Here is a 70,911-nt window from a genome sequence, read left to right as displayed (position 1 = left end):
GGCTGATCCTCACAAGGTGAAGTTCAGATCTGAGCAGTTGTCCTGACAGATGAGCTTCGTTTTCATTATTCTACCAGAGAAGTGTTTCATGTCCTCCATTTCACCTGCTAACTCTTCTCTAATATTCAGTTGACCCATGACACTCTATAATTCAGTGCTGCTTCCGTGGCAATATCACTGAAATTCAACCACACAAGATAAACAATTTAAATAAACAGTTCTGACTGCTCTCAAAGAACTACAATCCAAAAGGCTTTCACCGCCACTCACCACTGAACCTCACCACTTATGCTCACCTAATTATGCAATACTTTTCTTCCCAAGCCGTTGCACCTGAAACATTGATTATTCTGTATTTAGATTACTGTGGCTCCCTGAAGAGCTGTTTGGGTTCTCAGTGAGGTTGCCACTTGGTTCCTGATAACAGTGATACAATTACTACTTCCTACTTCCTATTGGAGGCACTAAATGGAATGCTAATGTTCAGTATTGCATCCACAACACCACAGGAAATAAAAACCCAACAATTTGGTTTTGGAGACGAGAACACTGGAGCAAAACAGTTAGCCCAAAATCTCATTCTCATTTCTGTGCAGCAGAGGGGCTCACCATTTCACAGATGCTATGATGGTATAATTGCTAGGAAAATGTTGCCTATGCAGTCCATCTTTCATCAGCCCAAACAGATGGAAGTCAGAAGGCACCAAATCCAGACTATACGGTGGGTGTGGTAGGACAGTCCAGCCAAGACTGGCAATGTGCTCCATGGTCTTCAAACTAGTGAAGAATCTGGTGTTTTCATGTTGCAAGAGAAAGGTTGTATTCTTCTTCAGCCTAACTTTAGAAGTTAGGCAGCATCAGAATGCAGTTTGTCCAGGTTACAGTAAATCCAGAAAGATTACTCCTTTTCTATCCCAAAAGACAGTATGCATCACTTTACCAGCTACATCTTGAACTATTTTTCAATGGAGAATTCATGTGTTGCCACTCCACGGACTGCCATTTTGACTCCAGCTCATAGTGGTGACACCACATCTTGTCACTAGTAACAATGTGACCCAGGAAACTGTCACCTTCAGCCTTGTATTGGTTCAATAGGTCCTAACAAACTTGCATATGGTGTTCTTTCTGTTCCCATATAAGCACTCGCAGGATCCCCCTGGTGCAAACTTTGCCACATTCCAGCATTGCCACCATCATTTCCAATGCACTGAAGACAGTATTCATTTTTTTACACAGTTCCCTTGTTGCAATCTGCCCATTTGTATGTGAGCTGATCAAAACGCTCTTCATTTTGTGGTGTGACAGCTATGCATGGACATCCAGAATGTGACTTGTCTTTCACATTGCTGTTGCCACTGCTGAAACACACTACCCATCACTTCACTGTGCTCACATCCACTGTTTGGTCTGCGTAAATATTCAGCAAGCATCAGTCAATGTCAACAGGTGCAATTTTTTCCATCTGAAGGAATTTCCTTATACACCTTTGCTTTATATGTACCTCCATGTCAGACACCATTTAGTCAGACTGCCCCTCAGCTGCCATCTGTCACACAGCAACAAAATGAAACAGAATATTGGTGGGAAGGCTCAGCCTCTGCTGTCATACCTGCCTCTGACATCGTGGGCCCACATGGTAAAATAGACATTACTTTCGGAGTAGCCTTCATGTTATATATATGTATATATTATGTATATAGATATCCTTTGTCCTTAAGTGAGGTATTCTTTTTGCTTTTTCTGCTTTGTTCCTTTATTTCTAGGTGTTTTTATTTAAAACAATAGTAAACATTCCACAGAGTTCTGGGACCTTTTGTTGGGCCTTTTGATGTTGATTCAGAGTGCACTGTTATTTTCTTAAAGAGTATTGACAGCCTTTGCATATATGCAGAGAAGATAAACCAGTGGACCAACGTAGTCTTATTTTGAGGGCTGAAATGCTAAGGACTTAAGGCTTCTTAGTGGTCATCAGCAAGACACATATTTCATCCACAAGCCTTTGAAATGTACAAAGTGGTACCACAGCAAACTGGAGACACAAGTGCATATACCTCTTCACACTTGACCTTAAACGCCTTACCCATTTGAACTCACATTTCCTAAATGATTACAATTAGGAAGAAGCAGATTAGATAGAATTGAGAGGCTCTGCTGATCCCAACATGTATTCTGATAGGTTTTGTGTTTCTGGAAATGGCTATTCAAAAGACCTAGGGCTCCTTCCTTTAATGGAGACTCTAGGTCTGTGGTATCAGGTCTTAGAGCACCTCACCCACCTTGTGGGCAGGGAGCCAGTCTCCAGCACCTAAGCACAGAGGGAAATGCAGGAGCCCCAGCCCAAAGAAGTAAATGAAATAAATTGCACAGCTTTACATGTCTATGCAAGGGACCTCAAGGAGGGACAGACAGATTTCTGAGTCCCGGATTCTGGCCTCCTGCCTTCACACTGATTCCTGCCACATCATAAGGGCCTGAGCACTCTGTTTATCAAGGCCAAGCATTTGCTCCCAGCAGGGCAGTTTCCCTTGCCCATTCTCCCCTGCACTTACCCTGCAGTTCCTCCGAGAAGCCATAGATCTTCACAGTGAATGCTGGGACAGTTGATTTTTGCCGTGTCGACAGTAGGTAATAGTCATTAGTAAACAAAGACTGAATTCCCCTCTCACTGCTGCATCTTTCACATTCAACTTAAAGACTCTATTCATCTCTTTGTTTCCTGCCAAGATTTTTCTAAGATAAGAATTCAGTACAAAAATCACAATTATTCTAACACTCTTCTGTTCTTAATCTTAGTAAGCAGAAATGCCTGAGGTGTGCAAATTGTTTCTGAAGAGTTTCTGGTGGAGCTGTTGATCGGAGATGCTGCAGAAATTCATTAGCTTCCAGATAGTCACTGCTCCCAGGAAATGTCCACCCTGCTGCTGCCACTGCTCTTGGGATGAAAAGTGTTGTAAGAGAGCAGAGTATTATTGTGAAGTAAGAAGAAGGGGAAAAGAAAGATGTTTTAATGAGGGTAAGTACCATTGGAATTGCATTTGGTTTTGATTTCCTTTTCTTAACACTACTGGACTTCAGCAGAATGAACGCTGGGTTTCTTTAAACCATTGCTTCCTTCTCATGGAACTCACTTTGTATAGGCATGTATTTTTTATTTTTTTGTTTTTATGAATACTGTTTATTTAAGTAATTGTTGGCTCTTTTCCTGTCCTTTGTTGACCCCAGGAAACAACTTTTTTTTTATGTGTTTCCATTCTGGGATTTCTATTATCTACTGACTTGAGCTGGGTGTACTTCCGTGAAAAGACCCAAAAGAGGAGAGAGATCTGAAGTTGCTCTTGAACTAAAGTCAACTTCTCTTCCAATCTGAGACCCAGAAAGACCATCACTTGAATCACTTAGAAGGCAGTTAAAAAGCCTACTTCCTAAGAACAAATGGGGATGTGGTCTTATCACCTTTATGAAGTTAAAAGAGGCGACTTTACAATTTGGTGGAGAGAAGTCCTGCTGTTAATTAGTCACATTTGTTTGAGAAAGAGAGAAAGAGAGAAAGAGGGAAAGAGAGAAAGAAAGAGAGAAAGAGAGAAAGAGAGGAGAGAAGGAGGGAAGGAGAGGAGGGAAGGAAAGAAGGAAAGAAGGAAAGAAGGAAAGAGGGAAAGAGGGAAAGAAAGAAGGAAAGAGGGAAAGAGGGAAAGAGGGAAAGAGGGAAAGAGGGAAAGAGGGAAAGAGGGAAAGAGGGAAAGAGGGAAAGAGGGAAAGAGGGAAAGAGGGAAAGAAAGAAAGAAAGAAAGAAAGAAAGAAAGAAAGAAAGAAAGAAAGAAAGAAAGAAAGAAAGAAAGAAAGAAAGAAAGAAAGAAGAAAGAAAGAAAAGGAAAATAGAAAGAAAGGAAAATAGAGAAAAGAAAGAAAGAAAGAAAGAAGAAAGAAAGAAAGGAAAGAAAGAAAGAAAGAAAAAGAAAGAAAAGAAAGAAAGAAAGAAAAAAGAAAGAAAGAAACGAAAGAAAGAAGAAAGAAAGAAAGAGAAATAGAAAGGAAAATAGAAGAAAGAAGGAAAAGAAGAAAAGAGGAAAGAGGGAAAGAAGGGAAAGAAAAGAAGGAAGAGGAAACGAGGGAAAGGAAGAAGGAAGAGGGAAAGAGGTAAAGAAAGAAAGAAAGAAAGAAAGAAAGAAAGAAAGAAAGAAAGAAAGAAAGAAAGAAAGAAAGAAAGAAAGAAAGAAAGAAAGAAAGAAAATAAAGGGAGAAAAAAGTGGGGGAGGGTGAAAAGGGGAAAGGAAGTTAGGAAAGCAAAACAGAGCAGAAGGGAAAAAATCTTTATGATGAGGTGCTGGGCAGGATGAAGGAACAAAAGGAAGGCTTTCTGCCTGTCTCCTGATATTTTCCAACTCAGCAAAAAAATCCATTGTGTAGCTTAAGGGGGGGAAAAAAAGTTAAAGTTGAAAGCTTAGTGTGTGAAAGCAACTGCTCAACCATTGTGTAATATGGGCTAATGTAATGTCACTGTTTCCCCATGATGTAAGTCGCAATTTTTGTTCCAGTTGCTGTGGTCAATGTTATCACTTTCACTTTTCAAAGGGGGGCAAAGGGGTGCACGAAGATGGCATTTTTCTTTATCCCACCACCCTTTCCCCATGCCGAAACAAATACTTCTGTTAGGAAATATCAGTGTTGACCAGATGTCACTGACTTTTTTTTTTCCTGCATGTGTCCCTTAACAGCTGGCAAGAATATCAGCTCAAATTATTCACCACAAGCACACACTTTCTGTTTGTCTCCAGATAAAGGGATTTGAAATCCTGGTTGTCAGAGAGGGATGCTGAAAACTGTGGAATGGATTTCTTTGGGCAGAGGGAATACCTCCTAAACATCTTTAAATTGGTCAAGAGTGGTCACTGCTTGCATATAAAACCAGACAGATCCATTAGCTTGGCACTTCGCTTTATCACAAACTGTTTTAGGCAAGGGTGTTTTCTTGGAGACAGAAGTGTCTTGATCATAACAATTAGCAAATCAAAATATAGCACCATGTTTAATTTCCGTCTTGTCAGCTGCAAAAAAAAAAAAAATCTTAGGTGTGGTTGCAGAGGAGAAGTACAGTGGATGGATGATGAAAAGAGTGTGTGGATGCTCTAGAATTGCTTTAGACTAGAGTTATGTGTCTACATTATCTTGAAATGCAGTCTCTACATCTCACAAGCAGTTTGAGGGCACAAGGCAATGCTAGGATTGCAGTGGGACTGCTCCATGTATAGCCCTGGAGCCACATGGCTCACGAGGTGGCAGTCGGGACGCAGTAAGTGACCCTATTCCACCTGGAACTGCACATGGTGGGTATGGCTGTGCACAGCACAGAACAGGGGTTCATTTCTCCTCCTAGGCCGTGAGCTAATGGCCTTTATTACCCATATCAATGAGGACCATTGCCTTTAGCCTGACTATAGCATTCTCTTATGTATAGTTGTATCTGCTTTTCTCTTTCAAACTGTCATAGGTAACAGATTGCTGCTGTACCCTTCCACAGTTATGACTCCATCGCAACTGTGTGTTTTCAGTTTACGAGCGATAAAAGATTAAGGAGCATGCAGCCTGAATGAAAGCATGATACTGTTATCGGTAGCATTATCTTCAGATGAAGGAAAAACTGAGATCAGATAACTGAGTTTCTGAAAACAGTGAGGAAGCAAATCTCAACTCTTTCAGCCTTGTCACTCAACCACTGTTTTAGTTAATACTGCATCTTACCTTTGGAGGTGATCTCAAACAGATATTTTAGAAGAAAGAGGCAAAGCCACTAGCCTTGGGAGGGTAAGTAACATGTAAAGTGTCCTGAGTATTTAATGGTTGTATTATGCTTCAGCATGTTAGGATTTGCATGCTATTATTTATTTTCTCTAATGAAGCTGTAAAGCTCTTTGCTACTGATAAAATCAACAACCCTTTTCTAAAGCCTGCTAAGCTCTTGAAATGGCATCAAAATTCAGAGGGACAAAACTCCACTGATGAACTCTGTTGTAGCTTCTCCAGTTCTGCCCTTTTCCAGCAAGCAAGTAGAAGAAGCCTATTCACTGTTCCATGCATTACTATGTTCCCCTTGTTAAGTAAACTCTAGCATTTTTTTTCACAGTATATAAATCTTCCTACACACATAATCACCTCCACTGTCAGTCTCTGAAATACATTCATTTTTGACCCTATTTGTTTAGAAATGTAGAGATGGGAACTGACTCTGGCTTTCTGTCCATTTTATGACTGCTGAAAAGGACTCTTGGATGATCTACAGTAAGTACTCATTTCTGTAAGAAATCCCAGTCCCATCTGAGTTAATACCAGCATCCCCAGTGACTTCAAGAGACCAAGATGCTTCTGTGCCTAAGTCTCTGTGCTGAAGAACAGGAGATCATAGTACTTGCCATGTTTTCTGAAGTAGATTTAGGTGCATTAGAAAATTAGATTGTTATATAAAAATTAACGATTTAATTATTAGTGTGTTTTCCATCACACTATTTTTTGTTTGCTTCTCTTGATTGCCTCAAGGCACAGAGCAGATGTTTTCACTGAGCTGTTCTCAATGACTTCTCAATTACTTAATCATTGCAAAATGGCAGCAGTGGCAGCCTTTCTTGCAATATTTAATCTCATAATTCTTCACACACTTAAAAAAGACCACTTCAAGGCTAAATATGCATGTCGAAGACCACCTCCAGGTACCTCATATAAACAGCAAGAGGGAGATGGAGAGGTAAAGAGAGAAAGAGAAAGAAAAAAAAAGAAAAACAGAAAGAGTGAAAAAGCCAAAAGGAGAGGGGGAAAGGCAAGAGAGAAAGAAAGCTTATTTGTGCACTTGAAAACCATTAAAACTCGGATTTTCCTCAACTATTGATGGCTTGAAACTCAAAATATTAATTTAGCTTGAATATTCTTGAATCTGTTTTGCCTTAGAAATAATTGGGGAGTCCTTCAATGAAGAAAGGAAAAAAAGCATTCCTCAAATGTCTGAGAATGAAATGTTACTGAAAACTTCTGATTCCTCCAAGCAGAAAACCTATTAAAAAAAAGGAGGGGGGGGGAAAGACAAGTCATTAATCAGTAACAGCTGTTCACAGCACCTGTTATTTATTCCTGTCATTAACACTTCCTTTAGCATTTCTGACAAAAATGGGTATTTTCCTATCTGAACGCACTGCGCTCTGTGGAACATCCTCGGTACTTGATGACTACCTTTGATCTGAAAGGTGCATTTGTGAATTACCCCGCTATGGTAATGCAGCTTTTCTTTGTCATTTACAGGCTCTTTTTTTATTCTGGTGATGCTAGAGTTCCACCCTCATCTCCTAGTTCTGCCTCTGACTCTCTGATGGAGCCTGTCTGTGACAAATAGGGCCACTTCCTTGCAAGCATACAGGTGCCAAAGGATTCTCAAGCACCCCAACCTCCCTATGCCTAATTCTTACTGAGGCAAATGGAAATTCAAAAGGCTTACAAGCTGGAATTTGCATGCTACAGATGTTGAGTGTTTTGGTGTTGGTTTTGTCTTTGAGCCTCCAGCTCACAACAAGCCCTGCTGGGGTCCCCTGTGGAGCAGGCAAGGAGGTTCCTCACAAACACCCCTCTGGCTCCCTCCTGCCTCTTCCCTTCCCAGCACAGGAGGCTCCCAGACCTCTTCTGGTGTAAGAAAGGAAAGCAAGGGAGCTCAGCGAACAACAAGAGTTCTTCAGAGGCACCATTCCCTTTTGTCCGTTACCTGCAGGGTTCTGGTGCCAAAGCTTGGGGCAGAGGAGCCCCATTTTCAATGACCATAGAGAACTCTCTTGTGCATAAGAGAGCTCTGAAAGTCCAGCCAGCTATAGCAATCACAACTTGAAAATCTTTCAGTAAATACTGACATATTTCTGCACCACAGTTAAGCACATCAGCAGCAGGAAAGAAATGCAAGCATACCTGTAATATCTGTGCTGTTTGTTACCTTTTTCTTTTTCCACCTCTCTCTTTTTGCTTAATTAACATCAGTCAGATCTGTTCCATGCTTGTTTGTAGTTTAAACATTGAGATTTGCAGTGGTTTCCTACCACAATTAGATAATATTTTTCATCTGAAAGCCACTGCTTTCATTTATGACTGTTGAAGTTGTGGCAACATTTCTGTTAGTCTTGGGTTTTACAGCGTTGTTCTAGTTAAATGCATGCATGGGGTTGGAATTAGGAGAACACTGTTTCTTTAATATAGATAGATAAAGAAAGCAGTGTATTGTATTTATCAAAAGGAAATGTCAGCAGAACTTTATAGTCTGGTAATTAGATAACGCAGATAAGTCTGCTGAGTTTGTGTGCTCACAACTGCCATTCCAGATAACACTTCCTGAAGAAAATTATAAGAACTTAAACAACATTACACGGTTTTCATGGTTCCTTTCTTGAAGCTGATATGGAAAGTAAGAAAGAAAATTAAGATGCAAGCTCCAGTGAGCATGATAGATTGTCCTTCCACTTGCTTTGGGTTTTGTTCTGAGCAGTTCAGCTTTGAGCAGGAGCGCTGAGAGTCTGTCTTTCCAATGACACCCACAACTGCATCAGTGACAGCTGTGCCAGACCATCTCCACTGTGGGCAATGGAGAATTCCACAGCCCCTTTGATTCAGGACAAGGTAAAACCAGACTGAAGCAAAGGGTTTACATTTTTCAGACAGGTGGCCTTAGTAAACACCCGTGTTTGCTTATATGGAAAAACTCGTAAAGGAAAAACTCTTGGTATCTTGAAAAGGAAAATACACTAGCAACAGGCAAATTATTATGGATATGTTGCTCGGATCCAAGTACTGAATGCCCCATTCTCCTGCGTGTAGCTTTTTATTTCAAGTGCAGATATATTAAAATACTTAAGTATTTTGACTCTACGCCTCTTGAAAACTTTCTGGAGAGGTAATAGATGGTAAAGCGTTGGACTCGTACTCTAGGAGCTTATTTCTCATAATGCTTTGTGTCTTACGCAAGCAGTTGTTCCTCAGAATGCCACTTTTTCTTTGTGCACGTTACATTAAAGGTCCTTTCTGACATATGGCCAAATCCTGCCATTTGCTTGTTTTTGACACAGCCTTTCTTGTGCCACTAACGTGCTGCCTATGAGGGCCAGAAAATGGGGCAAGGGGCAGAACGTAGCTTTTAAAAGCCTTGCGTGCTCAAGCAAAATCAAAAGTAACATTTGCTACTTGTTAATGAGGTACAATTCCCAGATTGATTCTATTTTTGAAAAGAAAAGAAAGAAAGGAAGTTTTCGACGAACTTTCTGTCTTCTGAGAAGTGCTTGCTTGTCATTTTGCTTTCTTGCTTCATGAAGAAAGTGAAACCCACAGGAGCTTTTCAAGCAGATATTCCAGTTTGCCATCACTGGAAAGCAACTTTACCACTGAAAATGTTCTTCGTAGAAAATAATAATTTGAAAACCTTTTCTAGCAGGTGAAAATTCTGGTTCAAAATGCCCACAGACCCTCTCTGATGCTGACACCCCTGTGGCGCTGGGAGCTGGGTGGAGAAGTGGCTCCACATTGTCTCCTGGCACCAAGAGCAGGCCAGAAGTTTCTCTTGTTCAATCCTTTCCCATATGAAATCCTTTCCCTTCTCAAAGTTCATATGTCATGTTGTGAAAGAGAATAGGGGACGCCCCCTCCCAACCCTTTATCCTGCTTAGCTCTCAGTGTGCTGGGAAATCACCCCAAAGAGATGCACACAGTAACTGACACATTGCATCAGACTGTGCAAACTCAACCTTGTCCAAGCAGATTTAGACCTGCTGCTCAATGGCAGCACAGTTGTGTTTTGGAGAATATGATGGTGTAACGCCGCTTTTACCAGTGCAGTTTACATAAATAAACAAGAGAAGGGAATTTCTTTGCCCTGATATACATGACCTTTATTTCGACATAGCTGCATCCATAGTGGCCATTCTGTTGATGTAGTTTTATACCAGAAGAAAGATCATCACAGTCGTATATAGCCCATGCACAGAGCAGGCTTTTACACAAACACTGCTACCCTGAGCAGCTGGCATGAGTCTGCACTGTCCCTACCACTACCCCACAGCTGAGGCACCGCATTCCCCCTCCACGCCATGGAGCAAGGATCCTTCAGCACAGCACTCAGTGATGCTCTGGTTACATCTCTGCTGGGAAATTAAACAGTTCCTGGTCCCTCGAGCACAGTTATCTGTGCTGTTTCATAGCTGCAGTCATTCCTGCCATGTTTGTTTTCCTCTGACCCACATGGCAGGTAATAGAGACCAACAAGCCTTAGCAGCCAAGTGGAAAAAGAGCTCCATAGGAGGTAAGGGAGCAGAGAGGATCCCCATGAGCAGAGGGTGATGGCCCTTTGAGCTCTGCTCTGCTTCCCACCTGAATGCTGCCTCATAGGGCATCTGTCCTAGCACAGTGGCAGAGCCCGTGCACTCAGAACGCTGCAGCTGCATCCCTGGGAGGGCATCTCTGTGCTGCCAGTGTGGGCCTCGCATCTCCTCCCTCAGATGATGAATGTTTCAACTGTAATGGGGATCTTTATTCCATGCAAGCATCTCAAAGCACTATACAAAAATAGCTCTCCATTTCACAGACAAGCAATCTGACTTATGGAGGTAGGAAATAGCTTTGCTCACCTCAGAGGGTATTTTGACATTCCCCCCCACCACAGTATCCTCTGAACTTCTCCTTGCCCGCACAGCCAGGAGGCCCCTACTTTCCTAAGGCCCTGCAAAGATTAAGTGACCCAGGTCCAAGGTTGCACAGGAAGTCTGGAGGGAGCACTGGAAATAGAAGGGGGCCCTCCTGGGTCCCTGGGCAGCGCCCTGACCACCAGACCATCCTTCCTCTCCCAAGGTCATGCATCGTGTCTGCAGCAGAGCCAGGAATAGTACCCAAGTTTCCTGACGCCTAGGTCCTAATTCACAAAGTACAAATATCAGTTTAAAGAGATCCATAAACACGCTTTGCAATTAAACCTAAGGCACTCTGAGCCCACAACTTCTATATTTTGAAAGCTGTGTGTGCCTCACTTCAAAAATCCCCTTCTACTAATCTGAGTGTCTGACAAATACTGTCAGCCTTGCAAAAAAGTTTACAGGATGCTACCGCTCACCGCTGCAAGGTAGGACAACCTGAAGGTGCCTTCTCCAGCCCCCATCCCAGGGATGAGTCTTGGGGTGGCACAGACGTGGCTGGAGTGACTGTGAGCTTTACACTGTGTGAGTGCATGCTGCAGCCCCAGGATGTGCTGCGTCAGAAGGGGCACACTGCCACGTGTCCCAGAGCTTGTTGGAGCCTTTCCAATAATTTTAATGGGTGTTGGATCAGGCCCTGAATTCTCAGCTGTCCCAGCTAAACGGCCTCCCCACGCCAGCTCTCCTCTCTTTTCAGACCGAGGAGGCAGGAGACTCTGCCAACAGGGGGTTCCTGCTGTTTTTGGGCAGCCAGCTGGCCTTCTCCTGACACACAGGGCTGGGCAGAGCAGAGCCCACAGCCACCTGTATGACTTCTGCGTGCTGCCCAGGTCGTCTTTTTTTGTCCTTCAGAAGAACTGGGTGCTACGATGCAGAGGATCTAACGCTTGCCACTGCATGCCTCAGTCTGTTCACCAAGAGCCCCATGGAGGACATGGTGCAAGAAATAAATGCTGTGTGAGGCAAGAGCCCCAGCCATGCTCAAGACAGGAGCTGAAGAAGCCACTGAGATGATCTGTGAAGCTGTGGTTGCAGATAGAGCTTCAGAAGGACAAAGCCCAGCTCTCCCCTTTTCTTGCAGTGCCTTTTCTTCACCAAATCCAGCATATCCAGTAACTAGCACACGAAAACAATCTCAGCTTTCTGAAGTACTCTTATCTTTACATGAAGCTGATTACATGCTGATGCTGTGCCTCCTCACCAGAGCAAGGAGCTGCATGCTTCTCCAGGCCTTTGCCTGGCAATACACTATGTAATACTTGAGTTTGTGCTGGAGGCCTAACATTGTCACAGAGGCCCTCAGCCATCAGTGACTTCTACTCGTTGCTGTTTTTTATACAGAAGTAGCATTAAGAGGTCCCAGCTGAGACACTGGCACTGGCTGTGTGAAATGCTGCACATCACAAGAGACAAGCCTGCCCCAAAAAAGCTTAGGAGCAAAAAGCAATTTGGCAAACTAAATCGGGAAATGGCCTGAGCATTTGGCACCAAACCAGAGGATGGGGTCACACAATGACCCAGTATAACGGCAGCAGACACCATGGGCCAAGTTGTGGCCAAAGGTACAACATACTTGAGATAGATGTCATAGTCAAGAGAACTGTGGCCATTAGTCAACTCTGTGTCCTCCTATCCTGGGAAGGGAAGGTCCATCCCCAGACTGGAGATGGGGGAAGCTCTTGTCCCATGGGTAGGCACTAAGGATCAGAGCTAGTGGGCCTCAAACACCCATGGACTGCAGGCAAGTGTTTGAAGTTGCAGGAAACAGTGCTGAGCCAGGACAAGCCCTGTGCCTGCATTGCGATAGAGTGCATTTGCATCACTCCTCCTTGGGAAGTGATGCTGTACATGTTTATACATATACAGTCCAAGATGACTGAGCAAACATTACTCAAGGATTTCACAGATGTTTGCCTTTGGCTAAGAGAGAGCGCAGCCATGGGATTAATAGTCAGAACATTAGGAGGAGAAGGGGGGGGGGTCAACACACAGCAAGTTGTTCCCCACTCTTTGTGATGGACCTTGGTCTATCCCAGCTACCCTCGAGTCCCCAGAAACGTGTCACACCTCTTGTTGCAAGGTTTAGTCTGGCTCATCATCTGCTATGGAATAAACGTAGCACTCTGATTATCATCAATAATATTTATTTTGGAAAAATATTTTAAAAATGAATTTCTTCATTAACAAAACAGTAAAAAAAGAAAAAAAAAAAAAAAAGGAAAAAAAAACCCCTCAAATAACATTTGCACAATATTCCATAAATACATTTATATACAAAAAAATATAGTCACATAGACCCGAAGTGCCTTTGTACATATTTACCAAAAACTTTAAATTATAAAAAAAATGAACATCACAAAATACTCGAGCTTTACAATTATCAGGAAAATATTTTTACAGATTCAAAAAAATAACACACTTTTTCTCACCTAGTAAAAACACATTTTAGTATCAAAAAAGACAATAAAGGCAGTGTTTCTGTCTCTAATTCAAGAAAAGACTGGCTCATAAGAATCCAAAATATACACTTCAGGCAGTGCATGCTTCTTATGTAGTAATTAAGTCCATTCATTTAAATATATATAGAAAAGCAACTGACCATAGTGCAATGATAAAATTCATAAAAGGCAGTGCAACAGTAATCCTTGAACACAGACCCTTGCCTGGTGTCCATCTTGTTTCTTTATTTTGCAGTCACTTTGCTAACTTCAGTAGAGAACCAGCTCAAGCCTGAATTTAGTTTCTCAGCAGCAGTCAGTGAAGGAATCTAGCTCTCATTCCTCTTTCAGCAGCATTCATTGGGGCACGTCTCCTTTGAAATTGTTCTGAACAAAAGCTTTACCATATATATCATGTCTGTTTTACACCTGTTGAGAGAAAACACAAGCAGAGACCAGAAGAGGTTAATAAAAAGAAAGAAGAGGACTACGAGGATGTAGAGGGTCAGGACTTCACCTCAATGCCAAGCAAAAGCGGGCTCTGCAGGAAGCATATGAAAGAATGAGTCAGTAGGGTTAGTAGGCTACAACTGCACTACAGTTAGACCCTTGCCTGAAAAAATTGCTGTCCCTGTAACCCCCCACTGGCGCTTATCTTAATCCACAACAAGTTTTTTCAACATCTGCAGTGCCAGAGACCAAAGGTGGCCACGTTTCAGCGGGTACAGATGAGTGTGGCGGCAGGTAGAATGGTTTGGCTGCCCTGACTTGCTCTGGATGGGAATCACACACCAAGATTTGTCTGACTGCCAGGTGGGATACTAACCTCAGTTGCTATGATGCACTCATCTTTCTCTTCTGATATGACGTACACTGACTGGTACTTTGTGTCCTTTGAAGTGGAATATACTGAATCTGGCCGTTTTCTTTCAGAAGTGTCACTACTGAAGACAAAAACAAACAACACAGATCAGATGGCTGTTGCTTAACGCTACCTTTAAGTGACACACGCACCCTTCAAAGTAAAGCCACCCTCTGCACTTGAGTAAGCACGATACCTTTTTAGCTGTACTGCGCTTTTCTCTTCTGCCTCTGAATCATACGTTTCACACTTGGCTTCACATTTGCCATGCTCCTCTTTCACAGAGTCCTCATTCTTGAGTTCATGCACCAAATTGTAATCCACTGATGGGTATCTAACTTTGTAGCCATTTTTATCAGAGTTATCGCTGTGAAAGTCTACTTTCTTATTTGTGTTTTTAATCTGAGTGGCTCCGATGATGCTTATGGAGATGTCCTTCTCGCGCTGGCAGTTCGCCAGGTTGTTCATGGTCTCCGTTTCGCTCCTGCAGGCCTCGGGCTGGTGGTGCCTTTTCTGCACCTTCAGCCTGACGCAGACAACGATGGCGGCGCAGCCCAGCAGCAGCATGAGGACCAGAATAATCCCGGCACACACTGCGATCCAGGGAAACTGGCTGTTCTGGCCCTCTGTGTACTTCTCAGTGAAGTCAACGATGACTGGTCCCTGAGGTGGCTCGGGGAGCAAGAATTGGCAGTTGAGGCCGCCGTAGCCCCGAGCGCACTCGCACACGTAGCGGTTGCTTCTCTCGTGGCAGGTGGCCCCGTTGTGGCAGGGGTTGTGCTCGCATCTGCTCACCGGCGTGCTGCAGTTCTTCCCGTTGTATCCCGGGGGGCAGGTGCAGGAGTAGTCGTTGACCCCATCCTGACAGGTCCCTCCATTGACGCAGGGGAAGGAGGCGCAATCGTCCACGTTGTCGTCACAGTGCCGGCCGGTGAAGCCAGCCTGGCACTGGCATATGTAGGAGTTCCCCAGATCAACGCACTGGGCTCCTGCAAGATGCAAAGGGGACAAAGGTTGAGCGGTGTGTGCTCAGACCCTCCCCGCAATACACCCCAACTGCTGCTCTCAGAGCTGTTCTTACAGCCCATACTTGTGAAAAGAATCCATTCTGGGAGGCTAGATTCATCTTTTCCAGGTCTTAGCCACCACAAAAAGTACCTTTTTTTAAAGAAAGGTATTTCTTAATCAAATCTATTTTTCACTCAGCATCCCATTCCTTTTTTGACATTTCATCTAGCTGGGACTATGAAGCTAGTTCAGATCAGGTTCACACCACGATCTCACGTTATAGAGTTACAGTGACAGTGAATGAGCAGGACTGCATTAAAGAAAGTTTTAAGTACTTTAATCAAAACAGGAAGATTGCAATTGTTGGATTATAGTTAATCATACTTAGTGTTTGTATGGCTTCAAAGAGTCTTTATAAATATAATCCTCCACACCTGTATGCATGAAGTTTTGGGGCAAGTTACACAGCCACGATAACCCCCTAAGAAAACACTATCTGAAGTTCTGGCCCATAATACATAATTCCTTTTTAAGTGCAATTTCTCCACTGAGTCAAATACTGACATGGCATGGTCCATGGTTTATCACTGGGCCTCATTACGAGCCCTAGACCAAAAGGCAAAGTGACTGGATGGTCTCCTTTTAGAATGTCACCATAGTATGTTTGGCCTTACCATTAGCACAAGGGCTGGAACTGCAGTAATCGATTTTCTTTTCACAGTTGAACCCAGAATAACCCAATGGGCAGCGGCAGCTGTATCCACCATCAGGGTTGTCAGTGCATCGCCCTCCATTGAAGCACGGTCCATCAGCACAAGTCATTGCACTCAGCTCACAGTTTTTACCATAGAAGCCTGGGGGGCAGGTACAGGAATAGCTGTTCTCGAGATCCTGAGGGAAAGACATGATAAACGTTGAAAACATTTACCTGAAGTTGGCTTAAAATACAAAAGAGAACTTCAAAAATAAGTCGAATTGACATTGATTCATCTCCTGGGGCTTCACCCAGCACAAGCAACTCAAACTTACAGTGCAGCTTCCACCATTCTTGCATGGGTTGGCATCACATTCATTGATTTCAATCTCACAGCTGGAGCCTGTGTACCCAGGTCGGCAAGAACAAGTGTAGCTCCCCTGACCAGTGTTGGTGCATGTGGCACCATTCTTGCACGGCTTGTGGTGAGTGCAGTAGTTCAGGTCTGTGAAAGATTTAAAAATAATAATAATTAATTAAAGAAGAGAGAAATCAGTTAAAATCCTTGCTCATTTGTAAGGCTAGCATAGCACACATGAGCTGGAAGTAGCTGCCTACTTTCTGCTTTTGGAGGGAGATGCTCAGGCAAAGCCCAAGAACTTACCCTGGTTGCAGAAAAGGCCACCCCAGCCTTCCTGGCAGTTGCACTGCCATGGCTGCTGACAGGTACCATGCAGGCAGCCTGGGTATCGGATGCACTCATCACAGTATCGGCCCTGCCAGCCCACTCTGCACCTGGAAAAAAATAAGAAAGCAAAAGTCAACAACAAAGTGTTGTCAGATTTAGACTTCTCACATTTGGAAACCCTATCGCAAACTCTGTAAACACACTGATGTTGGGGATCAAGTTTCCTAAAAGCCTGCAGTGATCCTTCATCTGAGAAAGTCAATGAGTCCAACTGAAGCATCAGCTTTCATCAGCCCCAGCTACCTCTTGCACTTCCTCAGATAGAGCCACGGTTGCAGGTGGTTATTTTGTTTACTCTAATAACAAGCAGCCAAACCTTACACGCAGCGCCGTAAACTCATTAGGTTAATATTAATGGCGCCGATGTTTGACTTGTAGATTAATGCCTCGATCTAGCATCACCTGGATTATTTAAGTTACTGTCTCAGATGAAGAAAGGTGTCGAAGCTGACCCTCGCAGGACTGCTGCTTCCAAGCTAAAGACAAAGAAGGGAGGAAGGGGGGAGCAGAAAACTTACTTGCATTCCCCAGGCTTGTCGCAGAAGCCGTGCTGCTCGTCACACCCGGGCAGGCAAATCGCTGTGAACAGAGGAAGGAGGGAAGGGTTGAGCGCCAGGGCCCACCACCTCCCCTTGCAGAGTCCCCTCCCGAGAGCACCCCGTGGGTGGGGGGCCGGGCAGTTAATAGCAGCTGAGTTAATCTCTGGAGCCTGCAGGAGTATTGATCTCGCCTGGTAGCCGGGCACTTTACTTATCGCCAGGGATGAGCATTCTTCTTAATACAGTTGCACACAGACAAAAGAAGGCTCACAATTGCTGCCTTCCCCGCAGCCCCTCGCCCCCCTTCCCTTCCCAGCGAGGGTCAGAAGTCCTTTTTTCCAATTCTATGCACACAGCTCCACCTCTTAATATCCCCCGAAAGTGTGTGTGCAGATAAGAGTGGACAGCTGGTGTGCAGGGTGCCAGTGCAAGACAGCTGCTCTATTGTCTATTCTCTCCCAGCAGCTGCCCCGCTGCAACAATACCCCCGGCCTCGGAGCCAATGGGGCCGGTGCCGGCGGCCGGGCAGCCTATCCCTGCCCACGGCTAATCTATGGCACGCGCGTGATTTCGCTGCAAAAACTTTTTTTCTTATTCAAATAAATAAGTCTAAAGTTCTTCCTCCCTCCTCCCTCCACCCCCCTCCCCCCCCCTCCCGCTTGGAACAGGAGCGGGCAGCTCCGAGCATGGTGAGGAGGTAAGCGGGCCAGCGGGAGGGAGGAGAGGGGAGGGAGAAAGGGACTTCTGCTCATTACTTTGCCTGGTTATGGAACTCATTAAGCAGGCACTGCAAAGTTTTAATTCAACAAAGCCAGCCGGAGACAATGGCATGCAAGGGGAAGGCGGGGAAGTTGGGGGGGAAGGGGGAGGGGAAAGAAAGAATCGGTGCTGATAATCAGATCGCCTCCAAGTTGGAAAGAATGGAGCCGAGGGCAAGGAGACGGGAAGCAATCTGCCACTGCCAGCTCGGTTCGCTAACGGGAAGACATTCTTTTCGCATGCACACATAAACACGGCTCGGGAGCCGCGTCCTCTGCACAGAGATGGGCAGCGCCGAGCAGAGCGGTGGTGCGCAGGCATCCCCAGTGCTGACAGCACTCGTTATCAAAGGGCTTCCTCTCACCCCACCCCCTGACACAGCCGGGACAAGCACTTTTGATCATGGGAAAGGTTCTAGTTCCTATTTAAAATGCTATCGAAGGAAACGAAAGCTCTCTTTGCCTGCTGCTTATTGTGCAACATCGTTAAGATGAACTGCTAAAAGCATCTCAGCAGCCACGAGCAGTGTGAGCAAATTGGTCTGGGCCGGGTGATAGCAGCTCAGCCGGGACCACGGTGCTTTATGGGCTGTGACTGTTCTCTCTGCCTGCCTGAGGGCTCACCCGGTGTCATCTGCCCGCACGCCTCAGTGTGCACACGCAGAATGCCACCACACACCACAGTGGGAGCTGAGCATCCATCTGCCTGTACACAGCTGCGTATCTACAGAGGGCTCCCCTTGTAAAACCAACAGTACCTGGCAACCACGTCTGCGTGTCCCTCTGGGATCTGCTCCCTGCCCCAGCTTTCCCTGCTGTACCAATACACTGCATTCCTCAACAGCTTCAAGCTCGGGCTCACTCAAGACTCACGTCCCATGGCCTACTCATGCTGGTAGCAGGAGAGTGCTGGGGAAGAAGCTGAGTGTTCTGGTGGCCCTGGGTGCAATCACCCTGGCAGTGGCAGTGTGTGAGTGTCCCAAAGGAGCAGTATATGGCCTGAAGGCCGCAGAGGACATCTTGGGTATCCCACTGCTCTATTCAGTGCAAGGTGGGAAGACATCAGGCCACAGCAATCCTCTAGACTTGCCATGGGGATGCTGCCAAAGCCGAGGTCTTTAGAGTCATTTCAGATGGAAGGGACCTTTAAAGGTCACCTAATCTAACTCCCAGGTCCTGTCCTGGAGCTGCATACCCATGGATGTCATACATCCCCAAGTAATTGTTGAACATATTGCCATCAGCTTGGCAACTGAGCAAGCAAGAGATGTTGGCACTGCCATTTTGTTAGCCTGAGATGTGTCTGCTTAAGTTTCTGTGCTAATGCTGAGGACTGCCTGTGCTCCACATGGACGAAGCCTGCACCTCGCAACATACACACCTGCCTCTCCACAGAGTCTGAGGTTAGAGATCCCCCCCAGAGAGCTTAGGGGACACGAGAGGGACACTCACGCTCAGTGCAGTACTGGCCCTTCCAGCCTGGGTTGCAGACCTTCTCGCCACGCTCTCCACAGGTGAAGTGACCGAAGGCATCGTCACGGGGCCGGCAGAAGACAGAGCAGCCTTCCCCGTAGTAGTGCTCATCACACACAAAGCGATAGGAGTACTTGAGGTCGGTGCGGCCGCTGCTGTGCAGGTCCTGGGACCACTCCTCGCCTACCGCCAGGTGCCTCTGGGTGGCCAGGCGGCTGATGAGGCGCTCGGGGTTTTCTGCACGAGAGCGGAGAGATGAGGGATGAGACAGCCCGAAACGGACTGGGCAAGGGGAGATGCTCAGCGGGAGGGAAGGACGGGGAGAAGAGAGCGCGTGGGGCCGGGTACCTGTGGTGAGGTCGTCGGGTGAGTCGGTGTGCAGAGCCTCGATGATGAGCGAGAAGGTGCCCTGGGGAAAGAAGGAGCACAGACAACCGTGAGGGCGGGCACGGCTGGGGGGCAGCGCCGCTCGTGCAGCCAGGGAAGGCCCCCCCTCAATCCCCTCCCCGCGCCCCAACACTTACGGGCCAGGTGAAGCCGAAGGGGAAGCGGATGGGGTTGCTGAAGGCGGGGTCGGCGCCGCCCGCGCCGTCGGGGACGCTGAAGGAGTTGGCACCGAGGACGGGGGTGATGGCGCTGCCGTAGGTGCAGGGAGGCTCGGGGGAGACGCTGGCCTGGTAGTGCTTCAGACAGACGCGGAAGAAGGTCTTGCAGTCGCACTGCTGCAGCCCGGCGCCTCCGGGGCCACCCCCCCGGCAGCAGTTGCGATTATTGAGCAGCCCCTTCTTGTTGACAAACTCCTGCAGCTTCAGCTCGAACACCCCGGAGCCGTCAACCTGCCGAGGACAGCGGCCGTCAGCCCGCGGAGCGACCCCTGCGAGCGGGGCAGCAGCCGGTGTCCCTCCCCGCTCCCTCCGGCCGGTCCCGTCGGGGGACGGCGGGCGGCACTTACCTGGCAGCGGCACAGCAGCGCCGAGAGGAAGGCGAGCGTCAGCAGGAAGCGGCCTCCCATGGCGGAGGGGCAGCGCTCGCGTTCCTGCCCTTGTGTCTTCGTGGAGGGAAAGGAAGAGTGTCTCTCGGGGAGGGGGAAAGAACGGAGGGGCCACAGCCGCCCCGCAGAGACGGAGGGGGTACTGTCCCGTCTCCTGCTTTCAGGAGGGTCTCTGACTGTTATATCCCCCTACCGACACCTCTAGGTGCAGCCTGGAGGCGGCTGACAGCTCTTTCGGATGGCAAAAGAAAAAGAAAGAAAGAGGGGGGTGGGGGGGAGAAAAAAATAAAGAAGAAAAAAAAAAGTTTTAAGATTAATCTGCTAAACTCTTTTTCTTGCCCAATCCACGGCGCTCCTCCTTTTCTCCAGGAAGAAAATAATAATAATTAAAAAAAAAAATGAAAAATGAAACAAAAGCAACTTAATTCCCAACGGAGGCAGAGAAGAGGCTTCCCAAGGAAGGTCACAAATCGGCGCTCTGGAAATCCCTCCGCAGAGACAACGCGGGACGGGGCTGCAGCGGCGATAATTCCCGGAGCGGTGCGGGGCTGCTGTGCCCGGCTCTGAGCTGCTCCGAACGGCAGCGCTCGCCCTGCGCACGTCGGGGCTGGAAGGTGTCAAGCGGCAGCGACGGCAGCGGGTCACGTTGGAGACTTGATCCTTTTTTTTTTGTGGTTTTTGGTTTTTTGGTTTGTTTTTTTTTTTCCTCTCTTTTCTTTTTATTGTTTTTATTATTATTATTAATTGCAAAAGAAGCTCCCGCTCGTTCGTTGTTGTGGGCTGACTTTTGTTTTGAGAAGAATCCCAGCCAACACAAATAAGCTCGTGTCTCAATAGCGGCGCACGGAGCGTGTCCGGGTGTGCTCCTGCGGGGGGGCAGGGGGTGCCCGCTCTGCGCCGCGGCCCCGCGGCTCTCTCCGAGGGTGAACGCGAAGGATCTGCCTCTCCGTGGGCGCCGGCCTCCCTTATATCCCGCCGGCCGCCCGCATGCATAATGAGATGCAAATGAGCAGCCCCCCAATCTGGCTGGAGCTGTCACAAAGGAGCCACTTTTCCAAACCCTCCTCTCAATGGATCGCCAAATGGTCAGTGAGCTGTAAAATGTGCAACCCTCCTCCCCCTCCCCTCCGCGCTCACAAAACGTGCTCATTTACATTCCTACAAATTCGGGAACCGCGAGAATCCCCCTTCTGCTACGGGGAGAGGGGCGGCACCCCCGCCGCACCGGGCGGCGGACCCGGCACCGCCGCCACCGCTCCGAGAAGCGCCTCGGAGACCGCGGCCGGTGCCGGGGGGCTCCGCGGGGCCGGGGCCGGCAGCGAGCCGCAGCGGGGGGAACCCGATCCCTTTCCGTTCGCAACGCGTTTCCCCCGGCGTCGGCGAGATGGGTGGGAGCGGGGGGCGAACGGCGCGGACCCCGAGTCGGGTTTGCCCGTCCCCGCGCTCCGCTCGCAGCCCCCGTCCCGGCAGCGGAGCGGAGGACCGCGGGATCCCGGCGGTGCCCGCAGCTCCCCCCCTCTCCCCCGGCCCCGGGAGCTCCGCCGGGAGCGGTGAACGGGGGCTGCGGGGCTTACGGCTCCCGTCTCCACGAGCACCGCCGCCGGGAAGAGCTCCCCGCTCCTCCAGGGTCCTGCACCCCTCTATGATTATTATCATCATCGCCAACAACCTCGGCCTCTCCCTCTCTCTCTTTTTTTTTTTCTTCTTTTTTTTTTTTTTTTTTTTTTTTTTTTTTTTCCTGCTTCAGCTTAGTAAAAAGTGAGTTTGGTGTGTGTCGTTCGCGTGGCTGTCATTAAGGCCGTTTGTTATTGTGTGAGGGCTGAATCAGTTAGCTCTTTGTGCTCTCAGCTGTATGGTAATGTAGACAGCACCTGCTCCCCGCACAATGCGAGGGAGAGAAAGAGCTCCCCTCGGCGCACGCTGCTGCCTCTACAACAATGTCCGCACATTTTTTAAAGCAATCCCTTCCAGCACTTCCCCGCTCCGTGGAGAAGAAGAAGAAGAAGAAAAAAAAAAGACTTTACCCCAACCGTCCCCTTATTATTTTTTCCCGTATCTCTCAGACACTGCAACTTTTGTTTCGGTCGTAAAAACATCGCGAGGTAGTTCGGTGGAGAGGAGATGAGAGGGGTAGGGCCGATTCCCCTTCAAGAAGCTCCTTAATGACGGATGCGATCGGGGATAAAAGTTTGCGGGGCGGCTCTGGCACGGGCTGTGCCGCTTTGTCGGGCCCTCTGCGAAACACCTTCGGCCGGGGGTTCATTAGGATGCAAGGTGTAACTGTCTCCCTAAATGTCATTTTAATTGTACCAGAGCGTTTCAGCGCAGATTAAGCTGGTGTGCGAAAGGAGAGGATTTGGCTACAATAACCTCACTGTAGGTATGCCGTGCTCAAAGCCTTATTATGGCGACTTTATTGGGTGGGAACGTGCATTTGCATGGCAAAATGTGACTTTCATTGAAGCAGATGTCTTGATCACAAATTATGTTACAATGCGCTAGGGAAAGAAAGAAAGAAAAATCTTAAAGACTTCTTCAAGTAAAAGCATCGGGTAATACCAATTAAAAGAAAATCGCTAATGAGCCCATTCAGCCTCGTTCACTGCCTGCTCCTGGACCGCCGCTGCCCACGCGGCTGTGCAGCCTCGGGACCCAGGCGGGCACTGCCTTCTCTCCTCTAAATCCAGCTCCGCTCCAGCCAGCCACCTGCACGCAGGTACCCGAGGAGAAGCTCTTCCCCCCAGTCCCGGTGCTCGGAGGCTGCGCTGTGCCGGAATGTTTTACGTTTCCCCGTGCCCGGCCCGAGGATGCGGCCGGGGGCGAGCGGGGCTGTGCCCGGCGGCGGAGCTGGGAGAGCGGCTGCTGCGGCCTCGATCGCACGTTGCTTTTGCCACCTAGCGACAGTGCCGCTCCGCCAACTTAACTGCGGCGTTATCCTCGTGGAAGGGAAGGGGGAAAAAAAAAAACCACCACAACAACACACCCAGACTCCCTCCGTATCGGGTTTACCAAGCGAGTGGGGCGGAGGGGTGGCAATAGCTGAGATCCGAGGGCGGATGGATCTGCCGAGGATCAACAAGGATCTTTTAGCCTAGGAGAGGGATAGAAAGTTGGTCCGTGAGCATCCCCTTGCTTAAGAAAGTGGAAATAAAAAGTTCCACGCGCGATGGCTTTCACACAGCAAAGGGGGGGAAAAAAAAGAAGAAAAGCCCCGTAAAACCGTGCCCCCGAATTGCGACCACCCCCCCACCCCGCAACCCCTCCCCCCCCACGACACCGGGTATTTGTTAAACTGACGTGGCACAGATTTCTCGATTACCGCTGCTGAGCGTGACTGAAAGGCGCCGTGAGAGCCGGCAGGATCCTGCCCACGGCGCTCATTCTTCTCCGGCTTAATTTATGCCACGCGATTCTGTATTGGGGAAATCAAGCAGAAAGCTCCTTTTTCTGCTTTTTTCCCCCCTCTCCCTCTCTCTTTCAGATGCCGGGCTAACGGGGAGACTGTTTAACTTAAGTGTTTCTATAGGAGGCTGTTGTAGTTTAACTCCTGCCCACCAGTAGCTGAGGCGAACAAAGGAGGGACTCGAGGTCTAACTATTCATCCATTCTCTGCACTTTAATTTTCATTGATTTTGAAGACAAGGGGAGTCCTTAGGGATTCTCGCTGAAGGGGGATGACACGCCTTTAGACGCGATCAGCCCCCCAGCCAGCCATCTGCTCCCAACCAAATGGCGCTTTTTCGCTCCCAACCGCGTGTCTCCGCACCCCGCTCCCCCGGGCCGCCCCCGCGGAGGTGCTCGCTCGCGGTGTGCGGAGCGGGGACTGCGCGGTGACCACCCCCGGCCGGGACGGCTGGGTTGCCGCCCTCCCTGGTGGATCGCTCTCCCTTCGGCAAATCTGAAGATGGAAAAAGTCACTTCAAAGCGGGGAGGGGGAGCAGAGGATGAAGGTCTCCCCCCCCCCCCGACCCTGCCCTTCTTCCCGGGGCCGGAGGGGGGTGGGGGGGGCGCGGGCATATGGCGAACGGTGCCTACGTGTGGAGCTATGTGTAGCCGAGTGTGCATAATATTTTAATTAGCCCCCCGGCCCCTACGGAGGCATGCGTGAGGCCTCGGCCCCGCGTCACCTGTCCCGGCCATCCCGGTGCTCCCCGGGGCCGGGCGCTAGCATCGCGTTGCCCCGGGCGGTGCTCGGCCACCGCCGGACCCCGCACACGGTGCCCCGGGGCCGCGCCTGCCGTGTGCGGGAGGGGATTACGGAGTTGTGCATGTAGGTTAGCCCAAAGTTGCAAAGGCATGTGCTGATTAGAATAAGAAAGGGCAGTCGCGTGGCTCAGCTGGCACACAGCGAGGCCAGATGATAGATAAGCAGCTCCGGGCCTTCCCTCCCCCCCCAGCCCCCTTTTTCAAATCGCAAATCATCTGCTCCGGCCCTATCCTCGCCCCTCATTTCCATGACAATGGCCGTGTGTTTACCTGTGATCCCAGGACCGGCGGGGCATTCCTTTGTCTGCCGATGCGATTACCGCAGCCAGCTGCTCTCCAACCCATCCCCGGGCAAATCCCGAAGTGGCCCCTATATGTGTTTTACCGATGGCGCACGAGGAGAAAGTGAGCCCCCCCTCACTATCCCCCCTCCCGTTTCCCTGCGCTCCGTGTTTGTTTGGGTTTTGCTCCCTGCTTCGTCTCCGATGAGATTTCGCTCGTGGGAAACCGCGAGGGCTAAAATTGGCCGCTCGTGTGTGTGTGTGTGTGTGTGTGCTTTTCCAAAACGGGACGGATCGCGATGCACATCCTTTAGGGGCACACTGTGGGAAGCGAGAAGCAGAACCTGCTGTGAGGCTCCAGGCATCCCGTACAGGGCTCCTCGGCTCTTTCCCGTGCCTCAGGCCCTTGGGCTCTCTCCCCAGGGAAGATGCCTTCTCCAGGGTGCCCAGCTTGCATGAAGACCCACTCCCCAGCAACCAACCCATCTGTCAAAATCTCCTTCCTCGCTTCTGCAGAAGGGATGTGGGGACAAATCACTGCACCCGTTAGAGTGCAGCTCAGCCTCTCTACCACAGAAGCAGCCTCTTTCACCTTTTTAACCCCACACTTGTTCCTCAGGAACCGGGAACTGTGTGAGGAGCATGAACGGTGCCTACCAATTTGAGGCACCCTCTGATAGCCAGGACAAACCTGCAGCCCCCATAGGGCTGGACCAGGCCGGCCCTGATGCTGAGGCCATGGAATGGGAGGTGTGAGCAGACTCACATTGTGCACACAGGGAAACTTATAGTACTTCTCAGAAAAGTGCTCTGCACTTTGACACTGAGACTAGGAATACTCCTCCCCGCAGCAATTCTTAATGCATTCACTATTTCACCTAGGGAAACACCTTCTTGTCTTTTCCCTGGCTTTACTTATCATCATGATAAGCCGAAACCCCAAAGAGTGACTGCAAAGTGCTCCCCCAGCCCTGCTCCTTGCCTGCAGGCCGTGCAGCGTGCCGCTGTACTGTACGTTTCATGCATGAGGGGTTTTTCTGTCCCCTGCAGCCCCCCCTCGCTCAGTGCACACATTGTGTGCTGGCTGCAGGGCAGAACCTGCCACTAATAAACCATGGGAGGGGGGAGGGAGGGTGATAGGGGGGCAACAGTTTGTTTGTATGTTTGCAGGGCTCTCTGAAGCCACTTCCAAACTGTGTTGTTTTTACTTCTGCCCGCATCTCTGCGCAGGGGAGAGGGCTCCACAGAAGGTGATTATGAGGCAGAGGATGGGTACGGACGGGGCGGGCCGTGCATTTGGAAATGCTCTCTGCTTTTCTCAGAGCATCTGCCCGGAGATGAACAGATGTGGGCACCTGCGGTGACAGGCCACATATGCTCCGTCCTATTCACAGGCATTCAGACATGGCCACAATAGCCAGGCTTTGTGCGCGCCGAGCCACCAAATATATTAATCTGCGCTCCCCAGAGCACAGCTCTGGTTAATTTTTCCCTGGCAATAACAGCAGATCTCAGCCTGCCGCGCTCCCCTCCTTCGCCTGAGAACATGTGGAGCAATCCAGGCCCCACCTGTTGGCTGTGGGCTGAGGTGGGCAGGCAGTGGGGACACAGGGCTCCTCAAGCATGGCAAACCTACCCCCGCCTCACACTGCCCGCCCCCCCACAGGGTCGCAGGGGTCACTTTGTTGGTCAAACTCGGCTGTTTTTTCCCTGCAAACACAGGCACAAATACAAAATGACATAATCAGACGCAAGGCTGGGACTCTTTAATTTTTTATCCAGATCACTTTGGTGCAAATCCACGGTCCAGGTTTGTTTTGGGGCACAAACGACCCCGAGACTGTCCCCCTGCCCCAGGCCGCCGCTGTGAGGCGAACAGGCTCGCACCCCCCAACCCGCAGCTCCCCAGGCCCGACGCGGCCCTGCGGCTGCACGCATGCGCGGCTCCGCCCTCGTTGAAGCGGAAGGGCCTGTTCGGGTCAGTGCCGGGGTGCAGCGCCGGGTGGTGCTGAGGGGCGCTCGGGGGTGGGTCGGAGCGGGGTGTCGTTCTCCGCCGGCAGCACGGTGTCCCCCGGGGCGGCTCGCACCTCAGCCGGCTTGTTCGCTGTCCTCAGAGAGCGTTGGGGCTGCGGGGGTGGCGGTGCGTGTGAGCGGGAAGTGGTGGGCTGCGCTCTTGGGGCGGAGTGCTGTTGGCTGCCCTTTGCTATGGGGCACGGTGTTGTGTGGGCATAGCACGGCTGTGGTAGCGCAGGTTGTCTGCTTGCAAAGGCCACGGGTGGTATTTTATATCCAGGTGTAGGGATGCTCAGGATCTTCAGGCCTACACAAACAGTTAGAGATAAACTGGCTATTTTGGGTCACAGAGGAGTCAATGTTTTTCCCCCTCAAGCTCATGCACTTGGTAGCTTTGCAGCTAAAATCCTCCGTTAACATGAAATGTCTGTCTCACAAAAGTAACAAGCATTCAGCCTTAATTACACAATATATGTTCTCTCAAGAAATGCAGCATTCCAACATAAAGCATTTTAGTCCTACTTCTTTGTGGGTTGGTCTAGACACCCCTTCCAACCCCAAGATTTCTAAGATCATCTGGTCCAACCGACCACCTACCACCGATATGCCCACAAAACCATGTCCCTAAGTACAGCATCTTCCCTTTCCTTAAACACCACCTGAGAGGGTGACTCCACCGCTCCCCTGGGCAGCTGTTTCAGTGTAGCAGTGCAATGCTCCGGAGACAACCCGTAACTGAAATGTCTGAGCAGTGTGAAAAACAAAACAAAATTGATTAAGCTGATTCATTAAAACATAGTGAACATGGTCACTAACCGAAGAGGCATTCAACTTTTAAGTAAAGTTAACATGAAAGCAAAACAGGTGTTTTGGAGAATAAAGAAGAAAGTGAAGCTCAGTGAGAAAATCAACTTGTTTCTTCCAGATTGTGTTGCAGAGTCCTTTAAAATAGCGTTGCGATAAAAAAGCGCATCTAATATTAAAGCTGTGCCAAGCTAATAATATGTAATGAGGTTTTTAGAAACAAAGTGGAGATGGGAGGCAAAACAAATGGGCTGTGTATTCCATTGGTGATGGGAAGAAAACTGGATGTGACGCTTTAAAGAGAAAAGAGAAAAGAGCCAGCTATTAGCAAAAGCAGAAAACATCGTTCAATTTCCGAGCTGTTTTTCCAACTGTAGCATTTCTCAGTGATGCATTTTGGAATGCTGTTTTTATTTTTTCTCCTTTTAGGCTGCTGCGAGCTTCAAAAATCAACCATGGGCATTAAAGGTTTGCAGGGATTTGTGGCGAGAGTTTGCCCTGATGCGTGCAGGATGGTAGATCTGAAAGAGATGGCAGAAAAACACCGCATCGATCATCCGGATGTCCTGCCTGTTATTGTAGTAGATGCCATGAGTTGTGTTCGACACTGGTACACACCAGAATCCTGGGTGTGTGGGGGCCAATGGCGAGAGTACCTTACGGTTTTAGAGGATTTTATTGACACTTTTAAAGCAGCTGGTATCGAGTTGGTGTTTTTCTTTGATGGAGTGGTAGAAGAGAAAAAAAGAGATGAGTGGATCAAACGGAGGCAGCAGAATAACAAGGAAATAGCCGACCTATTTCAGTTTATCAAGACTCACAGGAAACAGCCGGGGAGAGGAATGTTTGTTCTTCCCTCAGCTTTGCCTACTTTTACACGGTTTGCCCTAAAGTCACTTGGTCAAAAAACTGTGTGCACATTGCAAGAGGCTGACTTTGAGGTGGCTGCGTATGCTTTGGAACATAACTGCATGGGAATCCTTGGGCAAGATAGTGACTACCTCATCTATAATACATCTCCTTATTTTTCCATTGAGAAGCTCTGCTTGGACAGACTGGTCACTGTTATGTACTCCAGAGAAGATGTTTGCCGTGCACTAGGTCTTAGTATGAAGCACCTTCCTCTCTTTGCTTGCTTGCTTGGCAATGATGTTGTTCCAGAAAACTTGCTGGAAGGCTTTTGGCGTAAATGTTTAGTTACCTGTCCCTCCAGGAATAGGAACTACAGCAGAAGAATAAGCATAATCCTAGCTGTAGCAAATTATATCTCCAAAATGCCATGCTCGTACAGCAGCCTGAAACACTTGGAAGACATACTACCTCTGGGATCAGACAAGACATTACTTCACAGAGGAATGGAGTCCTATCTTTTGCCAGGGCAGCAATCTCCATGGATTCCTCCTGATGCAAGAAATTCCAAAATATTCTCAGATCAAGAAGAATCAGCCATGTGTCGAGACATGGAAATCTTTCAGGTACTTTGGCTTCTAAAGCTTACTGGGCATTTCGTTGTAATGACTGCTTAGTGAAAGCTGGTACTGAGTATGCTGAACCTTTTATGTATTTAAATTTGCTGAAGTCGTGATTAGGAGCATTGTATATGTAATGCTCAGGGCAGATGCAGCGCGTTTTAATTAAGTTGTTCCTCTCTTTTTGAAGTATCAGACAGGTCAAATAATGGGAAGCAGCACATGTATGGGCCCACAGCTGGGCAAAGAGACGTACTTTCCATGTACTGTACAGTGGAATAACTTGCTTTTTACTTTGAGAACCTGCAGGTACAGCTGGTTAATGGTCTGCTTGGCTGTGCCTGGCACAGGCAGTCAAAGCACCTAAGGGGAGCTGTGCAAAGAATGTGGAATTTGGAATTGCTGTCATGGAGGAGTTGGAAAAGCTTCCAATAAATCTATATTTCATAATTTTGGGACCATGCTAATTACTGTTCAGATACATTGTCCACATATTAACTAAAAGCAGTGGCCTGTTAATCCTTAAAGGGCAGGTCTGCATGAAGAAGTTTCACATATGGCTTCCCACATGGCAGAGATGCACTGGTGTTGGGTTGTGAAGAGGTACCATGGGCAGATTGGATATATTAACTAGGGTTGCCTGCCCGGATAGTAGAGAAAACTGCTGCCAACACATGCACTCATCTTTACACCAACTGGGCTACATTGCATCTGAGTCTATACAACAGTGGTAAGATTAGTGTATAACTGCTAATTCATGGCAATTAAGAGAATGTATGGAAGTTTAATTAAAAAGTGTAAAGGAGAAGGTAGCTGTTACTGTTAGTCCCTGTTTTGTTAGGTATGTGGAGGCTTCAAAGAGAGAGTTTTTTTTGTCTGTCATACTTAATTTCCTTTAAAACTGTTTTTCTGTTTCCTCACTATTTTACTATCATGTAATCCTATAATGTTTATTTTCCTTTTCAGAAAGACTCCGACACACTTAAAAGTTAAATTAAAACCTATGCAAATGCTCCTTTCAGCTCAAGTGCTGATGCCTGGGTTTGATGTTAACCACACACAAATAGAATAGGTGTAATTTTTCATGTACTAGTTAAATAGAAGATACTATTGGAAAAAAAAAACAAAACATCAGTACATCCTAATGAAATGCTGAAAAACGCTGTGTTTGAAGTGCAAGGAAAAATTAGGTAGAATATAATCATCTATGTTGGATTACAGCCAGGACAATGGTAGTAATATCCTTACTCCTTAAGAGAACATATCACGTGGTCTTTATGGCAAGAGGTCATTATTTCTTGGTTTATTTTTCATTTTAAGGGTTGAAGTTCTCTAGCATTGTGCTGAGCTACTACTGTATGAAAATATTAATGTTTAGAAGCTTCATTAAAAAACGCCTTCCTCTTGCTGCATAAATCCTATGTTAAGCCAGTCACTGAAAGTTCATTTTTCTACATCTACGGTGTCTTCCAGTAGCAAATGCATTTGTTTTTTTCTGTTCTTACTATTTGATTGTTCTCACTTGTGAATATAATGCCTTCTTTCTTTGAACAAACAGTTAGCTAAAGAACATCACATCCAATCTGAAAATCATGTAATCTTCAATATCCTGAGTAATGGAGTGGTGGAGTGCAGCAACTCTTTGGAAGATGACTGTGATACAGAGATTCCTGGACAGTCACTCATCTATCGCCCTGCTCGTCAGCATATTTATTCTGTCTTGTTGGAATCAGAAAAAGGTAACGTTGAGGCTCCTTTCACCACTATTCAAATACACTTTAAATTCTGAAATCCGAAATCTTGAATTCATTATTTCAGTGGCTAATTCTTCATGGCATTTAGGATAAAAGCTGGGCAGCTGAAATGTACTTTGTAAGGAATCAACAAAAAACTTCACATATTGTTTTTCTACGTGTTGCTAAATTTTGATGCTTTTAAAGAGATGTTATTCCTTAAGAAAGTATAGCTCCTAAGGAATTAGTTTGAGCTGGAATACACTTCTGCAAAACAGTAATGCACTGTTACCATTTTACCTTCTGTTGACTTTAGGTTTGCAGTTCTAAGAACATTTGATAGGCAAATGTATTTATTGTAGTAATACAAACACAAGTAGTCATGCTGGTGATTATTAGTGCTTATATCAAGGTGGGAGAAAGTAAGGTTTATTTATCCAGTGGTGTAAGTAGATTCTGCAGTGGGTGTATCTGTGCTTCTATTCTTTAAGACCCAGAATTATTTGTGTGTATCCTTGTAGAAATTTTTAAGACGTCCATTGCTTAAACTTCTAGCTGTGATGGCTTTTATTTTATGCTCTCAGTGGCTTTTAGGCAGCGACTTGAAAATTAAAACTGTATTTTGCTTTTATTCTTTTTAATATGTTGCTTTCTCCTTGCTGATCACTTTACGTCTTTATTAACGAAAGCGCAAAACTATCAACTTAATATTCAAAATTCAAAGAAAGGCCTTATAAATTAAGTACCTGACTTTCTTCACCAGCTGGAGTTTGAAGTCACACCATAATAGGAAAAGGAAAAAAATAAAATTGGAAAAACTGAATCAGAGTTTACATAGTCCTTTAGAGACAATAACAAAAAGCTCAGCAGTAGCCATGCACATCTGTCATCTTTCATTTTTCGGCCTACTGCCTCTAAATTTTGTAGACAATTATAACTTGGTTGGGTTTTGTTTATTCCTCTACGCAGCAGGATGTTCATTGATGTTTTCAGAAACACCCCGAACCAAAACTTCCAATTAACAATTGTTGCTGCAGGATGGCAGGGCAGTGGGCAGATTTGCATCTGTGTTAGTTTTTGTAATACTCTGATGAAGTAGATTAGAATTGAAATGCAGAAACGTTCATTTAGAATTCTCGTGAATATGAAATTTGGACAGGAAGGAGAATTTTCTTTTAAGAAAGTGAATTATTTTGTTTTAAATAAAACCACAGATAACACATATTACTTGCTCTCAGTTCACGCTTCAAATTCCAGAAAAAAATGTCTGTAGTAGATTAAGCTGAACACCCTCGGTCCTTACCTTTCCAAAAGGATACATGGAGCGTATCGGCATGGGTCCCATATTAAGTCTGCATTTATTTACTAGCTGCTATAACTACGTCGCTTTCCATTATTTCATTGGTTGGTATTTTACTCCAGTCTTGTAGTTGCTTCCAGAGCAGAAGTGTAGACCATTCATTAGGATCTATGGAAATCTGTAAGTGAATGTCCATGTTACTTTTTTATGACTTTGCTTCTAAAGCTACAAGTCAATAGTGTGCTCTACAAAGTAGAATCCTTCACCAGTTTCACTCAGATAAAGTCAATTATTTTTTGTAGTTCAGTGGGAGGTAGAAAGGGGAGATGTAAGCTACGCTGTATGCAGATTGTTATATAATGTAGAATTACTATGAATTAGAATTAAAATAAGAGTTTGCTGGAAGGAATCAACCAGTTAATTAACAACAGATTAAATTAGTGCACATGGAGCCTGCTGCCATCATGAAAAAACTGACAGTATAGTTCATGCGACACCAGGTTGGCTGACTACATGACGTTCCAGTTTGCAGTTTGGGTACTGACCTCTCTGCAGTTCACAAATTTGCTTATTTACTGTAAAATAGAAATAACAGCAGCCAGTATAAAAGCAATTATTGCAGTTTTAGTTAAGATTATTTAAACTGCTCTTGTAAGTTTTGAATGTGTAGGTTGAGGTTTTCAAGTAGCCTAAGATACCCAAGAATCAACAGGAGCTGGATATCTTATCCTTTGAAATCAGTTGCATAGAATATGCCACTTTCCCAGCTAACTAAGTAACCTGGTTCTGTTTCCATGTCCATCTCTGTAGTCATGAACTCTTATGGTGAAGGAATGGCAGGGAGTAGGAATGAACAAATCAGCTCTTACCTGAAAAAGTGAGAAAGTGTGCTGGAAGAATTGCTCATAGAGCTATGACTGAATGTAATTTGGTGTATGGTGAGCACTTGCATACTTTTACTCACTGAAATGTTACCAGAATCGGAGCCTTATTTTGACTCATTGAAAATAAGTAGGGGACTGATGGTGATCTTGATAAATACAGCATTTGTTGCCTGTGATTTTTAAAAATGAGCTTTTTCTCATCATTAGGTTGAGTATTGCTTATAGTGATACGTAAGCTGACAACTTCTAGCATTGTTCCTAGAACTGTTATACTATTAGAGAAATTGACAGAGGAGGGAGAAACAACAGTAAGTAGTACAGCCAAGCTCTTTTGTGGACAAAGAATTCAGAACAAAGCCGACAGGCTTTGGCACGAGCTCAGTTCATGGAAATACCTGCACCAGTTGCAAGGTTATGTAATGTGGCCTGAACACGTGGCCAGCTCCTGGAAGTCCTGGCATCACTCCCAGTTCTAAGATTAGCAGCCAAGACTGACCATGCCTTTGATGCTGTCAAAAACAGGCCATTAGGAGAATTTTTACCAGTTACCACCAGGGATAGCTCAGTAGGGCTGTTGTTGTTGCAGGTGTAGAGCAGCACCAAGTTTCCAGCAGTCTCTGATTTTGGTGTTTTGCGCATAGCTGAAATTTTTCTTTACCTGCTAGGCAGACCTTTCATGATTCATTCAGAACCTATTTAAGCAAAGGAGCTGCTGTTTCTGAACACAACTGGTGATGTTCTGTATGTGCACTGTTGGGGGGAAATTTTTGATAAGTTAAGCCTTTTCTTTTTTCTTTTCCCTTGTGATAATTCCATGCCAGGAGATTTGGCATTAAGTAATCAAATTCCCAAGTCAAAACTCAGCATTAATTGTGCATAGTTTGAACTCTCTTCACTTGTCCTGATGGTTTGTCATAAAGATAGTAAAACTAATTTTTCTTGCTTGGTTTGTTTTTAAAGAAGCTAAACAAATACACCATTATGAAGTGCTTTCTATTACTTAGAATCCTTACCACCACTGTTTATACGGATATCAGTACTTGCACTTGTCTTACTCACCCAACTCTGTTTTTAGATGGAACCTGTCCTTTGGTGAAAGAGTGGGTTGTCTATTGTGGAAATCCTCTACAGCAGCCTGAGCTGATACAACCCATACAGCCCTCTATTCCAGGTAGGATGAAAAAGTTTTTAAATATGAAATACTGATATCCCTGAAATCCTGTTAGAAGATATCAGACATCCAAAGGCACCATCAGGCACAATATCCAAAGTGACTGTACAAATCTAGAAGCTAAACTAAAAATGCTGTATGCCTATAATTGCTTCTATTTGCACTGTGTAATTAGAAGAGGATTCAGCTTTGAGCTATATCTTATTACCATGTCTCGTGGAACCCAGTGCTAATTCAGACATTCACTTTAAAATGCAAACAATTCCTGAAATGTTTTAAGTACTGCTTTGAGGCCACAATAAGCGGTGTGCAAGGATATAATTAAAATTCTCCTGTGGAGCTGAGAGAATGAGTTAATGAGGCCGGTGGAGAATATGGCAATTTTAGATCACCTGAGACAACTCAGAAAAGAAAACCCAGTTTTCAGCAGAAGTGTATTGGGACTGCCTGTTTTTGTGTGATGTCTTTCACTATCTTAAGCACTGAGTGTTTTGTATGTTTGTATCATCTTTCCTTTGGTAAAAGATGTATTCTTGAACATTCTTTGTGAAATCATTATAATGAGGGATGTGTTTATGGGGAAGCACACTTTAGTTAAAAGACTGGGCACTATATATCACTCATCCCTTTATCACTAACCTATGTCATGCTATGCAAGTTTAGCATAGGAAGTAAACAGTACTATATCATTTTCAATTTGGGGTTCTTTTTTTTTTTTCTTATTATTTTTGGCATTATTATTTGGCATTATTACTTTTGGCATTATTATTATTATTATTATTATTATTATTATTATTATTATTATTATATCTCATTATTTTGGCATTATTAGTTGTTCTAATTGTTAATTTGGCCATGCTACTGTGCTTGTAACCACTCTATTCTCACAGCTTTACGTCACTTTCTATTCAACCAATAGTATGTGGATCCAGGAGCTTGGAGGATCTGTTTTGTTTATAGGAAAAACATTTCCACTGATAAACCATTGATATCTTAAGAAAATATGATTAAGAAAAACGATCAGCTAATTGAATTTTTAGAGTAATTTCTAATACTTTGTGCAGAACTTTGCATAGCAGTCCTCTTTCTGATCTGGTTTAAATCCTTTCACTTCTGTTTTGTGAATATACACATCAAGTTGGAGCACGCTGCCTTTTTTGTTGTTGTTGTTAGGGAGTGCTTTAGAAGGTACTGTAAAATGTCTCTTAAAGTCTCCTAAGGTTGGATGTTTATCTTCGTTATTAAAACTGGTAATACCTTAGAACAGCCTTCAAGATTGATAGGAAAACAGCTGATCTTTAGTTGGCAGCCTGTTCAAAATCATTTTTAAAGGACACATTTGGAAAGAATTGAGTTATATAAACAAAGTACAAACAAGCCCTTCATTTGATATACAATAATTTCACTGCACAGTAGCTCCAGTATGTTATTAGCAGGGCAATTATCTGTTTGACTCGATGATGGCATGAAATCATTGTGAAATTTTCCAGATGGATATGAATAGGCAGGATAAAAACTGATTTGCCTGTCCTGTAGAACTGCTTTATTTCAGTGTATAGTGGTGCGAGAACATGCAATTGTAAAACAAACAAATTCAACAAAGTATAAACGATTTCTATGCAGTTACTCTCTGATTGCATGGTAAATATTATGGTATTTATTGTTGTGAAATGTTCCCTTATAGGTAATATAGTACCGTCTTCCTTTCTTGGGAGGAATGTATTCTGATTCTACTGCTCTGCAAACATACTACACACAGAACCCACCTTCATGTTGACAATAAATAGGATTTCAGATTGAGTTTGTTTGTGCACAGCAGCTGCATATCAGGAGTTTGTAAAAACATTATCTTTGGAGACATAATCTTTACTAACTCAGTAATGAAAGGCTGTTCTAGCAGACTATTAAAAAGGGGGTGGAGGACTTCTAGTGTTTATTTTTAGTGCTCTGTTGTCATTCCTTCAGCAGACAAATATTTTTCTAAAATTTTTGCAGTCCATATTTGTATGCCTTACATTCGCTCATGCATCTTTTATTTTCCACAGCACGTCTTTCTAATTCACCAAATAAGGTTCTCTACAGCGCATCACATTTTTCAGGCAGGGATCACATTTAGAGCTACATTTAAAGAAGTTTTTAAGGGAAGTGAAGAGTTCAAAGCTGTCAATCAAGATCAGGTTACTCAAAAAAAGACAAGAAACCTTAGTAGGAACTATTTGAAAGTCACAGGTGCAATCGGTCTGGGGAAGTTCTTTGTTTAATTTTTCTGGGGGAAAAAATAATAGCATCATAGTAACTACTTTAGAAGTGAACTGAGAATATGTGGGAAATGTGGACTCCTGTATTTGATTTAGATTTTAAAAAGAAAGAATATTTGGTTTGAATTTTGAATTATGCTTCATTAAGAATTATAGATTACACATTGATCTCATAAATAAATTTATATGTTTTTACCAATGCGTGGATTTTTTGTGTGTAAAACAGCAGAATTGTCTTGAATATGAAAAGCTTGCTAGTGATATATTGAATATTAGCTTTTTTTTTAATGAAACATTGAATCCTAAAGGCTGTAAAATGATAGTTTAAAATATATTTAAACTACAGCGTTTATAATTTATATGCATTTTTCTTGGGAGAATCTTCTGAATTAGTTTCTTTGCTTGCTCTCATTCTATTTCTTTTTCTCCCTTCTGGAATGTTTCCTTTCATCTGAATGAGTGTGATTGTGATGTTTCCCATAACCGACAGAGCATTACTTAAAGTGATTTTAAAACATGTCTGAGGAATGAATTTTGTTAGAAGATCTATGATCTAAGAAATTGCTTAACATACATAATGCGTGAACATCCAGTTGATGTCTGTACAGTTTGTTATGGAACAAAGTTTTAAAGTCTTTACTGGAAATGTATGGATTTTGCATTTGGTTTTATTTCTGAAAACATATGGGATATTGTAGCTGGTTGTGTATGTAGACTGCTTTATCCTGAAGGAGTCTGAATATACTTTCAGTCTTCTGGTCATCATATCTTGCAGGAATATATCATGAGTATGCTCATGTTCAAATTACTTTTTTCTAATACTGTTTCCTGAATGCTTCTTTAATTGTCAGATTTAATTGGCATTTGGGTTTCTAGCATCTTTAGAGTTGGTCAAGGTTGGTTGTATGTTAACGTTGAACACACCTGTACACTGAGCATTGTCCAGTACATTTTAATCATCTTATTTTTGTTGCTCAGTGTTTCCATGAGCGTGTAAATCAATGAAATGTTGGTGTTTTGTTACTGGTGTTCTAAAGTGAAATGTCAACAGTCACTACTTCAAATGGATGTAAACAGTTTAATATTATACATTTATGTCCATGTGCATAATGATGATATTATTTAAGTTGGTAAGAATGTGAGTCACCTTTGTGTATGCCCAGCGTTCAGTGACACTATAGTGTTAATGCATTTTGCATGCAATCCATATTCATAAATGAGTTACTGAAGTTCAAACAAATGAAATACTTTTCATGATGACAGCGTGTTTAAATTTATGAATGAAAAGGGGAAAAAAATAGCAAATTATTTTTCTCTCACTTATTATTTGACTGTGTTTATATTTATGCAAGTACTACTATTTGACCCCATGGAGTTCTTTGTGATGTTCTCTTTCTGAGAGGTTCCAAGGACTACAGTTTATATACTACTGAATACTGTTTTCACACAGTTTTGTGTATGTTGAGAATAACAACAAGCACGTGCAGCATTTGAGTTTCTTTCTGTATTTCGTAGGACCTTATGATTTCTATGACCCAAATAGGATAAATACCTTTCTCATGACTAATCTTTACTGTAAAGATGTATCAGTTATATTTTTAAGCATGTTTTGCTCTATTTCTCTCCTTTTTGTTACTCACTTGTGGTTGTTGCAGTTTCAAAGTCAGTTTAGTAAATATTTAGATGTGTTAAGAAAGCAAAATATTTCTCATTCTTGTCCTAGTAATATTCTCTTTTAGGAGTGTTTTCCAGTTGCTGCACAGTACATTGTAAGATTTAAACTGGAGCAGAAATCTGTTTCTGGGATCTACTTTGTGTGAATCCTAGGTCTGTTGACCGTACACATCGTCCTGAGGGAATCATTAAACTCCAGCATATTTGTTTGCTTTACTTATCTTTCATTTAAGGGTTAATAAATGGCTCTCCCTCGATTATGACCTGGAATTTAATTATTTGTAGAATGCATCAAGACTCTTTCAAAAAAATAGTGCCTTTGGCAGTATGTGCCAAAAGGAGATAGTGTCAAGTTTTCTTTCCCAGAGTAAATAACTCATAATTCATCAGTACCTCTTTTTCCCAGGCACAAGTCAATTTCACTTCTTCAAGTATAAGGAACTGTTTATGGAAGAAATGTCTTGAATTTTTTGTTGAGCTCTGTCAGTATAGATATGTAGCCTTGATTATTGATGTAGTTCATGGTTTTGCTCTGAAGAAAGAAAATTTCTATAATTAGGTATGCCCTTGGATGCAGTTCGTTTTTACAAAGTACAGTCAGAAAGGGAACTGATTCTTGGAGTTTCTCCTCATGCAGCTGAACATGAACCTTTGGGAAAGCAGAAGCCATCAAAACTTATTGGGCTTACCTACATAAAAATTGTCTCTCACCTTACATTTGGTTAGCCTAGGTAGGAAAAGCTGGCTTTGTTTTGTTCTCGCGCATGTAACCTTTGCGTTTCTTCTTGGAATTCACTCTGTTATTTGTTATTTCTTTAAAGCAACTGTTACCACTATGTAAACCAGCTGTATCATGCTGTCCATACCAGCCCTCTCGCCACTCGTGTTTGTGGTATCGCTAACCTACGTTTCTAACCCAAAACAAGTTATTGTTGTTGTTTTTTGTTGGTGTTTTTCTTTGTTGTTTGTTCTTATGTACAACATATTTATTTCCTACAAAGATGAGAAACGTACCGTTTGTACAGTGGAAGTTATTTGCATAGTTAAAAATTTGGATGGGAAAGTTGGTCTTAGATAGTAAAACAGACATACACTGGGGAGATGAAGAAAGCAATACTAAGAACTTTCTACTTTCACCTTCTCTGTAGAATTAGGACCATTTGGTTAATGAGCTTTCTTGGCAAAATAAACATTATCTGTATATATTCAGCACCTTGTCACTTTAACAATTTATTACCACCAAGTGTTCCTAGCTGGACTACAGCAGCTGCACATCTCAAAAAAAGAAGGTGTTACCAGATGCAGCTTAATTGGTCCACATTTAAAATTTACACCTCTTTTATTTATCTACAGGAGCAGCAGTGCTTTATGGTAGGAGTCTGTCATTAATTGGGATTCTTAGGCATAGCTGCTTAGCTGTTCTGTTATTTCATATGTGTCAGTGTTTATTTGGATAAAGGATTAAATGTAATTTAAATAGGGAACAAATTTTACATTGGATGACACATCACAAGTTGGGAGATGGTAACAGGGGGTAAATATTAAAGATTTAGACACTGTGGTGAATGGCACAATAGGAAAGCCTGGAAAGATATATTATACATCACCAGTGACTGTTGTTTTGCATGTGTTTGCAGTAATGTTTTGTATGTTTGCCTATGGACTACAGAGTGCCAGATAGCCTCAATTTATTTATTTTTTAATCTTTTTCTCCAAACTTGCTAGTGAACTTGCTGCAGAATAATTGTGCACTGTTGAGTGCAACATCTGGCTTTGCCAGCAAAATGGCATAAGTGGCCAGCTTGTTCTTTAGAGGAGGTGTTAATAAGAAAGTAGGTCCTGGCATACCACAAGGGAGTACAGTGCACTGTCACCAGGAGAGAAAAGAAAGATGTGTTGTTATATCCCACTGAATCTCAGTTTTATGATGAAACTAACCTCGCCTAATACTCTTGGGAAGCAGGGAAAAGGACATACTTTAAGCCATACTTTATTGCAAAGGGTGAACATCTGTTGTCTCAAGGTTGTCTGTGTTCTGTAACTGTTGAATTAAGCCCTCTTAAGTGCTACTATAGTCATCAAATCAAAGAATCCTTAGAGTTGTAAGGGACCTTTAAAGGCCATCTAGTCCAGTTCCCCTGCAATGAACAGAGACATGCACAGCTAGATCATCTTGCCCAGGGCCTGATCTAGCTTTGCCTTTAATGTCTCCAGGGATGGGGCATCCACCACATCTTTGGGCAACCTGCCCCAGTGCCTCACCACCCTCATTGTAAAATACCTTTTCCTTATATCTAAACTAAATCTACCCTATTTTAAGCCTGAAACAGTTTCCTCTTATTTTATCACAACACACCCTGCTGAAGAGTCTGCCCCCTTCTTGCCTGTAGCTCACCTTTCAATACAATTTGTTTGAAGTGAAAGCCTTAACTTTTGTTTGTTTTTTTTCCAAATGCCAAGTTTTGTCAAATTAATGTTACTGTCACTCTGTGGTCCTTTCAAGTGCCAAAAGCAGATCAGTAGTTTCCTTTCAAATTGTAGTTTGGAAAGCGTGTTTTATCTTGTTGCTGCCAACATAAAATAATGGATTTCTTTTGTAGGTGGAACACCTAATTTGAAAACACTGTGGTTTGCCAAAGGACCTGACGTGGAAAAGCAACGGTACAGTACGTTTCTGGCATGCTTTCACCTTCAGGATGCGATGGAAGAGCTCCAAGCTCTAGAAGCACCTGTTGCAGCATTCTGCTGCTTGGTGACCTACCTTATGCTGCAGGTAACTGGGACAGTTACTGTTTCTTCAGCTGTCCGCCCTTATAGGTGTGATTGACTAGTAAACTTCCTTGCTGGCCTGTGGACAATTTTTCTCATAATCATTACTGGAGGCACAGTTGATCAAATACAATAATAATGCATTGCAGCATTTTAATTACCCCATTTGACATGCATCATCCTGTTTAAGAAACAGTGTTTTTTTACTAGTACATCATAACTCTCACGTTTCCATGACAAAGCCCCTTTGGCAGTTTAACAGAGAGAGTGTAAATGGAGGAGTTTTTCACCCTTTTGGGGACTTGCTTGAAAATGAAAGCTTTTCTAAGTGTTTCCATAGTGTCATCAAAAGAAGACATCCCTTCAAGTGACTGTGTAGGCTATGCCAGCAGGCAGTATAAGTATTTAGTTAGCTCTCACTGCTTTTTCATTCCAGCTTGTAATCTACTCCATTTCAAGTCTGAATTAAAGATATGGCTCTTCTCATTAAAGTCTGAGTAACTGGTGATCACTAGTTAATAGTTCTCTTAGATACCTGTAAATACCTAGCAGCCTGCAGACTTGCTTATTTGGAACAAAAAGGAATGCAAATTTAAATGCAATATTACTTCATTAATTAAATTTCATTTATTTGTAATGTGTCTATACTTGCCACCTTTCAAATGTGATCTCAGAAGTATATTTTTCTCTCTGAGAATGAGTAAATTATTATGCCTTTATCTAATCTAGCGAACTCTGTTGCACTTTTAATAACACTGAATTGCATTTCATTCCATGTTTTGCTTTTTACTCTTTACTTGTTCTGTCTTAGTAACAGAATTACACTGGTTTGTGATAAGTGAAAACAGATTCTCTCTAGGTTTCCTATTGGGTTTTTTTTTTCTTCATATACGTTTGCTCAGTCTTAGATGATGCATTGAGCAGTATGTATGGGAATTAAACAAATGACCCACACAGCCCTTTTTTTTTCCTTTAATCTTTGTATAGCAGAATATTAATGGAAATATTTTTTGAAGATCAAAGTCATGAAACCACACTTCATGCCTTACCATTTCAATGCAGCGAGATAAGTATTGTGTACTCAGCTTTAAAAACATAGTTTACTTTTTTTTTCATGTCTGGATATGATATGTTTTCACTGTTTCACTTATTTTTTCATGCTATTCTGTATACCCTTCCATAGTAAGATTATTTGAGATATGTTTCTCAACACCTGTCCCATTTTCAGCTCTCTGTGTTGCACAGGTACAATCTACCCTGTGAACCAGACTAATGATCAGATTTGGATTAAAATGTGATTCATTGCTTAGTTGTTTAGTGTTCTAATGTTGTCCATTTGTTTTCTTGGGGTGTTTGAAAGGAAGAACAAGAGTAAGTGTCAGCAACTGCACTTTGAATTGAGAGTATTGCTTCCATTTGTTTTTATAGCTGAGAAAACAGTGTTCGTCTAACTGTGGTATAATTCTTGTCTTCACACTTCAGTTTTGCATTTGCATTAAACAGCTAAGGTGGATTTTAACCCTGTGGTGACTTAAGCTGTATAGTTTTAGGCTGCCTTGAGGTAGACTAACATCATTTCCCTCAGGTCATATAAAATTCATGGGTTTGTTGCCACCTACACAAAGGTGACACCTGAGTTGAAATACAGGGTAAGGTAGGGCCATCGTCAGACCTTAGCAGCCTTCTTAGTGGGGTTAATGAATACTAAGGAACATTTGGAAGCTTAAAACTTCTCTAATATCCCTTACATTCTCATGCTTTATGCAAGCTTTAATAACTTCATACAGAGGAAAGTATTTTACAATGAGATAAGTAGTAAGATCTGATAAGCAAAAAACACAGCAAAACAAAACAATTCTCAGTAGTGGTTGAATAATTTATATCTTAAGGGTTGCTCTTCTTAAGCAAATAAATGAATGAAGTAATCGTAATTGTCTTTTATGTTTCTTTTTCCTATTCATTTGCATCAGTATTTTTTGTTATTTTTCTCATTCATTTTTTCCTCTTAGTTTGTAATTTATATTAGTCTTAATAGAAACTCGTGAGAGTTGAAATCGGGTTTGCACAACTTTCCATGCAAATCAAGGCATTAAAAGATGGGCAATGCAGAGCTGTAGGCCTTACAGCCTTTACTATGAGAGTGGTGAGGTGCTGAAACAGGCTTCCCAGGGAGACTGTGGATGCCTCTTCCCTGGAGGTGTTCAAGGCCAGGTTGGATGGGGCCCTGGGCAGCCTGATCTAGTATTAAATGTGGATGTTGGAGGCCCTGCCTGTGGCGGAGTGGTTGGAGATTCATGATCCTTGAGGTCTCTTCCAACCTGGGCCGTTCTGTGATTCTGTGAAATTTCTTGTTGTTAAGAAGTGCCAAAGGAACAGGAGAAGGGAATACGTATGTATATTATGTAAATATATAATTTATATATATATGTAAATTGTATGTATATGCTATACACAGGTATAGTGAGCTATGCACTTCATTCAGATATTGAAACTTAAGTGTTTTGTTCCATTTAAACTTCTTTTCCTTGTCAGTGAATTCACGGTTGTCATAATTCCATGAGGCCATGGATTTATGTTTGGTGTACTTGAGAAAAAGAGGAGCCAGTTATCAGAAAATTTCTCTTCAGAGCCTGCAAATAACTTGTCACTTTTTCATCTGTTTTAGGTCAGTAGTCTCTCTCTGGAAGACTTAAACGCATTTGTGGCACTCATTCTCTGCCTCAAAGGAAAGTCAGCTGCTGAACTGACAAGTCTGCAGGTACTGATTGGAGTAACTGTGTAACAGACAGTGTTCACAGAAACTCACAGATAAATAATTTTGGGCAGGAGGGGGATTCAACTTTAATTTTTTTTTTTCAGATGTGGGAACTGAATGTGGTGGTAAACACGTAGGCTTTTAGTGCTACAGTTCATGTAAATATTTATATTTGTTAATCATGTGGGAAAAAAAATAGAAAGGATATTCTCTAGTGGTTGGGTTCCTAGGGTGAAGGAATGAGTCTCAGGTTTCTGCCTAACTTGGCTTCTGGATGTTTAGATGATGGAAAATTTTAATGGAGAATCTTGTCCTGCAACGTTGCTTCTTTTTTTTGTTTTGTTCTGTTTTTTCCTTAGAAGAACAGTGTTTCAGAACATCCGCTGTATGAAAATCACTACACTAAGTAGAATCTGGTATTACCCTTTGTGGCAGAATGTATAACCAGCCAAAAAGAATGTTACCGAATGTGGCCCCATTGTAGTGAAGACCTGCTGGGTCACTCTAGACTATATTATTAGGTTACGGAGAACTGTTTTTAATTTTCCACGTTGGTGTGGTCTAGTCTAATCTCTTAGAGCTTATGATCTGTGCATAAATCTTTTCTAACATAGTGCTGGATATTTTATTTTCTATTTTTTATTAGTAAATGGTTAGCAGGGAATGAAAATACAGCAGAAACTGTATGGGTTACATAATCATGGCTGCTTGTGGAAACAGCTAGACGTGGAGACTGCACATTTGAGCAGTCAAGTAAGGATCATTTTGGAATGTATTAGTAATAACAGTGTGTTGATAAAGGCAAAAATATAAAATGATATAATATTTACAAGGGCTTTTACAATCTGCTTTTATACCTCAGAGGAACAGCATGCTCTCCTTCATAAGCTGTGTAGTCAAGAGACTGAGGGATGGAGATTGGAATTCTCAGTTAAGATGCAAGATTTGTGACTGATTTTGTGTATATTCTATGCAAATCTGTGTTTTTTCCCTTTCCTATCTTCTTTAATTCACATTTTGAAAAACAGTTTCCTAGTTATTGCAGTAGAATATTCTAAATAGTTCTTTTTGAATATCTTTTGCACTTTTGTGCAAGAGTATTTTCAGTCACAGTTTGAGGTTGCATTCAAGTCATTAGTAGCGTAAAGCACAGACTGCATGTGTCAATGGCTATTTCAGTTGTGGGCTTACTTAAAAATAAGGATGGATTAGAAGTGGTAGGAACTAAATTCACTTTCACTTAGAAAATCTTGTTTATATTTCCAGGAAAATCTGTGTTACTCTAACCAGGCCATGTTAGAGTTTAGTAAGTTCCTTATGTTGATAGCAAGATAATTCAACCGCTGCTGTTGTTGTCTGTTAGTTTCTAATGCATGGAGGCCAAAATAACAAGAACGGTGTGATAGATGAAATCCAGTCCTAGGGTTTTTTTTTCCCCAAATTCACCACAAATTTGTTCTGCAGGTAATCAAATATTAGACCTGTATGCCAGAAACAAAGCAATGAAATGATAGCAATATGGAAAACAGCAAAAATGTAGGATTTATTTCTGTCTTGAGGACATTATTACACACAATGTACTTAACACCGAGCATATAATTATTTTACCAAGTCTGATGTAGCAATCATTCAGTAAAAGCACAAAGGCAGCCAAGCATAAGCAGGAAGTATTGAAACAATTTGTTACAGATGCCCCTACAGGTGTTGTTATGTAAATTTCTAAAGTGGAAGGTTGTTCTCTTGGAATTGGATGTCTTTGTTTGTTCATTAATGCTGTGGTTTAGGAAACTTATTTTGCATCCAAACATGTAATATTCATTGATGTGTAATAGTTTCTAGAAGTCATTCTGCTAATTCAAAATTGGTCACAAAATGTTGCAGTTTACCCACAAAGCTTATGGGAGATAATCTGGCATGAAAGCAACTGACACGTGAAGCTGCTATTATGCTGTATTGTGCACTCTACTGAAGCAGGCAGTATCATGTTGGGCTTGGGCTACTATTGCCCTTTGCAGGTGCTTTGAAAAGTCAAGTCACTCTGCAATAGATATTTTTTAATTTGATTTTCCAGGTATTTATGTTTAAAATCAGGAGAGGATTCAAGTACACAGCTAATAAATATGAATTTTATAGGAGGAAAATGGAAAAGTACAGTTTAAGCTACTTGACATGCTTTTTCTTCTCCTCTGGAAAGTTAAATGTGGTCTTTGGGAAGAGCTTTCAAAGCTTTCAGAGAAGTTGTGTTTAAGCCTACAAATCCATGGAATAGAAAGGGACACGGTTTGAATAAAATATATACAGTTAAAAAATATACAGTTTACTTCCACTGAAAGAAGCTGTCCTGTGGATGTATCACCACAATGCATGTTATACTATTCAGTAAAAGTAACTACTTGGTTCTTACTCATGAAGATTTATTTTTCAAGATCAGTGGTTTCAAAATACTAAAATGTGAACGTGATAGACAAGAGCTGTTGTAAATTCTTTTTTTTTTAATCTGGTTTCATTGTGTGCCCCTTATATGGTGTATTAGTATTCTGCTTTGCCCAAGCTTCCCGTAGAGCTTATATACATAAGGTCAGAATTAACTTTTGGGCCCCAGGTTGCCTGTTTCCCTTCTTTCTATTTTAATCTGGTGTGCTGTTCTGGCAGGAAGCCCAGAGAGCCATCAGTCTAACTTTGCAGCCATTGTAGAGAAAAAGAGGCACCAGCAGTCCTGCTTGCAGTGTTGTTTCTTATATTGTGCCAGTCCTGGTTCTTCACAAGTGCGACGATAGATCATCTTTCACCTGTAACATGTCTAGAGTACTGTTCAAATAGGAGAGGCTGCAGTGAGTTACAAACAGAAATAATACATTTCTTCTAGGATTTCTTCAAGTATGGGAACATATTATACCTTTGTTTCAGTGGTAAAAGGTTTTGAATGACATATTTACAAAAACTTGGTTGGGAAAACTTGGTTAAAAAGCACGCATGCCTGGAATTTGATATATGAAATTTGAGTTCACTCAGAAGGTGGTGATGCACTGGAACAGGGTGCCCAAGGGTGTTGTGGATGCTCCATCCCTGGAAGCATTCAAAGCCAGGCTGGATGTGGCTCTGGGCAGCCTGGTCTGGTGGTTGGTGACCCTGCACATAGCAGGGGGGTTGAAACTGGATGATCATTGTGGTCCTTTTCGTTATGTTTCAAAATAATTATAATAATTTAGATTATTTTGTATTTTTAACCATGGTATTTTTTTCTTCTTTGCCATCCAAACAGACAAGCACAATTAATAACCTGATTCTGAACATTCCAGATTTTAAGTCTTCTGACCTACTTGGCAAGCCAAGTCAGGTTTGTCAGATTGTTGGATTCCATGATTTTCAAACAGACTCCAAACAACCTTTATAAGCTATCTATATTTTTCAAGTCTTCAAGTATTTAGATCTGTTTTGCTTTTAAACATTGAAATAAATGGATAAATTACATTGTTAATCAATAAGAACTTGCATCAAGCGAAGACTGCCAGAGAACACCTAATTTTGCTGACATTGTTAAAAACCTTTGAAATTTCAGTTAAACTAGCTCAGAGTGACCAGTTTCACACTGGCAACCCCACTTACGTTGAATCTATACATAGATCTGAATGGATTCAGCCTTTTATCTTCTGTTTTTCTAATTCTAATTGTGTTTTGGCATCTTGGGCTGCTGTGTAAGGTTCAGTGCGCTGCCTTCACTCTGTGGAACTGGTTTATTTTTTTCTATTAAACATGAAGTGGTGGGTATGGCTCCATGTTTCTATTACTGAGTGTTAAGTATTACACAGATGTTTAATCTGTTCAATTATATCTCAGGAGCTGAAGTTACTCAGTGTTGGCAGTATGTCTTGAAAATCCCCTGTCTAGTTCTATTGCTATTTCAAGATGTTTAAGGTAAAAGACAATCTGGCACTTCAGCTAAAATTATGGTCACTTAGTATGGTTGCATGGATTCTCAAATTTCAGGTTTTTTTGTGTGTGTGTGTGTGTTATCTAAGTTATAGGATGGATATTTTTGTACCAGAAGTTATCACTTTTCAAGTCATGTAGGGCAGTTTTCCCATTCCAGAAGAAATCGATGTTCTGGAAGTGGATGCCTTGTTGCAACTTAATTATGAATTGATTCTTGGTATCTTGAACATACTGGATTACAAGCTGAAAGTTGGCAGATCCTTTAACAGGTCATCTGAGATGCTGCTGTGTTTACCCGTGGTTTGGTTTGTCTTGGACCTGAAGCTTGTCCTGAAATAGAAGCAGATAGTTCTTTTCTTCCTCAATGCGTGGACTTAGCACCTGAAAGTCCTTTAGCCAGAACTGTTTACCTGGGAACGTATCACTTCAGAGGTGAACCTTAGTATCAGTAATCTAATTGTGCAGCTGCTCTGCAATACAAAGCAACTGGGGGTTGGCAGCAGAGAGAAAGAAGGAAAAACGCTTTATTGCACTGGCAAACAGTGACTGTTCTCCTGAAGTTCCCTGTATTAACCATCTCAGTTCACTGGTAGTAGACATGACTTTATTAACTATTGTTGCGAGCTTTCTGAAGGGTACAGAGCTTCAGATGTGCCGAGCAACACCTGATCTAAATTCTGCTAAAGTTCACTGGTCTTTCTGTTGGTTTCAGTCACTAATAGATCGGGTCTCTGAAAAGTGTGTACTCAAAACAGATGTGAGGGAAAGGAGGGCATTCTAAATATCCTGACAGCGAAGTATTTTTTGTTGTAATTACCTGCTTAAATGTAAAAGCAGTTTCAAAGCTTTGTTTAGGTCGACTTCATTGGAGTTTCTGGCCTCGTGTAAATAACAGTGTATCATTTTACATCAAACTCCTGACAAAACACAGTAAATAAACCTTTTTCAAGATATAAACACTGGACAATTGGGTTGTTTACTGCTAAATATTTACTATGAAGGTTTTAGAAGTGTTTAAGAACTGTTTTTTCTTGTTTCCGTTGCTGGTAGATACCCTCATAGGATCTCCTCCTTTCAGTCCCCATTTTCCTTTGCACACACCTTGTTTAAGCAGGAAGAGCTTAAACTAAGCCATAATCTTTTATCAGAATAAACCTTTGCAGTGTTTTCAAAACACAGGCACTTTACTCCCCTCTCACTGTGACAGGTGAAGGGAGCAGGTGAAGTACTTACTACACTTCCAGCAACCCATTGCACAAAGCTGACCGCTGCCAAGTAAACATACTGTTTCGTCAGTGTTATCTTCTCTGATAATGCTCCTTGCATTTACTGCTGTTGCACCAGTTGAGCTTATTTTTACAAGAGCAAAGTATATAGTTCCAGTACAGGTGGATCTTTTGACAACTTGCACTTGGAATTTATACAAAGGGCAGAAGGCAGCAACACCTGGAATTCTGGAGATGACTCTTGTCTTGAGGTTAAAAAATCAGCTCACTGATTCTTTCCATTGTAGCAAATGTTAAGTTCGGTGAAGCTGCCATCGGTTAACAGTTTATCTGTTTATATCTGAATCACAGTGTGCATTACCTCTCCCAGGCAAAGCTAAGCTTTACTGTTTCAATGACAAGAACTTAAGATACAATCTACTTACTACTTTTATTGCTCAAGCATAAATTGCCTATGGTAAATATTTGATGTTTTAAGTTGTGTTTGAGGGCAGTAATACACCAAGTCATATACTGATAATACACTGAGTTCAAATGGGTCTGAAAAGAAATGGTGAAACTGGAAAAGTACTTAGATTTTTATCACCATCATATGAATTCCAGCAGCTTACTGCTGCAATCAAATTTCACTGATTTTAATTACCTTTCTTCACTTGATTACTTTTAACCAGAAATAAGCAAGTACTAACTTGCCCTTGAGTGTTGCGCTTTCCTTTTCATAACAGAAACACAAATATTCCTTTGAGAGAAAGGAGAAAGAAAAAGCTCTGTGCCATTTTAAAGCCATTTATTTTTAAATTAATATTTTAAATGTTGGCCGTATTCATCTCTTTTATATTCTACCCAACTGCGGGAAGAAGGCAACAAGGGAGGGGAAAATGCATAAGAAGAACTTTAATTAAAAATCCAACGTAACAAATATGCGTATTAATGATTAATAAAGCATGTCCCCAGAATGTTATTAAAATTCCTACTTAAAGGAACCAGTTCTTAAATGAAAAGAAGTATCAAGTGCAATTAAGTACAGTTGAAGAGTAAAACAGTGCAGATAAAGAACTGTGAGGTCATTACCATGTATTTATTGGTCTTGATTTCTAGAAATGAAGACCAGTTTACCACTGAGTTTGCTCCTGGCCGTCACTTGTTTCTTCTGATATTAGGCACATTCAGATACTTACTGTCACAATTTAAGCATGGTAGAGCCTGTTAATCTTTTTAACAGGATTGGAGCTCTCAAAATTTGGTAGAGTTTCAGCATTCTAGGTGAAAGATATGTGTGCTTTTGTTTTTGCCATATTCGTATCACACAAAAGTGCTGTTTTTGAAGCACATCAGATAAAGTTGATACGTCTATTAAGAAAGCATTTGGGAATCCACAAAGAAGACTCAAAGGTCTTAAAGTATCAAGGTATTTTTACATCACAAAAATGTTTTCTTTATTTTTTTTAATGATTTAATTAATTTTATTTATAATTATTTATAAATATATAATGATATAAATATAATATAATACAAATATATAATAATATATATATATATATTGTATTTATATTAATTTTATTTGATCTGATCCATTTCAGCTGAGGCCTTCTAAGCGCAACATCAGTGACCTCTGCTACACTGACTTTTAGAGGACTGTGACCTTTGAGTTCTCAGTCTTCCATCAGTGTTGGCAAATTGGAAATGTGATCTTTCTTCCCCAAACCCTGGGAGGATGGGGAACTGGTGTTGGTGGGAGCAGAGGCAGGAGCACAACACAGGCAGCTGGTGTAAGAGAAGCTGTTCTCACGCACTCCTTGTCTCTCTCACACAGATGTCATCAGCTGATGGTAGAAGTAGCAGCAGCAGGATCACAGGGGTGTATCTCACATGATTCACTAGGGTTCTGAGTTCATATAAATAGCAAAAAGCACAGACACAGTTTCCAATAAGAAGTAATCTCTAGGGTGTAATGCCCTGGAAGGCAAGTCTTCTTTTCTTTTGGAATTTTCCACTTATCCTCGTCATGACATCTTTGCATTGCAAACACCAAGCAGTTGTCAGCATTCCCATGGCAAAGAAACTCTGTGGTTTGCCACGTGCATGGGCTTATTGTTACAGACTTGCTCCACTTTCGTTTTCTTCATTTTTCATTAGCAGACATGGAAAATAGAAAAATTACCCTTTAGCAAATCTATTTCCTGTCTTGTTAAAATGAAGAAATCACCATTGATAGCTCTTCTCTCTGTCTTTGCAATATGGATTTACATTAAAAATCAAGCCTTCCCTTCATCTCCCATCTTTTATGTTAGTTCTTGGGAAAAAATACTGGGTTGTTATCCCTAGACAGTAAAAACTAGGGACCTGTAAAACCTGCCACAAGTGACTTTATCTCATTTGAAGCTGGAGAGCATTGCCTGGCTTATACTGCTAGTTCAGACTATACTCACTAAGGAACAGTGGTATCAATGACACTACTACACTTATCTCCAGCTTGAGATGCCATTCAAACTGAAACCTCCAAGTCCTTTTCTATGTTTTATTATTTTGTCTGTCACCATCAAAAGGAAGATTTTTCAAATTCTCTTTTAGAGACTTGTTCTGCCAACATGTATGTATTTGTTTTGCATTAATGTGAATAACGTCATTGGAGAAAGTTGGGTTAATCGCATACTTGTGTTGTATGTATGCTTAGAAATTTTAGAACAAATTAAAACAAAGATTTGAAGATCTTTAAGATGCCTTAAAGATTTGTGGCCCAGATGACATCTGGCATCTATATATAGTATTAGTAATCTGTCCTAACAGCTGTTCTACATCCTTGGTACCAGTGGGATTAAAATGGACAGTAAGAGCATATCTCTGTCAATAAATGACAAAAAGGTATGAATGGTCATTGCTTCTGTTTAAGATAGCATTTACTGTTTTCTTACCGTCACCTTAAATACCAGCTTTCATTAGTATTTGTAAGTTTATTTTCAACAATTAAATCTTTTGATGTTACCAATGCTAACTGAGACTTCAGTGATAGAAGATACTGATCTGTATGCCAAGGAATAAAAAAATAGGAATCAGTAATAAAGAGAATATTGGTTGTGTAAGTCATATTGATAAAAATTTGTCCAACAAATTTGATTCAACAGATTAATGTCCTTCCTACAGTCATTCTTGGACTCTGCTGCTAATTTTAGCTTGATACATCCATTTTCCATACAAGCTTAAATAGCAAAATCTTACCTTTATTCAGTACTCGTCAAAGTATTCTGTCAAGGAAATTACAAAAAAAGGAAGTTATGAAGATTCTTGGTAGTTCCTGTGCATTTGATTTCCACTCATAAGGTCTCACTTCAGTCACAAACCAAGCAGAATCTATTTTAAAGCCTGAATTGAGGTGAACTAGTCTCCTTAGTGGGTTCTGAGATTTAGCCAGGTGATCAGGAGCAATTAAGTTAGCGTGATGTAAGAATCTCTCAGATGCAACCTGATAACCAGCTGTGTGCTTTGTGCACTCTTACAGTCTGCTTTAGTACAAATAATACTGGTTCATTTAAACCACATTCCTGTTTTAAGGACCTGTCAGCATTTTAAAGTGCTCTCCAAAACCCTGCTTTACTTGCCAGAGCAACAGAGATGTAAGAGTGCATGTAGTTACTGGTCTAGGCTGGGAAGATGATTACTTGCAGCTGGAGGCAATAATTTCCTGAAACTTGTAGCCTGATCCTATCCTGAAAATACTTTAAAATAAAAATGAGGAGGTGGAGCATGAGGTGGAGTATGAAGCATCACATTAGGTAAATGATGAGCCTTTTATTTTCTGAATGACTGCTCAAGTTAGCTTGTGTTGTCTGCATTTGTCTGGACGTCTGTGGTTGTCTGTGTCTATGTCTGAGAGTGTTGTCTATCTACACCTTGAACTCTGGCAGTCCATTCCATGCCCACCGCCCTCTGGTGCAGACCCTGTCCCCAGCCCCACTGCCCCTCCCCTGGCACAGCTCCATGCCGTTCCCTCGGGCCCTGTCACTGTCACACAGAGCAGAGCTCAGCACTGTCCTTCCACTCCCTTTGGAGCTGCAGCAGCCATCAGGCCTCCCCTCAGCTCCTCTGCTCTGGGCTGAGCACATCCAGGGGCCTCAGCTGCTCCTTATACATCTTGGCCTCCAGACTCTTCATCATCTTTTCACCCTCCTTTCGTTGCTGTCAGATAGTTTTATGTCCTCCTTATCATGTGGCAACCAAAGCTGACTTTCCAATGCCCTTCAGACAAAAAATGCTCTCAGAAGAGTAAAGTTAAGATGAATTTGAACCATTTCTTCGTACTTTCTATGCTGGACTTTTTTGGATGCTGTTCCATTTGCTAGTATAACTTACACTGTAAGGAAAACTGTACTCTAAGGCTACAACAGCTGCTATGGATTACAGTACTGCTGTCCACATCATTATGAACCCCTCCTAGTCCTGACAGAATGCTGCAATATAGAATGTAGAAGAAGCATTCCCTACTGAAGAGCTTTGTACTATCTACAAAATTCTTTTTCTTTTTTCTTAATATTATCAGCTTCTGCAAGTGGACCCCAGAGCTGTACATCTTGGTGCTGTTTTGGTTCGTGGCCTTACAACATTGCTCATGGCCAATAGTGCCTGTGGATTTCCATTCAGCATGGATGATTTGATGCCCTGGAAAGTGTTTGATGGAAAACTTTTTCAAGAAAAATACCAAAAGTCACACCGAAGTTGCTCAATGGAGGAGCTTTTGGAAGGCAATGTGAGTAATTGCATCCTCTTAGAGAGTTTTTTTATTCCTTGAAAAATTTACCTGTCCATAATTATGTATATATTAACATTTACTGTTGCACTGGCCTCCTTTCCTTGTGTTTTTCTTCTTTTCATTATTTCTATTTCATCCTTCCTGCCAGATAAGCCATAATAACGTTGAAATACTGAGACTATGCAGGAAGCTAAATGTCTGCCTTTCTTTTTGTTTCCAATACTTAGAAAACAATACAAGGAAGTACAAAAATGATCACCAGTTTCAAAAAATGAAAATTACCATAGCAGTTTTCTAGTACTTGTAAATATATAATAGTGAGTTCTTTCTGCTGTAAGATTTTGGGCAAAATCATAAGAATGTATTTAGATCAACTTACTAGGTATGACTTCTAAAGCACGTAAGAGCGACATTTTGAAGGTATTAAGGAACTTATAATTTGAGGTGAAGGTTTAGTGAATTCCAGAAGGAACGGGAAGTCAGAGGAAGGTATCGTCTAGTTATTTGTTTTTTATGTTTTATGTTATATGTTTTTTTACAGAATCTCACCACGTATGTCTTGTTTTCTTGTACCTTTAAGTATTTAACACTCAATCTCATTTTTCAGAAGCTGGGAGCTCTTATAATTTTCATGCTGTGTTACCTAAAAATTGTATAATTTAAAACATGCCCACATTGACTAGAGCAGACAGATACTGACAGTCTTGCTTGGTGTGGGCCATGGTGATGCATTAGGGTGATACCTAAGAGATGAGATCTGCTTGATAAGGTGCAAGGCTGTATTAACCTCAATGAGTACTGGCTTATGTCCCACCAGCACAGAATATGTGGATTAGTGACATCTGTACTCACCTGTGTAGATCACTCTTGAGACCTTAAATTCATATCTCTATTTTCAGTGTTGAACTGTAAAACACGTATAATTTAATTATTTCTGAAAGTTATAGTTTTGAAATGGCTTTTATCTGTTGTTACATCTATTACTTGAGGTTAAAATAAATATAATTATAGAGAAATTAATTTTATTTTTTGATAATTTCTATCTTGTACATTTCATAACAGTCTTAGTGTAGTTTTCTTATCCAATTTTGTGTCCAATAGATTGCATCCTATTAAAATTAGCTGGTATGCTTTAGCAAACCTTTGAAAATCTCATTGTAACCAGACTGCAGTTCTATTTTATCATGTCTCAGGAGGTGAGGAAAGACACTTAGATCCCTAGAGCAGAGCTGCAGTTTGATTTGACCAACTAAAATATCTAGGATAGGATTTTAGAAGGCACGATACTCAAGTTTAAATAAACCCCAGATAAACTGTTCTGTGGGGAGAAAAAAATAGCCCAGCTCTGTTAGTTTTAAATAACTTTTTTTATTTTTTAGGTATGATTTTATGGTACATATATGGCAGAGAGAGCTTCCAGACTAGTAAAATAGCTTTTCAGCTTATCAGTTCGAAAAGCAAGCTTCTGTTTTTGGGAGAATTGCTGAGAGATGCCAGTTTAGCTAGGGACACTGGCGAGACAACAAGTGTACGTGATTGGTTGCTCCTATTACTATAAATTCAACTTAATAAATAAATCTGGTACTTAGTTCTTGGCAGTGTTTAACGTATCATTGGAAGCCAAAGTCTTTCAGCACTTGTTTGTTAGCAATCCATATCGTAAATCTAACCTGATGATAGCTAGAGCATTGTATTTAGGGGGGAAGAAAAGTTAATCTATGTGGGTGTTTTGTTACTGTAAAGATAAATAAGAGGAAAAAGTTACTGCTTTGGTGTTCCCTGCTTGTTTCCTAACTGCTAGGGTCTATCTTGGTATCTCTAGGTTATATTACTTCAGGGAGTTCAGTAGATCTCAGAATCAGAGTTCAGGGATTCAGATTCTACTGCTGTATCACCAACACTTACCTCTGATGTTTCATGCCAGTGTAATAAAATAGGAGGCGTTGCTATCAGAACAGCCTTCTCATACCACATCTCTTAGTTTTGAGTCTTCGAGTAGTTTTGCCTTTTCCTTTTGACATCAGAACCTTTCAGCACACAGGTTAAACACTGGTGTTTAGTTTCTCCATGTCTCTTTTGACAAGGTTCCATTTTATAAGATAACAAATATATGGAGTTAAGGCTGATATATTGCTTTTGTGTTTGTAATCAAAATACTTTGATTTTTCACTGGTTCATCCCACTTTATCTGGAGACTTTATATGTCTCTTTTTGAGGTTCTGCTGGTAGACTTAAGCCTAGGTAGCAATACCTGCAGATTCAAAACAGTAAAATATGGAAGTAAGTAATAAACAGGTGTGAACAGAGAAGAAAAACAAATGTAACCAGAAGAGGAAAAAACATTCCTTCTGCACCCCTACTGACCCCTCCAAAAATCCACTTTTAATATTAAATGTTTTAATTTTGTTTCCAAAAAAATGTGAACCGGAAAATTTGACATCTTCGCATGTGTATGATTGTAGGCTAATAAAATTCTTTTGGTTGTTGTATGTGTAATTGGTTTGTGCTACAGCTGAAGATAGAAAGATAGAATAGACATTAATGTTAATGCTGTTTTCTGCAGGAGTCTTTATATACACCCTTCCAGAATCTGAAGTCACTCATTTGCAAGGTTTGTGCGCTGAAGAAAAGAACAATACAGAGCAGACCAAGAGGGAATGGATTCATCGCAGGTTGGCGTTATGTTAATTTTCTCAAGCAAATCAATGTATTGATAAGCTCAGTTATCCTTCAGCTGCAACCACATTTACCTAGGCAGCATGTCAAGCCACATAAATCATGAGGTTTTTCTCCAAGAAACCAAAGGAGAGATTTAAGAAAGTACCTCGTGCTTTTAGGAATTCATGTGGATTGGATTACCCAAGTTTGGAGAAAATATTTCCATCGAGTTGCATAGCTAGTGAGATGCACGCAGTAAATAAAATATTATTCACTGACAGAAACCACTGCTATTTGCTCAGTGACTAAAGTTATTTTTATAGGATGAACTGAATGACAGGTTTTTTTCTGCCTTTCCCTCAAGGGAGCTATTTTAGCCATGATAATCTAAGGTCTGAGTAAGGCACTGAAGACAGACTGATGCAGTTCAAAACCAGGGCAAACTTTGGGGCAGTGTGGAGAAGGGCTTTTAGCCTAAGACTTGGCTTAGTTCTCCCATCCTTCAGGAAAAATAAAAATAAGAAAAATCTGAAATGTTTTCAGCATCATTCACATGCATCTTGATTGTTGAGGTGTTTGAGGCTTTGAAATAATCCACTCAGAAATTACTAGATTTTAAAGCGTCATCTTTACTATTCAAAATGCTGTTATTAAGTAGTGTCTGTATATTGTTGGAATACGGATAAGACAGTGTAGGCATTATCTGCTACATATTTCTATTTTGGAAAAGTTTATGCCCTCAGCTTTTGATAATCTTTAAACAGAACACCAAGAACCTTTAGCTTCCCTTTGTATGTCAGCTTCTCTCTATGAATTTGAGTGCTTTTTCATTTTATGTGAGAGAAAGGAAGGTTTTTTGATAGCTTTTGAATGTATAAACTGATAGATGGTCTAGGTAACCTGTCTGTGGACTTTTTTATACATATAAGCTGCTGTATAGTTTCAGTGTCTACCAGTAAAGAAGTGTTTCTGCCTTCGTTAGTTATCATCTATACATGACAGACTCACCTTGCACTGTACATTTGATCTGGTTCAGGCATGATTGGATTGCGATTGGATCACCTGGTAATAGAGCATTTATGCTGGTATTATCTTTATTACCTGCTTAATACCCAATTGAGTTTGATGTCTGTGAGGATAAAATTTACCTGTTAAAAATTTCTTGAGGCAGAATGATTTTCTGTTAGCTGAGAACTTTGCATTATGTAACAGCACTTCTGTCCACTTCTGGATATGATACTATACCATAGTGGTGGGTAGTGTTCAGAACTAAGGGTATCTGTTGGTGATTTATGATACCAGATCTGTTTAGTGTCTGCTATTGCTTCAGAGCAGTACTTAAGCATATTAATTATGATTTGTGATTCTAATTTAAACAGAGATTTCTGTTTCATTCTAATTACTTCAGTTTCCAAATCTGTGTCAGGAAATTATCTGCTTTTACTTGTTAGCAGCGTGTAATCATGATGTCTATAGATGGAAATGAGGACAAGAGCCATACTTATTAGTCTGAGTAGTCTGAAAGAATCGTAATTGTATGTAACTGTTTTGACATAAATCTAATAAATGTGTTCCCCCCCTCAAAAAAAAAGAACAAAAGAATATGTTCTTTCTGTTCTTCATTTTATCGTCTATACCATCAAAGCTGGCTAGTAACTTTGTTTTTCAGGAACACACCAAAGAGAACCTAATCCAAGGTTCCAGCAAACACACAGAAGCTCCTTTGTTTCTCCATATCATAACCAAATGAGGGGTAACTTCGGGAGAAATCCTCAACCACAAGGTAAAAGATGTTTGTATTTGGAATTCTTTCTGTGAACAATATAACAGCTCTATGTCTATGTACAGTTTATATGTCTATATATTTATACATTGTATGTTTGCTCTTACCCTGTGCCCACAGCACTCAGCAACAAAACTCTTAAAGTTTATAGTTGTGTACTACCATTAGCAGAAACTAACTCTACCAAGTGAAGTAAGCCTTCTTTTCCTCCAAGTGTTCTGAAAAAAGAATATTTCATGTGCTATTTAAGCCTTACATGCTTGGTCTCATCTGAGTGGTGTTTAAAACTGTAATCGATCTAAAATGAGGTTGGCGCAGCTGCACAGAAATGTAAGCGTAAAGTCTTTACTTGCAAATCTTAGTTCATACTTCAGTAAAACCATTAAGCATGGAAATAAACACCTTTTATGTGATTTTCTAGATCAGGTCTCAGCTTCCAGATCATTACCTAAATAATAGAAATGGAAGTCCTGTTTTGTCTTGACAAAAATTAATCTTGAGTCGTTTACCAATCCCACTTCTTGAATACAATAGAGATTTCAGCAATGCATCGCTGTGGATAATTCCACTGACCTGGTACTACTTCAATCTTACTTCCTCGTCATTATAAATGAAGGCGTATAAACATGGATTAAAGAAAATAAGCAAAAGGAAGAGAAGTATCTATGAAAGATCAGTTATTTTGTTAAGTCTGCAGAGCCTAAATTTCTTCTGTGTTTCTAGATGATGTTTCCAAAGCAGACTGATGTGATTACGGCAGAGTGTTAATAAACAAATACAGTAAAGTCTTTAATGTGTGTCAGCTGCTTGTGTTGTATCCTTGAAAATGAGATACTATCACTTAATTCAGAGATTAAATTGTTTGATGGTGTGTGTAGCGAATACAACAATAGCATTCATGCTGACTGTAAGCAAAAACCAAAACTTATCATTGTGGCCATCTCAAAAAGCCTGCTATTCAGGAATCACTTTTGCTGGCATTCTGTTCACCTCCACAGATCTTACCACTAGACGTATTCCATAACGTATATTCCACACCTACTGCACTGAATTGTGTAATAATCTTAGTTCAGTAACATTAATAAAATATTATGGCTTCCTCTACACAGGCAAAATTAAACCTTATTTACTACCCTCAGGGCACTCTTAAAATAGGATGCTGTAATTGCAGTTAAATCTCTGTTATAAATAATAATGACTTAGTAGGAAAACATGTTTCTCCTTATGAAAGAGCCTTGAAGTGTTTCAGAATTCATTTTAATCTGACCTGCCAAGATTTTTGATGTTTTGACAGAGTTGCTTCTTCATAAGTTTGCTGATGTTAAGACAGGTATTTGATTTTGTTCTTTATGTAGCTGTTCTGTCTGTTCTGTGTGTCTCTCATCAGTGAAATGGAATAAAAATGAAGAAAGTGTCACAGCTTGTATTAAAACTCCCTTTGATATTACTGATATCTATCTGTATACATATCAGGAACTCTTTTGGCCTAGTGGCTAGAGCATTTAACCCAGTGATTTGTTGCACTGGACCAAAGGATGCAGGTTCAGGCCCTGATTTTTTTCTCTGGATTTCTGCGAGGCCATTGTTAAATGTCGAATATCCTGCTGTTACATGTTATATATAAATCATTAAATAAAATGCATTTTAAAGAACACATTAAAAGTTAATGGTGCAGTAACCATGGGACCCATATCTTCTGTCAGAAAAGTACCCAGTGATTAAGTGTTCTTTGCTTGTGCTTATCAGTTAATGTTTAAGAATTCCATGACAATGGCTTGACTTCAGCAGTGGAGGAAACAGTACCTCCACCAGAAAGCATAAACCTAAGACTTACTAGTATTTCAATGAGATGTTGGTTTGAATACCCTTGGGCAGAATAAGAATTGAACTGAAGTATCCCCTGTGTTGTGATGAATACTAACCACTGGTCTGTTGTAATTACTATCTAATCTTCTATCTGGGGTTTGAAAGAAGGGAATCTGGGGGGCAGGGTATTTTATTTAAGTTCTTTTGATAAATGTGTTGGCTGTGTGTTACAAATCGAGAGAGTGCATCCATGTAACACAGTGGATCGGGAGGATCCTACTTTGCTTTTAGGAATCTGCATTGTACAAGTAAATCAGTACTGTATATGGCAAACTTAAAATGATATGAAAATATTTCTTAGTATAGCTTCTATCTGGTTCTAAGTAGTGTATTTTCATTTCCTGAATTCACACAGTCTGATCTACCAACCATTGTGTATATATGACCTCTGTAATTCACTATCCGGAGCCTTTACTTGGCCATAGATTTAAAAGTTACAGCAGCCTAGGAGCTTCAGGAAGAGCACTTTCATCATGGAGTTTAGCTTTTAACATCTCAAAATACTATCCATAATGACATGCCAACTGAAGAGGAACGTGTTCTTTTCTCAGAATATATGAATATAATTTTTCTTGGAGACAGTCTAAACAAGCTTTTCCTGTTTTGATTTCATTCAGGTAGAAGATACAGATCAGGACATCCAGACCAGAGGAGAAGATTCCACGTTCCTCCTTGGTAAAGAATAAATGTGATGAGATAGCTGACCAAGACGGTGGGATAGTTGCTGTTGAGATTGTTTTTTGTCTGTGAGAACCTCTTCTTACAAACTTTACAGAATAACTGAACCATATGACTGCAGAAGGAATGGCTCAAAGCTGAGGGTATTTAGTATGTGAATCCCTTGCTACATATAAACTTGCTATGAGACCAGAATCGGAAAGCTTAGGTTAATGGTACCAGCTGAATCAGAGTTTTGTCCAGGTGTAGCTACATAGTTTTGTGCCACTGACAACAGAAATTCTAATGCACTCGGACCACATCATGAGACATTCTTGACTATTCTAGTTTTGTATGCTCCAAGAGTTTGCTCATCATGAATCTTGTGGAATATTCATGCTGAATTGTGGTTTGTGTCTTGAGTATATTATATCTTAGTCTTAAGGGTTACACCATTGGTACTGAAACCTGGTGAAAAGTTTGAAACATGGCATCACTGTTGCCATGGAAATATCACCTGCCAGCAAAACAAGATGACCTTCCTGTAAAATGCAGTGCTTTCTTGAAAGAGCCAAAAACTGCTGTTGCTTTTGGTACTTAAGCAGTTCTCCCATCTGAATGTGTGGACTGAACCACAACATTGCAGAGGAGAGAAAGAATCTGAGTCTCATCCTGCCCTACTTTGGCAATAAATGATACTTATAAGAAGCAGACTTTTCTCTATCCAGAATCTCAACAATGTAATCGAAAATGGTCTTCATCTATGTAATCCTCAACAGTTTCATTTTCTTAGCGACCTTTTAGTAGGGTTGACTCAGGTGGATGTTTATGGAACTGATTGGATTTCCTCTGTTTATATGCTTTGGAATCATTATGTCTTTAGTTTTGTACTTCAGCATTTTCAGTATATTAAGTTACGTCATAATCTCTGTTCTCCTTTGTATGGGAAGTATATGATGAAAGCTTGATAAGACTGAGCTACCTATCCTTTTCTGTCTAAATTCCCTTGATTTCCTTTTATCTAAGGAAATATTTTTATAAGGGAATTCAAAATAGTGCTTTTCAGGCACACGTGGCTTTCATGAGCAGTTTGGTATTGAAGCTTTTCATAGGACTTTTTGCTACTAGAACTGTTTCAGTGTTGATGTTTGTATGTCTTATTTGGGTCCTCACAACTGTTTATCTTTTAGGTCGCCCAGATAACACTACTCAACACTGGAAGTAGATGAATATATTGTAATTTTCTTATGCATCTTTTTCTGATTGTAACACAATAAATGCATTCTTTTGTACTCTATGTATAGCAACAACAGAACAAATAAATGGACAGCAGCACAGGATTTGTAATTCTGAGCAGACACAGCTTTTATACAATATAGTATCTGAATGGCGTTGTAGGACTCCTGACTTGATAGGGATACTCCTGCTTCCTTTCCTCTTGATTTGTCAATGATTCTAATTGCACTACCTCTTTTTTCCTTTTCCTCTTTCTCTTTTTTCTCTTTTTCACCTCTCTTTTTCTCTTTTTCTTTTCCTTTTCCCTCCCACTCCCAAAGCTTTTGGAATAACATGGTCTGAGTTTTATGGAAAGTACTTAAATTTCACATTCACATTAATGTCACATTTAATAGTGTATATGAAAAGAATGCCAGTATGAGCCAGAATTCTTAGTAATTCCCCTTTCGATTCAGATACAAGGAAGGATTTCTGATGGCCTCAGTAAAGAAAATGAAATACAGTTAGAGTGGGAGTTTTGCTGTGCTAGCTGTGGTATAATATGAATTGTTGGTAATAATTACACTGACCACTGAATAACTGTTAAGACTGAGAATTTGTGTTCTTCTAATACTAGACCTCAAGCATAAGTTGCTGTAACTGATGCCAAGCTAAGATTTTTTCCCACTTGGAATCACAGAGCCAAAGTAGAAGGAGAAGCTGAAAGATAAAGGGATTATTTTCCAATGTCATTGAAATTTCAATTATCAGAGTACCACAAAGATGTGCCTCTTTACTGTGGACTTGTCCAGCAACCATGAGACTTCACATGAACCTGGTTACCATCACTAGACTTGCTCTGCTCTTGATCGGGTACTGTGGGCCTGCACCTTCACTGCACCTGCCCTTCCCTCTTCCATCTGTTCTGTGGCAGTGAGGCTTAAGGCTCAAACAGCGCAGGTCATCAGAATGAATGACTTGCAGGTACCAAAGTAACTGGACAAGGTAAAACTAATAAATGTGTTCATATGTCCTCACACTTGCCTGTTGGACCTAAGGAAGAGATCCCAAGTTTCTGATTATGCATTTGTTTACACTAACATGTTATTGCTTGATCAGTCCTCCACGTTATTCCTCCCTCTCCCTGATGAACACTCCCATCTGTCTACAGAGAAAGCCCAAACTGACGAGGCTGATAATTTGTTATTTTAGAAATTAGGATTTGAAAGAGAAAATAATAATAAAAATGCTTCTCTTCTGTTGGTTGTGCTCCCAGAATGCAGTGATTCAAGGGGTTGTTAACTGTGCATGTAATACTAACTAAGGGCTCCAGCTGCTGCGGCCTGCTGGAGCTTTTGGATTTTGAGAGGGTAAGTGTCCAGCCTGCTGGAGGATGAGATGCATTCTCCTTTCCATGTGCTAGATGTGATACAGCCTTCAAAAAGGAATGGTGTTATAATGGTTATAATTCTAGGTATGTGAGGGTAGCATGTGTGAAGTTCCTGTCAGACATGGTGAAGCATCTTCCTCCTTTACAAGATTCCTTCCTCTGTATGACTGCAGATCTCTGAGAGGCCACAGGGAGGGTGGTTTTCTTTCCTGCATTAAGTTGGATTTAGATTGGGCCCACCAAAAATGCGATAAACCAGTGTGAAGGTGATTTTACAGAAGAGGATTAAAAGAAGTGTGAGAATATGAAAATTTTGCTTGAAAAACAGAAATTAAGGGTTATGTTTGATTTTAGATGCCTTGTGCAAATATCTTCAGATTAACGGCATCCTTTTAGATTCTTTAGGCTGGGAAATTAGCCCAGACCTGACTTCTGGTAGGTGTCCTGACTGCTGGGCTACAACTCGCGTGACAGATTGCATCCAGCACAGTAGGCTGCAGAAAGGAGTTAATGGAAAATAGAATGCTTTGATGTTCACTTCTGGTGGGCTGGTCCTCCTGTGTAAAGGCTAAACACCTATTGTCTTCGGTAGGAGTTTTCTTTATGAAAAGCTCTCGCAAAAATCTGTCATTTCCAACTTTGTTTTCTGAGGTGCTAATCCTACATTGCCAACAATGTTTGCAAGAGTGAGTTTTAGTTTTTGAGCCTCTAACTTCAAATGCCACAGACAGGACCATATTTCTCTGAAATTGCTGGGCATCTGTCCTCTAATGCTAAAGCAGATGTCTCAGAAGTATTTCCATTAGAGCATCATAAACGAAGGCACCTAAACGCTCTGCCTCCTTTCCTAAGAACTGGGGCTAAGCACTGCCGAGATGCACCTTAGAAAACAGGCTCAGCTAGAATTAAAATGGGGGGGGAAGGGAGGGTGAGGAGAGTGAGAGCTAATACAGTAACAGCCTATGATTAGAAATCTCAACAATGACAGTGAGTTCTGTTTAATTTCTAACTGCTTAAAAGCAGGCCTGGGGAAATGCTCTGCTTAGAAATGTCATGGAAAGCGCAGCTGGTCCATGGGCTTTAACTTGAAAAGCAAAGGATCTTTCCCATTTTGCAGTAACACTGCCATTTACTGGGCCATACCACTAGCAATTTGCAACAATGGGAGGGAAAAAAGCTGCCATTTGACCTAGAATGCAATTTTCAACTAATTAATAAAGTGACCATTAGTGCCCGAGGGGATAATAACAGGAATAAGAACAAATTACTGTGGGGTGCAAAGGAGGCTCGAGCATTGTATTGCAAATTTCTTATGGCACTATTCTTTTTTTTTCTTTCTTTTTTTTTTTTTTTTTTTCCCCTCACTAATACTTTTAAAGTGCCCCCACTCAACACTTGCTCCTTGTAGGACCCTTGCAAACCACATAAGAATTAGCCCTTCAAAGATCAATCAGGATCTAATTGTTGTTAACAAAGTGCCACCTGGAGAGAAATGTTACAATATACCTTCATTACAAAGCATTCAATCTCTCTCACACTCCGAAGTCCTGGCTACAGTACAGACAAAAAGGAGCGGTTGCTAGCATTAAGATCAGGCACCTGCAATTGCTTGTAAAACACTGCCAGTCCCTGCACAAATATGCTCCTAATATTGCTTGAGTCTCGTTAGAACTGCTTTGTTTATGCCTTCTCCGAGCAAATTTTGCTGAGGTCCCTCTATTAGCGATGCTTTAATGTATCACTGCAGCCCTCATATCGATGGGGATGCAAGACAAGTACACCATTTGCTGTGATTTCTCATAGGCCTCAGGCTCTGTGCTCAGTAAGGATTCTTCTATATTTTATGACCCCTGCCCTCCACGTCCCAAAAGCAGTTGCACAGGAAGTCTTCTGTAAACTGATTCTGGATGTCCTGTATTAATTTATGATGACTGTGGCTTTGTCTGACCTGTCAGAGATGGTAGCTGTAGGTGTAGAGTATATGCTATAGGCTGTCTGCACTAGTACTTTGCAGCGATTCCCAGGTGTTTGCCACTGCACATCCCTTTCTGCCTGCTTGATCTCTTGGGGAATATTTCCTGCTCTGTTTGTGTACAGCAAAGCTATTAGGATAAAGCAGAAGGAGAGTCTGGAACCTTTACTGGTATGTGAGCTCCTGAAAATTCCCAGTGGACAAACTGAAATGGACTAAATGTCCACTGAAACAACGAGCTGACACAACCCATGTGCAAGGGGAATACATGGGTTGTATCATAGAACTGTGGAATGGTCTGGGTTGGAAAGCACTTTTAAAGATCACCTAGTTCCAGTCCCTTGCTATAGACAGAGACACCTGCCACTAGCCCAAGCTACTCAAGGCCCCATCCAGCCTGGCTTTGAACTCTTCCAGGCAGAGGGCATTCTAACCTCTCTGGGCAACCTGTTCCAGTGTCTCACCACCCTCACAGTAAAGAATTTCTTCCTAATATCTAAACTAAACACACCTTGCAGTTTTAAGCCATTAAACTGGCTTGCAATTGTCCTTTAGAATCTGTACAGCTGCTCTACAGTTGCCGCTTGAGTGGAGTTAGTATCTAGCATACATCTTTTTGTACATAAAACCATTAGTAACCTAATGAATCACTTATTTGATCATTTATCTAACCACATGCAACTGTTTGGAAGCGCTGGATTTGTTCTGGAAAACATTAAAAATGTTGGCCATCTGGAATTGAAAGCACTTCTGTATCCACACCAGTGTTAGTATGAGTTCCATGAATAGCGTGGTGTTACCTCAGTCCTGGCTGACTAAAGTAATTCTATGTGTTGGGGAACAAACTGTGTCAATCAAGGGACAATCTCAGTTGACTGTGCACTGCTTACCTCGTATATTGGTTCAAATAGTACAAATAAAGATATGGGTGGTATTTTTTCAGTCTTTTTTTCAGTCTTTCAGACTCGATGAATCTGGCCTTCCGTGAGGAGATTCTGTCTAACCAACAGGTTGTGGGATAGAGTTAGAAAACCTGATTAATTCCCATGCACCTTCCCAAAGCTGTCATTTGCTTACTTAATGACCTTGGTTAAGACATCCAATTTCTTGTGCTGCTCACTGCGATCTGCTGGATCACAGCCTGCTTTTCTCTAGAAGTCTGTATGGAGCTTAGATCTACTGACACCTATGTCTGTAGCAAGTGGCTACTAAATGCCGGTGAAACATTACCCTTAATAATTATGCAATGCTGAGGCCAGGTACTGATGTGTGCAAAGTTAGAAGCCACTTGAAATGTGAGCAATTGGCTGTCTGTGCTACCCTTTGCTAAAAGTAGGAGATCCTAATGTGAGTGGCCTGTAGGACTCTGTAGTATCCAAGTACAGTTTCAGAATCAAATATGAACTGGGGGGTTGGCTCCAGACTGCAAGTCTTTGAGCAAATTCACACACACCAAAGAAAGATACAATGAACAGGGCTGAAAGCATTTGCTTTCAGAACTCCTTCAGAGACACCCAGGACTGAAGATTGGTTTCATTGCAGTGTTACTTCCTCTGCTTGCTCAAGAGATGGATGTGCATCCAAGTCCCACTAGAGTTAATGAAAGCTGCCTACTAAACCATGTGTTAATGGAAGAGATGTCTTCCAAAGGCATGTTACAAGACAACAAAAGGTTGTTGCTGCGTGTTGCATTTCTTTACTATTTGCCCATGATACAGTGGTGTGCCAACATCATTTGGATAGATCTGCTTGAAATCCTGCTGTCTGTCACAAAGAGGCATTTTGGAGCCGTCCAGCATGCTTTCCCATTATCCTCAGTGCAAGACTATAAATATACAACATGCACACAATCTGTTTGCATACTGATTCCCTGTTTCCCAGATCAATCTCTCATTGCTTTCCAAGCAGTAGAGTCCCCTTTGATTCCTGGTTTTTACTGAACTCTCATCAGCAAGGATATATGCTTGAAGTTTGGTTTTTTGTCTTTTCCTCCATGGCTCTTAGTTTTTCTGTCTTTTGTAGCAACCATTAAAGTTTATTTGTGGGCAGAGGAAAGTTATACCCCTTCTGACAATGTGTCGTGGGGGTTTATTAAATCCTGTGGGGCATTTGGGTGCATTCTGCTGGGGGAGGGATGGAAAGGGTAAAAGAGAAAGCCGTAGAAATCAGTGGAACTGGAGATCCAGAGCCCTAGAAGGTGGGAATCTGTTAATTAGTGTTCTTGGGAAAACCTGCCTGTGATGAAAATAAAGCCCGTCCTTAAAACCCACTGCATTTTCATTTTCTGCCCCTGAATGTTGTTAACAATGTTGCACTCTGGTTAAGTAAAAATCTAAAACTGCACTGAAGTGTTAGTAATCGGTTCCTGAGCAGATTCCCTAATGCTATTCACTTTTCCCTGCTAATCTTCCTGTGTGAGTTATAACAATGCAGCACCAAATGAGAAGGAAATGTCAGGTTATGTTTCAGGGCCAGCCTCCTGCCCACCCTCCATCTGTGCTGATGTCAGTGCTTATTGGAACATATGCTGCCTGTTGCTCACTGACCATCTGTTAGCTGAGCTGATGAAGTGTTCCCGTTGCTGGGACAACCCAGCCCTTGATTGCCAGTGGCACCACAAACATTTTCTGCTCGGGTTTCACTTTTATCTGTGCTCTGGAATGGCAGCCCCGGGTGGGCACGGGTTACCGTGTCCCTGCCTTGTCCTTACACTGGCTGCTTTCCACAGGATTCAAGTTGCACATTTTGGGGCGAACATGGAAGTTTGGAGCGGAACTCACGTGCACGTGGTGGCTGTGATCAACTGTTGCCATCACAAGCTCAGATCTAAGGGCAGGAACAGGTCTGCTGGCAGGGAGGTGTGTGTGGGAAGGGCCTGTGGGCCGCACAGAAGTGCTGTAGGCCTGATGCTGCGCAGGGCTGCAGACCTTATTATGGGGCTGAGCAAAAGCTACTTTTCCCTTCAGCCAGAGTCACTTGCTCTGTAATTATTGTGATTTGCATTTGTGTCTGACAGCCACAAGTCTTACAGGCATAACTGGATCCAAATGTAGTCATCTCTTTACAACGCCGGCCTTGGTTTGTAGGGCCAGAGTGATGATAAGCCATAGCAGCAATGATAAAACTGTTTGCCCGCACGCAGCCTTTTTGCAGCTCTGTCTGGAGAGCTTTCCCCCCTCTTAAAAATGTCTGCAAGCGTTAATCAATCCTCATGACAAGCCTATGGGGCTGGCAGGTGGTATTCCCATGTTAGAGAGAGAGAAGCAAAGTGTGAGAGCTGGCATGAGAACCGAGGCATGCCCACCTCCCAGCCTTCGCCTGCTGAGATCACTAGACCATATTGCCCTTCACTGTACACCAAGGGCCCCCACTCAGCCACGGTGCCAACAGGAGCTGCATACCAGAAATGAGGGCCAAGCAGGCTGTCCCCTTTAGTTCTCTCTGTGTTTAATGTGAGGGCAAAAGAGCAGTGTCCGATAAATGAACTTTGTTGGGAAGGCTTCCCAACAAAGCACAGAAATTGTCTTCCCATCTTTCTTTTTAACTCATCCTCCCAGATACCTGTGCCATCTTTTCATAAGAGCTGTAGGCTCTTGTAAGAGCTGGAAGAAAAAGGGCTACTTCTTTTTCACCCTGTGCACCAATTATTGTTTTAATTAAATGACTGAACAGTATAATAATGTTGTGCGCTCAGAGGCTACATGGCACGCGTGGTGGAGCTGGATAAGATATGATACACACTGACATAATCCTAGGTGTTAACAATAATAACGTACAACTTCAGCATATGTTGCTATTTCAGGATGTTCTGGCATGATGGGTTGGTTTTATTCACCCTGGGGCTGAGCAATGAACAAATTACCACAAGGCCAGCAAGGGTGGGGATTCACATTGCCTCACTGTGGTAAGTGCCTGTGCTGGTTTGTATTCCACGGCGAGCGTGAGGCGCTGTGCTTTTGTCAAGCAGCAAGCTGAGTCTTTTGCCTTGTGTTTACTGTGGTTATGATAAAGGCACTTATCTTCAGTTCATCACAATTACCACAGTGGAGCCCGGGCACTCTAGATTTACACCTTCTCTTGTAGTGACTTGTTTGGTGCCATTCTGCTTTTCAAACTGCTTTGGTGTCCCTTTACATTGCCAGAATGGTACAACCGTGCCAAAAAAAAAAAAAAAAAAAAAAAAGATTGAAAACAAGGCCAACTTTTGATCCCTTCCAAGAACTTCATGAAGCTCGGGGGTTTGCTGATTTTACAGGCCTGGGCTGCTACGCATCTTGAATTGAAACAATGCAGAATTTAACACTTTGCTTTAAGAACTGACAACACAAATTAAGATAGGGATTGTATACTCTTGCTGTTTTACATTTATAGGTTTGCAACAGCTTCTGCCCTTATCTTAAATGGTAGCAGAGGTCTTTGGTGCTGAGGCCTGTCTCCAAGTCTGGAAAGTAAACTGTAGTAGGTGTTGTACTGTGATTAATAAACAATACATCCCCGGTTGCGCTGCTGTGCTCTCAGTGCAAAGTGAGGCTGTTGTGTGCACTTTTGGTAAAAGATCCCATCGTCCCTATGGCTGGGGGCAGCCTGCTGCTAACATCAGTTGCATGAGGATTTGCTGTGTGCTGCCCAAGCCCTGCAGATCTCCACACAAATTAATTAAAAGATGCCGTAGGTAGGTGTCCAGCAGGCACAGAAGGAACCCAGCTCTGTTACTAGTCCGCAGTCCCCAATTTTCCAGCTGTCGCTATGTAATACGGTCTCCCCCTCACGTAACTCCTTCCTATAGTCCAATAGAAGTCCTTTAAAGACGAAAAAAAAAAAAAAGAAAGAAAGAGGAACAACAAGCAAGTAATCCTGTCATACGATCTGCCCCAGTAGTTTGGGGCCTGTTTCTCTTTCAGGGGCTGTGAGCATGCTTTGAGGTGCACAATAGAGATGCCTTCTCCATTGACTGAGGGGCTCAATGAGCCAAGCTCGGCAGCAGCCCCGGTAACAGCAGCAGCAGCAGCAGTGGTGCAGCACAGTAATGGGCCCAACTGTTAACTGATTTAACACTCTGCCAGCTGCAGTCCCTGAGCTCAGAGAGGAGCAGCGGGCCTTTGAATATTACCTTTCAGCCAATTAGACATATGTCACTTTCAGAGAATGTTTCTTGCCTGCTCCTGTAGAGGGGAGGCTGTGCAGGGGAGGAGAGGGGAACAGCATTACCTGCTTTTATCCCAAATGTGAGGTCCCTCCTTTGGGTAGGAATTGGTTGTTGTTTTTGGTATTATCATCACCATGTTTACTAGTGCCTGCAGAGGGCTGTAAGGGAAAAGAATGATTCTCGGAACTTCAGAAGTTTTTTTGGAGCCTTGTAGGCTGCCAATGGAAGGAGTGGGAGCTTTTATGTATGGGTTGAAGTGAGACCTCTCTGCACCTGAACGCTGTGGAGGTTAAAATCAGCATCTGAATTGGCTTGAGCCTGTTTTGCATGTCTTGATCTCAAAGAGATTTTGGCTTCGGCCAAAGCAGATGTCAGAGGACTGACAGCAGCTCAGAATGTTCAATTTTGCCCCAACAATCAATGTTACAAAAAAATACAAGTCAGATTGTAACCAGTGAGTGAGGGGCAGCTCTGGGACAGTGCTGCAGGATGCTTCGTTTGTCCACAAGTTATCACCAGCTGTACCACTGCAGCAGCAAACAGGGCTCTGGTGTACCACTACAGCTGCTCCAACATTATCCTTTAGGAGGGCAAGTAGGCATCCACAGAAAATGAATATTGGGGGTATTTATTTTCAGAATCAATGAAAAAAAGCAGTAACATTTATTTGTTGTACAATAGATGTGCCACTTTTATTCACGGGTCATTTGTATTTCTATCAGGTTGAAATTCTCACTTTCAGTTATGTTAGTTTCCTTATGCTTTTTGTGTTAAAATACACAAGGATGCAATATTAGCA

At 42.3% G+C, this 70,911-nt stretch overlaps 2 protein-coding genes and 1 long non-coding RNA gene across 8 annotated transcripts; 1 reads left to right on the top strand and 2 right to left on the bottom strand.

Moving 5' to 3' along the window:
• Positions 1–13,401: 13,401 nt before the first annotated feature.
• DLL1 (delta like canonical Notch ligand 1) lies at positions 13,402–20,277 on the bottom strand. 2 transcript variants are annotated; one of them, XM_015857930.2, is made up of 11 exons: positions 20,167–20,277; positions 19,739–20,050; positions 19,563–19,623; positions 19,194–19,451; positions 16,963–17,023; positions 16,361–16,491; positions 16,032–16,201; positions 15,677–15,893; positions 14,191–14,983; positions 13,959–14,076; positions 13,402–13,561 (listed from the first exon to the last, which is right to left on the bottom strand). In XM_015857930.2, exons 1-11 carry the CDS (start codon positions 20,224–20,226, stop codon positions 13,556–13,558), a joined length of 2,187 nt encoding a protein of 728 aa, XP_015713416.1. In that variant the 5' UTR covers positions 20,227–20,277; the 3' UTR covers positions 13,402–13,555. The 2 variants fall into 2 exon arrangements, with proteins under 2 accessions (XP_015713416.1, XP_032299283.1); XM_032443392.1 differs by lacking the exon at positions 13,402–13,561 and having other exon boundaries at positions 13,568–14,076.
• Positions 20,278–21,185: 908 nt separating this feature from the next.
• On the top strand, positions 21,186–69,138 carry FAM120B (family with sequence similarity 120B). Of its 5 annotated transcripts, none has more exons than XM_032443393.1 (10): positions 21,186–21,290; positions 27,939–28,984; positions 30,537–30,717; positions 33,971–34,066; positions 40,599–40,771; positions 43,433–43,525; positions 53,216–53,422; positions 55,989–56,097; positions 57,753–57,866; positions 60,350–65,900. In XM_032443393.1, exons 2-10 carry the CDS (start codon positions 27,965–27,967, stop codon positions 60,409–60,411), a joined length of 2,055 nt encoding a protein of 684 aa, XP_032299284.1. In that variant the 5' UTR covers positions 21,186–21,290; positions 27,939–27,964; the 3' UTR covers positions 60,412–65,900. The 5 variants fall into 5 exon arrangements, with proteins under 5 accessions (XP_032299284.1, XP_032299286.1, XP_032299287.1 ...); XM_032443395.1 differs by lacking the exon at positions 60,350–65,900 and adding an exon at positions 59,161–60,326; XM_015857934.2 differs by lacking the exon at positions 21,186–21,290 and adding an exon at positions 26,593–26,670 and having other exon boundaries at positions 60,350–69,138.
• On the bottom strand, positions 23,797–24,960 carry LOC116653145. The gene is made up of 2 exons (XR_004306546.1): positions 24,682–24,960; positions 23,797–24,103 (listed from the first exon to the last, which is right to left on the bottom strand). It is a non-coding gene; the product is annotated as an uncharacterized LOC116653145 (long non-coding RNA).
• Positions 69,139–70,911: the final 1,773 nt, after the last annotated feature.

This window comes from Coturnix japonica, chromosome 3 (assembly GCF_001577835.2).
Source record: "Coturnix japonica isolate 7356 chromosome 3, Coturnix japonica 2.1, whole genome shotgun sequence".
In the NCBI taxonomy this organism is placed as follows: Eukaryota; Metazoa; Chordata; class Aves; order Galliformes; family Phasianidae; genus Coturnix; species Coturnix japonica.
Note: the sequence above shows the minus strand (reverse complement) of the source record. Positions and strands in the feature narration are given on the sequence as shown.

What these genes read in the sequence shown, in the direction of transcription:
- DLL1 (XM_032443392.1), bottom strand. Translation starts at nt 20,226, where the DNA reads ATGGGAGGCCGCTTCCTGCTGACGCTCGCCTTCCTCTCGGCGCTGCTG. An exon ending in CCTTCGGCTTCACCTGGCCC is followed by an intron (nt 19,624 to 19,738) that starts GTAAGTGTTGGG and finishes TTCTTTCCCCAG; the next exon opens with GGCACCTTCTCGCTCATCAT. An exon ending in GGGCCAGTACTGCACTGAGC is followed by an intron (nt 17,024 to 19,193) that starts GTGAGTGTCCCT and finishes CTCTGTTCACAG; the next exon opens with CGATTTGCCTGCCCGGGTGT.
- FAM120B (XM_015857934.2), top strand. Translation starts at nt 27,965, where the DNA reads ATGGGCATTAAAGGTTTGCAGGGATTTGTGGCGAGAGTTTGCCCTGAT. An exon ending in GAGACATGGAAATCTTTCAG is followed by an intron (nt 28,985 to 30,536) that starts GTACTTTGGCTT and finishes TTGAACAAACAG; the next exon opens with TTAGCTAAAGAACATCACAT. An exon ending in CTTGTTGGAATCAGAAAAAG is followed by an intron (nt 30,718 to 33,970) that starts GTAACGTTGAGG and finishes CTCTGTTTTTAG; the next exon opens with ATGGAACCTGTCCTTTGGTG.